At 33.0% G+C, this 72,089-nt stretch overlaps 1 protein-coding gene and 1 pseudogene across 3 annotated transcripts; both read right to left on the reverse strand.

Moving 5' to 3' along the window:
- Positions 1 to 14,223: 14,223 nt before the first annotated feature.
- On the reverse strand, positions 14,224 to 35,625 carry LOC101976366 (UDP-glucuronosyltransferase 2B17). Of its 3 annotated transcripts, XM_078021362.1 has the most exons (7): positions 35,392 to 35,624; positions 34,824 to 34,869; positions 33,331 to 33,479; positions 22,682 to 22,813; positions 20,780 to 20,867; positions 19,660 to 19,879; positions 14,224 to 14,711 (listed from the first exon to the last, which is right to left on the reverse strand). In XM_078021362.1, exons 1-7 carry the CDS (start codon positions 35,545 to 35,547, stop codon positions 14,432 to 14,434), a joined length of 1,071 nt encoding a protein of 356 aa, XP_077877488.1. In that variant the 5' UTR covers positions 35,548 to 35,624; the 3' UTR covers positions 14,224 to 14,431. The 3 variants fall into 3 exon arrangements, with proteins under 3 accessions (XP_077877488.1, XP_005333344.1, XP_077877489.1); XM_005333287.4 differs by having other exon boundaries at positions 34,824 to 35,625; XM_078021363.1 differs by lacking the exon at positions 34,824 to 34,869 and having other exon boundaries at positions 35,392 to 35,481.
- Positions 35,626 to 49,074: 13,449 nt separating this feature from the next.
- On the reverse strand, positions 49,075 to 49,856 carry LOC144366438 (UDP-glucuronosyltransferase 2B17 pseudogene; annotated as a pseudogene).
- Positions 49,857 to 72,089: the final 22,233 nt, after the last annotated feature.

Consider the following 72,089-nt stretch of genomic DNA (forward strand, 5'->3'; position numbering starts at 1 on the left):
CCTGCCTTCCCCAAAGAATGTATAAAACTGCAGCAAACCCTGGGCTCATGGCCTCTCAGTATCACCAGTTGCTGTGTGCACGGGGAGGAATGAGCTAGCTCACAATAAACACCTCTTTGCTGCTTACATGGGTCTTGGTCTCTGGTGGTCTTTTGGGGGTCTCGAATTTGAGCGTAACAATTCATTCTCTCATTCTTACCAAGAAGGTCACCTTGAGGAATACACTTATACAGTTGAGTATTGGGTCCTAATGTATCTGGATTCTTGCCATTAAATCTCCATAAAACCTTTTAGAGTAAATAAGCCCTCTCATTCCTTGAGACAATTTCAAATATATCATATTAATGTTTGAAAGAGATTAAGAAATTCTATACCTTAATGCTTCTCATATGACAGATAATGAAATGATATATGAAAACAAGAAATAATAAAGAATAATAATGTGAACAACTGAAATAGTAATTCAATAGAGGAAAGTGTTTTATGTAAGAATATTTATATTTAGCAATGCTAGGTTTAATTGTTTTATCAATGTGAAATATATATATATATATATATATATATATATATATATATATATATTTAAATATTGATAGTTATTACAATTTTAGGACAATAAGCTACATAAACATTCCTAATCACCTGCCACATTTGTTATTCTTTACAAATCTGTATTTTACAGTAGCAAAAATTTTTAACTGAATATTTCACTTTTTTCCTTTGGACTGATATTTGAGAAAGTTTACTCAGACATCCTTTCTTAAAATAAATTATTATATTGTTTTTCCCTGTAGAATCACATTTTTCTAAGCCACAGAGTCCACGGTAAGGGCAGCTTTCTATCTCCAGCCCAACTCAGTCATCTTCAATCTTGAGAAACTAGCATGGCCAGTCACTAGCGCAGGTTGATTCTTCTTTTTCTCAAAGTCTAGTTGGTTTGGTAGTTACCCAGCCTTTCCTTCTTTGAATGGCAAGTAGACAACACCAGGAGTAGCTCTCTTTCATCATTTAGTAGATGAATGGAATAGGTAGTTAGTGTAGTTACGTGAATATATGAAGAAAATGGAGGCCATTATTGAGCATGGAATCCAGGAAAACAGGGTAGCACTTGGGGGAATTGAAAGTATCCCCAAGGCCTGGAGACATGGAGATGCTAATCCAAAAGCCCTTCCTGCCCAGATTACTCCTTCAGCCCACCTGTCCAGCACTCTTTGGTCCTTCCCACCTACATTTCATCACTGCAAGATAACAGAGAACAAAGGACAGGGATGTGACAGGAATGTGGGGAAAGCTGAAAGAAGACCTTAGCTATAAAAGAGGGAAGACCTCCCCTTCCATCCATTCTACCTCTTGGGTCCTCTTCTTCCTCTGGGGAGAAGTCTTTTCTACTGTCCTTTAATAAAGCTTCTACTTTCCACTCTAAACTAGCCTTGGCCTGCTTCTCTGGTGTTATACTTCAGCATTCTGGAAAGCAAGACTCCTCATTGGTAAACAGCCATAACAATATGTGGGATGAGCTTTCTCTGTTTAATACTTACTTGTCATCATTGTGCTAGTGCTTATTAAAATGTAACTTCATTCATATGTACACTGTCCTCAGGTGTCCTGCATGGTACAAGAGGACATCCTTTCTTAAAATAAATAATTTGGGAATTTCCTGTGTATATGGCATATCAATATAATATCAATTTTCATACTGAACCTGTTAAATGTATTTCTTTCTTAGCACAGTGTTAATGCCAATTTTTTTAAAATCACATATAAATTTTACATTATTTTAGCAGCTTTCATGTTTATCTGGTAGTGAAAGTGAATGATGAGACAAATTAAAGATATCACAAGAATTTCCTTTTTGCAAGGAAATTTCTGTTATCAGACCCTATAGACAGTTCAATAGACTCTTTCCATAGTTCTGTACCATTAGGTCATCTTATCTAACCTTTGTAGAATCTAGGCAAAGTCTCATGTAATCATCTCATATAATCAAACAGCTTTTTCTTTGGTCATGTTTCCAACCATTGGCCCCAGTGAAAACACCATAACTCAATCTCTCCTAGCTCTAGACAGAGTCTTCTATTTCCTCTGAAGGAGAGAATTTGCACCATCACAAATCCAAGATCAGAGCAAAGACTAATGACTGGTTTAAACACATAAGGAAAGAAAAAATAAATATTTTCAGGACATACTTGAATAGTGGCTCTTTTGAAAATTAAAGTCAAATACACATTATATATATATAATTTTAACCTTTGTGAGGTACATAGTTCAGTAAATGTTACATATATTTACATCCTAATGCCAACAATCCCAGAACACTACTACTTTGCAAAATTAAGAAATTATATAAATTGGACACAATTTTCTTTTCTCCTGGCTCTGTCATGACTATCATATTTCTATTTTCTGTTTCTCTAGATACTGAATATGCATGGAATGTTTTGTCTTTTTAATGGATCTTTGAACTGTGTAATATATTTTAATTTCATCTGGGTTTAGGCACAGTGCCACTATTTCCTAAGATTCATAGGTAAGCAAAGTCCCAGGAACATAAGTTATAGAAGATATAGGTATATGAAAAACAGCCTATCTATAAGTCCATATTGGATATTTAGTTATTATCTAACACTTAACTACTGAGACTGTGGTCATAGGTGTGCAAGTTTCTCTTCAAAACCTATGATCACCCACACTGGCTTCCCTAAAACCTCTTCCTTTCCATCACTACTTCCTCCTCTTGCTCTTTTTCTACCTTCATAGTTCCCCTCAGCTCCTTCACACCTTTATCATGTTGCTTTTTGAGGTCATACTAGTTCTCTCACTCTGTGTCTCTGGTCACCCTTTATAATTCCCTCTTCAGCTTCCAGGTTCTTAAAGTCACTTTTCCTTTGGCTCAACTGACAACATTTAAGAGACTCAGCATCCCCGAGAGGCAATTATTTGAGTTTGAATGAAGAAAAAAAAGACTAACTAGAAATAAAATAAATATGTTGTCCACTAGAGGGAAAAAGATGTCTCTCTCCTCAGCCTAATATTCAGCCACCATAAGATAAGCCCTTTATGCAAAGAGAAAATAAGTATTAAAAGCCTTTTTCAAAAATATTAGTTCAAAATCTTACTGCATATTGAGTAAGTCATTTCAACTTGTTAATTTTTTTTTTCAAAAACACAGTTTAGATTAAATATTATATGATGATTATATTTTTCAGGGTTCTTTAGAGAAACAGAATCAATAGGAAGTATAATTATATAAAGGGGACATATTAGGTTAGTTTACATGACCAGAAGCTGGATGGTTCAGAATTACAGTTTGCAGGCTGGAAAGCTGGAAGAGCAAGTAGCTGTGCAATCCAAAAAAGCTGAAGCTCCGGAACAGAAGGAATCAATGGTGCTACCCTAGTTCAAGACTGAAGGCTTCTGGGGAACCACTGGCAGATAGTGCTTTGGAAGAGTGAAGAAGTTAGAGCCTGATGTCCTCAAATGATTGCAGGAGCCAAAATCAAGAACCCATTGAAGAAGAATCAAGCTTGTATCTGCTGTTGCTTCCTTATTCTTCTAACTTTTATTCTATCAAATCCATAAACCTATTAAATGATGCTGCCTATTCTTAGGAAGGGTCTCCATTTTAGTTGGATATTCCACATGCCAATCATTCCTAGACACACCCTGACACACACATAAGCCTCTTAATCCTCAGTGTCTCTTAGTCCAATCAAGTTGACAATCCAAATTAACCATTACAGGAGTAAAGCATAAAGTTTTATACTACACTGTTTTCTAATCCCTGGCTGAAATTTTAGAAAGAAGGCCTTAGGATCTGTGAAGGTATCTGTTCATGTTTATGCAGTTTATTTATTTATGTAAGTATGTATTATATATATGTGATATTTGCTAAGCTAAAGTGCCCTTCTTATGAAATTTATGAAATTCATGAGATTTCTATTCACAGTGACTTAGAGTTAAATCAGCATATGTAGATATTAGATGTAAGCAAACATCTAGAAATATAGGGAAAAAAGAAATCTAAGCATACTTCATATTCACATGATTTGAATAAAATATTTAGTAAAAAAGATTAGTTTGACATTGGTTTAATAAACAAAGTTGTGTTTCTTAACCATCAGTATTAAGTATGTTACAAGGTTAAATTTTTGTTCTGTATGTATTAACTGGCTACATAGGGATAACAAGATAAACCTTGAGATAATATCTAGTTTTGCTGATGTCATAGTACATCTTCCCCCAAACAGTTTTTGAAAATCTTCATCTCAGCTTGATAACATGATATATACTGTCCCCTTCTATATGATAATTACATATATATCTCATTTAAACTAAAATTAACCACTGAAACACTAACTAAAGAATGTAACTATGCATTTATGCAATTTTGACATGAATTCAACTTAATGGTATTTGGTTTTGTTAATAAACCAAGAAATAATTTTATGACAAGAGAGCCATGAGGATTCTTTCCTATCTGCATTTATACACAAGATATTTCTCACCAGGTCCATGAACCTAAAAATATCTTGGGGACTGCAACAAAAAAGGAATTTATCCATATGTAAAACTATTAAAGGTGAACTCTGACAAATGACTTGATTTCCCAGCCTTCAGAGGAGATTAGAATTTTCATCTTATACTCCTAGCAAAAAGATTCAACAAGGCAAGCTTACAAAGCCCTAGGTAGACAATTTCCATTCTTTATGTACTGATGTAAATAACAATCCTATAAATCCAAAGAAGTGAGACACATTTTGTCAAAAATAACATTATTTAGATATCACTGATTGTAAATGAGCTTAAGAATTATAGGTATATTTTATTAAATGGAATGTTACAGCACATTACTTTGTGCTGCTTTAACATGTACATTTAACAGTTTCATGTGTCCACACTCAATAAACTTTCAATTCTAATTCCTTTCAATATGTGACTATAACTACCAAATAAAACTGCTGGTATTTGCTCCAGGCCTCCTGACTTTATGCATAGAGAACTATATCCTAACTTTGCAGATAATTATTGGGCTCTCTAAGGATATCCCATCTACTTAAGTTAAATGCTTTCATGTTTTGCTCTTAGAAATAACTGTGACTGTGATATTGATACCTAAACCATCACTAAAAATTCATATTGTACACCAGAAAATTTGTCAGATGGCCATTCCCATCCTCACTCCATCAATGGTGATTTGGACTTAAGACTAGAGATCTCAATTGACTTCCCTCACAAATGAGACGCCAAAGAACCAATGATTAAACTTTTTGTTTTGTTTTAATGAAAATTTTTTTCATTATCTATCTCAATGCTAACATCATTCAGCAAATATTCTCGGCTACCAGTCTCAACCTAGGACAGAGCTGGTTGAGAAAACAATGGAGAGGGATGAGGTAAGTAAATCAATTTAGATTTTTCAGAGAAAGAAGTGATTTTTTCCCTCATTGACTACAAGGGAGTATTGATGTAGATTCTGTCCTTGAAAAAGTCTGGTCAGAATCTTTAGATCTCTTTTCTCTTCTAGATTCTGACTGTTTAAATCTCAGCTATTTTTTGCAAAGTTCAGTTTTAGCTCGAATCCTGCAAATCAGTCTAACAAGAATTCTTAACCTTTTCTCCCTCTAACCATGGATATTGTATCATTTTCCTTACCTTCTACCATTCTACACACGTTGTCTGAGCAGTGTTCTGTCTTCAGTGAGAACCTTGTTATGAGACTCTTAAAACATAAGAAATAAAATCAAGAATTAGTAAATGGGATAATATAAAAATAAAAAGTTTCTTCACTGCAAAAGAAACAAAAATATGAACAGAGAGCCTATGGAATGAGAAAAAATCTTTGCCAATTGTACCTGAGATAGAGCATTGATCTACAGGACATATAAAGAACTCAAAAAATGGAACACCAAATACACAACTAACCCAATCAATAAATTGGCAAAGAAACCAAACAGAATGTTTATACAAAAAAAAATATATGATCAGTCAACAAATATATGAAAAATATTCAACATCACTATTAATTAGAGAATTGCAAATTAAATCTACAGTGAGATTTCATCTCATTCCAGTCAGAATGCCAATTATGTAGAATGCAAGTAATAAGAAATGTTGGCAAGGATGTGGGGAGAAAAGTACACTCATACATTGCTGGTGGAACTGCAAGTTAGTACAATCAATATGGAAAGCATTATGGAGATTTCTCAGAAAACTTGGAATGGAACCACCAGTTGACCTACTTATCCCAATTCTCAGCATATACCCAAAGGACCTAAAATCAGCACACTATATTTATGAAGCCACATCAATGTTTATAATACCTCAATTCACAATAGCTAATTATGAAACCAACCTATGTGCCCTTCAACAGATGAATGAATAAAGAAAATGAGGTGCTGCAGTCTGGCTGGGCACAAGATCAGGAGCCACTCACAGCTTTGTAGATTCAAACAGCAATTCTTTATTCTGGAACTCACACCGGCCTCTACACACACTCTGGGGAAATTCAAGTTCTGCTGCAGAAAATTCACGTACTCCACCAGGCTTTGAATCCCAAATACTTTCTGAATTCCATGAGAACTCAATGGGAACTCAGGCAGCAGGATACGCCCTATTCCCAGCAGGAATAACCTTAAACCTGGAAGTGCCCTAAACCCAGATTGTCCTAAAGTGGGAACACCCTAAACCCAAATTGTCCTAAACCAGGAACGCCCTAAACCCAAGGAGTGGGATACTTCCTAAAACCTGAAGAATACAGCCTAAACCTGGATCCACCCTGGTCCTTGAGCAAGGTCACCTTTCTCAAACATACATGCAATGTCACAGCGAATGTCCAAGGCAAGTCCATTTTCACGAGTCCTTCCTCTAAGCAACATGGGGTACGCTGGCAAGGAAATTTCGATGCGTCATTCCTACTTGACAATGGCCCTCATTAATGTAGTACATATACACAATGGAATATTACACAGTCATAAAGAAGAATGGAATTGTGTCATTTTCTGGTAAATGGATGAAACTGGAGACTATTCTGCTAAGTGGAATAAGCTGATCCCTCAAAAGTAAAGGTACAATATTCTCTCTGATATGCATTTGCAACTCACAATTGGTGGGGTTGCAGATGTGGGGTACAGAGGTGGGGTTTATTGGATTGCACAGGGTGACCTTGGGGGAAAAGAGTGGGGAGGGAAATGGAAAAATAGTGGAATGAATTAGACATATATTTCCTATGTGCTCCATGTTCAACCACAAGAATGGAAAATTATACTCCAGGTATGCATAATATGTCAAAACAGAGTCTAGTGTCATGTATAACTAAAAAGAATAAATAAAAATTCTAAAAAGCAGAACATTGTTACTTTGTTTTCATGAGAATCTCCTTGACTTCCAATATTTGTTCTTACTAATATCTTTTCCAGGGTCTCCACCCTGCATATTCATTATAAATCCTTTTTGTTATTGTTGTATTCATGGACAAGCACAATGTCTCTCCTCTCTTGCATAACCCCATCACAATGATCCTTAGAACTGCTGAAATGGTCCTAAAATTTTTCTTCCTTACTGATTTTAAACTTTCTAAGATTTTCATGAAAACTTTTTACATAAATGTAGTGAGGTGGATATTTAGGACACCTTGTATGTAGGTGATATTGCCATGAAATAATATGATAGTTTCTACTTTCATAAATTATTAATATATATTCTTGTATTACAGTATGCTATATTTCATCTTTATTTGTACTTGCTTGTAGTTCTGCTAAATCACTTGTGTTTATTTCAAGGAAATTATCTTGAAATTTTTAAAAAGCCAAATTTCACTAAATACTCTTTGCAGATTTTATGATTTGTCTTTTTTTTTTTTTGGTTTTTGAATTTTTGTGCTGGTTTTACTAAAAAAAAACCCATTTATTACTACCCTGTTTTTGGTGCAAGATTCTTTTGTACAGAATACTACATAATAATATGATGGTGAGGATTATGTGAGGCAATCTGGTGCATTTCTTGGTCCTTTCTTTCTCTAAAAGTAAAATTAGGTACAATTCAGATGATTTTTTACTTACCCTTCTCTGTTCTCTAAAATTCCCTATAATTTTAATTTAATAATAATATAATAAATTTCATCTTAAATCCTTGTTATCCTTGGGAGTTTAAGAATCACTGGAGTTTAGGATTCTGGCACTACGATTTAGAATTTCTATGAAATAGTTATAGGTCTATTGATTCTTTATACAAATTTGTGGCTACATGTTTGATGAACATATTTCTTTACTTGTTTAGTTATAGCATGTTTACCTTGAATTCACATTGTAAAACTGAGATTTAAGTAGATTGTGCTGCCTAGAACTGGCGATGACAAATTCTTGTTATCACCTTACTGTGTCTGCCAGATAAACTTGCACAATGATTGGAGAGATCCACCAGGCTTTTCTCCAGTAGAGATCAAGGCACACAATTCTTTACCTCACTTTAATCTTTAGAAAAGTCCTGAAGAAAAATAACATGCTTCCTGGAATTGTCTTAGAATTATCCTAACAAGTGTTTTCTGATTCTTGCTATATTTATATTCTATACAAGAATAATTCTGCTTGTTCAATAAAGTATCCCAAAAAATATGAAATGGGGATCCAAAAATTATTGGAAATTTGTCAAAATTATTTTCTTAAGTTTCTTATTGTTCTTATTTTCAATTTATTGTTTTGTGTTTTCATCAGTGAAATGTTGTCTACATACTCCCAAACTAATTAGTATATTTTGCTTACTAACCAGTGATTAAATTTTGTTTGAAAAAATGGTTTAAAGGAAAATTGAAATAAATTAATATTTAGCTTATAGTCCCTATATTATCTATAGAGTATTGTCCAAGATTATAATTTTAGCTTGATGGCATCTGCTCAGGATGAATGCAGTATTCCTGTGACTCAAACAGTACATCAGAAATTCTATGTGATTCAGAAGAACTTTAGTACTGTAGGCAATTTTATTCACTATTTAATCTCACTGACGCTCTGCTAAATCCTCCTACATCCAGGTTGTGGAAAATATTTTCTGATTATTTAATTAATAAATTTATTTAATTTATGTATTACTTACATAAGTAAGTAACAAATCTTTCTATTATTGACTAACCAGTGATAATGACAAGACATTCTCATTCTGTAACACAGTTGTAAAATTAAAAAGTTTATTACAAATATTGAAATATTATGAAAAAGGAAATTAGTTACTAATAATCTCCTTGTTGTTCAAAATTTAAATTGATTTAATTATTTTTTTAAAGGCTGGAGATATAGCTCAGTGTCTCAACATTTGCTTAATATGCAGGAGGACCTGGTTCCATCCTAGATATCAAACACACATAAATATGAGTGGTTTTGTTCTGTTTTGTTTTCTATTCATACAACTAAAAGTATATATAAGGCAAATATTTAGAGAATTCTAATTCTATTATATACAGTTTTTCATCCTCCTAGAAAATAATAATCTTACTTACCATTTGCCCTCATTTTCCAAATATATTGGCATAATGGCTGACAGTGGAGTTGAGTATTCTTTGATAAAATGATTGTAATAACATGAAAGAAGTATAAGCTTTAACATCACTCTTCCATATTATGTATGTAATTAACTTTCAGTGTTTGTCTTATCAATAACTACTCTAAATATTATGTACACTTTAGTTATTTGTCTCTATATAATTTATCAATTTAATTGTAAAGTAAATGGCAAAATGCACTTTTATTTTTTCTCCTTTACTACAATTTGTAAAATTTTGATTTTCTCATAACAGTTATGTAATTTGAGGAGATTGGTGTGATAGTACAATACATATATATATTGGTGTAATAGTACTATATATATATATATATATATATATAGTACTATTACACCAATATATATATGATAGTACAATACATATATATAATATGTAATGACAATGCCTGTATCACCTCAGGCATTTATGAATTCTTCATATTGGGAACTTTCCAAAACCTTACATCTAGCTATATTAAAATATACAATAAATAAGATAATGTGTATTTTTCAGATTTTTGATATATTTTCCAAATATCTGATCCCTGTAAATTACAGAAATTTCTGGGAATCTAATAGCAAATGGTAAGGAAGCTTTTTGGAGCAATTAGAATTAACATAGATCTGACAATCACCTATGTGGATGTGAATCTTGTTTCCAAAACTCTTCACTATCATAATAGACTTTCTTCTTGGTCATGATTAGTCTGCTAATCATCCTTTTTCTTTTTTTCTTTTACCTATTCTCGTAACTTTTATATTGATACTGTCATTATCCCTTACTGTGAATGGAGAAATCATTTAGCCAAGGGTTGGACTTTGCAGAATATTTATTTCTCTGCTTGTGGAATGGAGAATTAGTATATTTGGTTCTAAACTTTGAATAAAATCAGATTTTCTGTCTACTAAGAAGAAAGTAACCAAAAGCATCTTTTGAAAGATCAAGTAATGATGTAGTAGAAAATGCTTACTTTCAAATTATGTCATGAAGATATGATATTCATTAAATATACATTAATTCTTTGATTATTTTAAAGAATATGCTTTTAGTTCTGTTTATAATTATAAATCAGGACAGCCTACTAATACAAGAGGTAAAAATTAATAGGTACTCATTAAAAACTCACAATTTGTATTCCTTGATATGCGTTCAACATACATTTTTTTACTGTTCTATCAGGCATCTGTGCTATGGAGACTCATGTCCTCTCTGGAAGTTTTCCTGAGAACACCAGTACCATTGGGGTAGACAGAAAACACTTCTGACTTTTCCTTGTTGTAACAATTTTCACACAATTTCTCTTTCTTGCTCACAGTCTAACTTTCATGCAGAATGAAAGGGTGTTTGGGGCAGAGATTGTGCTACATTGTTTTTCTGCATATTCAGCACTTTCCTGTGATACATGTTAGTCCCTTCTCAATATTCTTTCAGAGAATGACTAGTATTTTCTTATGTGTTAAGTAAAGAAAATCTTCATTTAATTGATCCTATCCTCAAAAGTCCCATCAAAAGTCCCTATTCTTCTGTAACAAAAATGAAATTCACTTATTTGTAGTGGTATAGACATGCAAGAATTCCAATTTATAGGTATCTTTGCTCCATTTCAGGTAATTCTGACACTGTGAGTGAGTCATTTTGAGCAAGAAAGAGAGAATCATACCTGATGAATATGTAAGAAAGATAGAAACAACTAAATGGGAATAGGTTTACTTTGGGCAGAGGTTTGGCTGCTCTGCAGTGGAGTCCTTCAACAAAATGAACATTTGGTAGGCTTGGGAAAGAAAACTCTGAATCCTAGTAGGTGTGAATGAGCCAGATATCTGCTTTGGTCTCTGTCTCTTATAATGTAGTGGGTCATACTGAACAGGAAAAGGAAGATTAAAGCTATAGTCCTACAGCTATTGGGAAATTATCATGTAAATATACATATGGCTGGTGTCTGAAAGGACTTTCCATAATGAAAGCAAATATGTTTAAAAGTGCATGTAGTTTAATAAACCTATGTGTTCATTTACTATGTGTGCATGGAAAATATGTATATAAGTCTGTTTATTACATATATGTTGCTTATATTTATATATCTGTAAATTGTGTCATATAAAAATATAAATGACACAATGTGAGAAAATGTGGGTAACATACTATGTGTAATCATTTTTTTATTCCAAATCTTAAATATCTTCATAATAAGCCAGTTGGTATAGAGGTACTCATGTATTTTTTATCCTCTAAATTTGGAATGATAATAGACACAAATGTAAACAAATATTTTGAATTATAAATTCATTCAACATATGAGACTAATGGAAAGAACTTTCCAGCATTCTTCCATTTCTTCTGTACAATTCATAGGAAGAACTCTGATCCTTGTTTCTGCAAGTGAACTGAAAGGAGTTTGAATATGACTTTTGTTCTTTATATCTACTAGTGCTTTGGGTTCAAGTTAGGAGCTTGCAAATATTTATTATATAAAATAAATTTAAAAGAGATGGAAGTAGTTAAGAATATGTAATAGAAATCCTTTCACTCATTTTTTCACTTAATAATTTAAAACACAAGACTAATAATTTGCATTTCTATGCTTTAACATTATATGCCTTAAAAAGAATGAATTGCACACTCTTAGTAAAGAAATATGGAAGTGCTAGAACCACAGTTATAGGCCTCCTAGTCTGGGACTAAAACATTTTCACCCAACTGAGAAGGAATTCATTAGGCAGAATGACGAAATTGTTTCTAAACTAAGAATCTAATTGAACTAAAGAGAAACAATTTTCTGGGTGCTACATAGAGAGTTGTACTAGAGAAATATGTGCATAAGTCCTCAATCTTTGTGCTTATATTCATCAAGACATTTCCTGAAGTTTAAAATTAGTTTTCAAAAATAAAGAAAGTGAACACTGCAATAATAAACTGTATTCAGTTGCCTAGAGAAGTACTCAGAGTTCCATGTGTTGGGTATATGCGTCCCTAGTGTGTCTTATACAAGTGATGGCCAAAGCTTTCTGACACTTCAATGTACATTTTTCTTCAGTACTTTGAGTGTATTAAGTGATAGTTTTAAAAATAATTCTTCTCATTAGGAAACAGACATTTGGGAATGATGGGAACACAAAGTGAAGAGAATAATTCTCTAAAATGGGCTCACTGTTCTGACCCCCAACATGTTTTATTTTCCAAGAAGCAATTGACCTGAAGATCTGCCTGGCCTAAGTGGACAGGATATGTCACATTCCTCAGCAAATTACCTGTTAACTGCAGGAAAATGCAGACTCAAGATAATGTTAATGGGAGGAACCCAAGAGACACTTGTCTTAAGATCCTGAAACTCTGGAAGATAACAATAGTTCTTCCTAAATGTAAAATCTGTAAGAATGTGTGGTTAAGAATCCAATTAGAAGCTGAGCACAATGGTGCACACCTATAATTCCAGGGACTCAGGGGGCAGAGACAGAAGGCTCATGAGTTCAAAACCAGGCTTTGCAGTTTAGCAAGGGCCTAAGTAACTGAGTGAGACCCTGCCTGTAAATAAAATACAAAATAGGTCTAGGGATATGGGCTCAGTGGTCAAGTGCACTCAGTTCAGTCCCAGGTTCTAAAATAACAACAAAATACAATTGGAACTACTCAGCATGGGCCATGGTGACCTACAGTTGCCATGACAGTCAGTACTTCAGAATCTGATGTCACCCTTCTCTCAGTCAAAATCCAAAGGTGGACCTGGGCAGAACTTACTGGAAACTTCTCTGGGATTCCCAATGAAACCCGAGTGAAGGAGAGGCATGTCTTCCTGCTCCTCTCTGAGAGCAACAATTCTCTACTTTGAGAGTGTCCCCTTTCCCTTTTGCTATATCCCTTCAGTAAACACATTTCTGTTACTCTGAGTGACATGTCTGAAATTATTCTGAACTGATCACAAGACTCAGGGTTTGAAGGGGGTCTTCGCATTGCCTCAGTGTCTCAGAAGTTCCCAGCTCTATTAACACTATGATTTCATAATTTTGTAAGATATTTGGGAGCCATATATGAATCATGGGTATCTTTGAGCCAACATAAGGCTGGGAGGCTGCTTTTCTGGGAACTCCTGTGTGAAATTCCCAAACCCCTGATCATGCTGGTTCTCTGCCTTAGCTCAGAGTCTTAATTAAACAACAGCTCTCCAGAGTTCGGCAGAGATGGCCTTGACCTGCTAAGCATGAAACAACCTGTTTACCAGAGGATCCCCTGCTACACTGAAATCTTACACCTACTGAACCCCTTTTGTCTGTACTGGTATAACTAAAGCAACTCAGGCTATTTCTTTGTTAGAGTCAGACCCTTCTGCTCTGTTCAATCAAAAATCACAAAATGATATTTTATATATCAATCCAAAGAAGGAATGAAAATGAGGACATCTATGGGAACATTTTTAAAGGGCAAAGATCAAAAGGGAGTGAGCTCATGAAAACAAATATTTCCCACATACTTCTATTTGATAAGCGAAAGCAGGTAGGCATCACTACATTTCTAAAGTCACTGACAAATGACTTTGTTTCCTTTGTCTTTCAGGAAAGAGGGATGCTGGGGCTGAATGTACAATGAAAGGTAAGCATCACTTCCAGTTTCCTGAAAACCAATGGAAAGGCAAATCACAACACTCTAATTGGTGAACTCTGTCTTCAAAGAGGTAAAAGCTACAAAACAGAATCAAATGGTAATATAAACGCATATGGTTTAATTTTATTTTCTCAAATAACTTTTCTTTGAACTGAAATATTTCTGTCTCTTACACAGGGAGTGAATTTCATGAAGATAAAATTTGACTTGACAAAGTGATTTGTGAAAAGTTGTTAGGATAGGTAGGAACCTGGCCATATAGCCTCCTCTAATGGGAGCAAAGGGAAGAGACAGGCCTAGATAAATTTACTCCCTTTTTTTCTTCTTTCCAGTTTTAGAAAACATCTGGCAACAAAACAGACAGCATTTAGTGATGATGAACATCACAGTTGCCACACAGGCCAGCAGGAACCCAAGCACATCCAAAGAATAGTACTGGAACCAGGAGAGATCATGGGCAGCCACCCGGAGGTGTTTAGCTCCTTTGTGGCGCATGACAAACTCAATCCAGAAGACAGCTCGGTCCAGAGGCTTCACTGGCTGATCATGGTGAATTCTTGATAACTTCATAGCATTCTCTTTATATCTAAAGGTGAAACATAAACGGATGAACATTGAAAGTAAGTTAATCTGTCTCAGCACATGAAGTTAATGAAAGTTTTTCACAGGTGCTATATGGATGATTTCAAATAATTATCAGAGACTTGCCCTGCATATGATTTGTTTTTTCTTTCATCACTATATAATGTCTGATTTTAACTTATGTTCTGATGTAAAATATTTCAAAAGTGCCCATGGAATTTCAAGAAGGTGAGTCAAATGCTTTCCATCAGAGGAAATAGTTATGAACCATTCTGAGTCCCATAAATGAGAGAGAAGGCACATAATTTGTGAAAGATCACCTTGAAGCTTTTAAAGAGGAATCATATCATGGTGTGCAGTGCTTCCTAACTATTTTCTCTGTTTTTCCTCTTCTTTTCTACTCTCTACTGTATTTTCCATTCAGTAGCCAAGATGGCATTATTAAAACATGCACATCAAATTATGAAGCTCTTCTTCTCAAAATTTTCATGTGACTTCTCATCATAAGTAGAATAAAATCCAAGTCTATTCTTGTACTAGTTCTTTCTAATGGGTTAGACACTGGCCATGATTTCTGATAATATTTTTCTCACTCATTCTGTCTAAGCATATGTGTTTTTTTTAAATTTTATTTTTATTGACTTTTTTTTACATATATGTAATGTTAGACACATTTTAATGTAATCATAAAAGCAAAGAATATAATTTGCTCTAACTTAGCCCCTAGCACTCCTCCCTTTCCATACCCTTCCTCGTCTTGCTTCACTCTATTGATCTTTCTGAAATTTATGTATACTTTTTAATTAGCATTTTTTTGCATATACTTAATATTGGGATTCACTGTGATATATCCACAAATGTACACATGAACTTTAACCAGAATTTTCAACTCTTCTTCCCTTTTCCAGTTCCTGCTTATTCCTCCTCAATCTTCTTTGTTCACTGTATTGATCTCACCTCTATTTTTATAAAATTCTCTCTCTTTTTTTCCTTTCTTGCACCCCATTATTTTGGATTAACTTGAATATACAAGAGAAAGCTTTTGACCCCTGTCTTTTTGAGCCTGTCTTATTTCACTAGGCATGATAGTCTCCAGTTCTATGTATCTACTGGAAAGTGACATAATTTCATCTTTTAGGACCAATAATCCATTATGTGTATCCACTACAATTTCTTTATCCATTCATCTGTTGAAGGGCACCTACATTGGTTTCATAGCTTGGCTACAGTGAACTGTGCTACTATAAACATCAATGTAGTTGAATTTCTGTATTATACTGATTTTAGATCTTTTGAATATATACTGAGAATTGGGATACATGAATTATATTGTAGATCCATTCCAAGTTTTTAGTGGTTTTGAGTCCATGTGAGTTTTCCCTGTTCTCCAGTGTTACCAAATGTGTTCTCTCCTTGGCACCTTCATACTTTTAATCTCATCTAATTTTTCCTTGAGTATCATTTCATGAAATACCATAAGTCTTGCTTATATCTCATGGCTAAGGTCTTGGCCATCAAGTCACTCCTCAGAGGTAATTTTCTTGGTTTTATTAGCATAGTAGCCCTAGGGATTTCTTCTATTATTTTATGTTGTTTTAAATGTATTTCCTAATAATATAAAATACATTACATTTTCTATAATAACCCCCAATTGTACAAGAAAAACATCCTATATCCTAAGTGATCACCAGGAAATATCACAATTAACTTGCAGGGATGGTGAAGTAAGGATACTCATGTGCCCACTAATTGGATCATGATACAGAATTTGTAGGTCATATGTTCTGCCTCTTAGAAGATCCTTAAGAATCCATTAGAAGACTTAAATCTGACAATGAAATATAAACTCAGAAAAGGAAGAATACACAAATAGCCACATAAAACAAAATAGCTTTTTAAATATATAAATAGCAAACTCAGTGAGAAAGAAATCAGAAAAATATTTTTTAACAATACCTTCAAAGAAAAATCACTAGGAATATATGTAATAAAGGAAGTGTAAGTTTTCTACAATGAAATTTATAGAATATTGAAGGAAGAAGATACTGGAAGATGGAAAGTCATGAACCAGTAGAAATAATACTGTTGAAATAGCCATCTGGCTGAAACCAAACTATAGATTTAATAAAAAACCATATCAAAAGACCAATGAAATTCTTCTCAGAAATAAAATAAAAATTATAAAATTCATGTGAATTCCAAAAGATCTCAAATATCCAAAGCAATTTTGAACAAAAGGAGAAATGCTGGAATTAACAGAATTCCGATTTTAAAATAGACTACAGGGCCATAGTAACACAAACAACATAGTGTGGGATAAAAAGAGACACACATCAATGAAATATAATAAAGGCCCAGGATATACACCTGTAGAGCTGTAGCCATCTGATTCTTGAGAAAGTTGCCAAAAATACACATTGGAGAAAAGAGAGCCTTTTCTAAATATGGTGCTGGTAAAACTGGATAGCCTTATGTAGAAGATTGCAGCATGATCTCTAACTCTGACCATGTACAAGAATGAACAAAAAATGGAATTAAACATTTCAGTAGTAAGTGAAATAAGTAAAAAATCAGAAATACAATATATTGCATGTTTATCCTCACATGTGGAATCTGGCAGGGTAGGTGATATAAAAGTAACAGGAAGACTATTATACAAGAAGAAAGAGATCAGGAGAGAAGGAGGAGAGATTGTTAGGGTAATGAAAAGTCTTTTAGGACATAATGTAAAACTGATATATTCATATTTAAGTCTGATGTTTTAATCTGTATTTTCTTTTCCATTTATACATTATTTTATGTCTCTTTTTTCCATTCTTTATTCTCTCAGAGTATTTTTATTATTTACTGTGCTACTATTATTTTCTTGGAAATGTAGTTTTGAACTTGTCCTTTAAGTGATAACTTCCTATCATTAAGAGAAATGAGAGTTGAATTGAAGACAGTCATTCTACCTAGAAACTATAAACTCCATATAATTTCCTTTTGCAGTATGGAAAAGGTTGAATATTGAAGTTTTGTTTTATCAAATATCATGAAGAAAGTTTTATTGTGCTTCTAAGATTATCACAAAGGTAAAAAAATCAACCATATGGAATTAGATAGATATTTGCAAATAATATATCTGATGAGAATTATGTCCATTAAAGATGGAGAAATATTCAAATCAATAATTAAAGCATAAATAACCTGATTAAAAATGAGCAAAGGATTGGAACTGACATTTCTCTCATGAAGGTAAGTGAATGACCAAAAAGCACATAAAATAATGCTCTTTAGCTATCATACAATGCAAGTCAAGACCACAGTGAGCTACAATCCTTTTCACTAGGATGACTACAATAAGGTAATAATAAATGCTAACAATGATATAGAGAAATTGGAACTCTCTTATATTGCTTGTATGCTGTAAAAATTTTCGCATCTACTTTGGAAAATAGTTTGGCAGATCTTAATACATATAAAATTATTATCTGACCTAACAGTTCTATAACTAGAAATTACCAGAAGAAATGAATATTTATGTTCATACAAATTGTGCACATTGTTCATAATAATCAAAACTGGAAACAGAAACCTTTATAAACTGATGAATTGATAAATTACTTTGAATATTTCCAACCACACAATGTTATTCAACAATAAAAAAGAATAAAGACTGACCCTTGGCAAAGCATGATGAAACTAACAGCACTAGTGAAAGAAACCATTGAAAAAGACAATAATTTTATTATCTTTTAATGTGAAATATTCAGAATAAAATGAGCTATAGAGACAAAAAATAAATGGAATTTGTCTAGTCTAGGAGGCAATAAGTAATGACTTCACTGCATTGTCACATTTCTTTTGATGTGACAAAATTTCCAAAAATTATAGTATTTAAGGGTTTTATAACTATGGAAACATCAAATGTATTTGAAATTTAATTCACACTTTAAAGAGATAAATGGTATATTGTGTGTTATACATCATTAAAATCTGTGAAAATATTAACACTGATGAAATAATTTTTGAATAAAATAATTTATAGTTGCAGAAATTTTAGGTATGGGTTTAAGATACTGTCATATCTCTATACGTTTATCATTGTTTTCTTCTGTAGATCCTGTCATATTAAAAAATTCAATCCTCATTGCAAATGGCTATATATGGCAAATAATTTATGTATGTGTAGAAATGGTGCAGTAATCAGTTTCCTATGTAATCTACAAGATCAATGCAATTTTGAAATTCTTATGATATTTGAAGTTGTATACAACTCTGAAACAGTAATGGTTAAACTGATTGAAAATAGATTTATATGGGTTGATACTTTAGATTCTTTCAAAATTACCCTCCTCCACAGCCACATCAATGTTTATAGCAACACAATTCCCAATATCTAAACTGTCGAACCAACCTAGATGCCCTTGTATAGATGAAAGAATAAAAAATGTGTCATATATACACAATGGAATATTACTCAGCAATAAAAGAGAATAAAATCATGACATTTGCAGTTAAATGGATAGAGTTAGAGAACATAATGCTAAGGGAAGTTTGACAATCGAAAAACCAAATGCTGAATGTTTTCTTTGATATAAGGGGGGTGATTCATTGTGGGATAGGGAGCAGGAACATGGGCAGAATAGATGAACTCTAGATAGGGCAATGGTTGGAAGGAAAGGGAGAGGGCACGGGGTTGTTCATGATGGTGGAATGTGATGATCCTTATTATCCAAAGTACAGGTATGAAGACATGAATTGGTGTGAATACACTATGTATACAACCAGAGATATAAAAAGTTATGCTCTATATGTGTAATAAGAATTGTAATGAATTCTGCTGTCATATATTAATTAACTAATTAATTTAAAAATTACCCTTCTCAAAATAGGCTAAAATTTATACTCATTGGTGAGAAGACAATTTTTCTATGAATGGTACCCAATGTCAAAGTTGTTGTACTCACATAGGGTCATTAATCACCATCCTCAAGGTCTTGAGAAGATCTGAACTTGACAGTGTTCTGTATTCCAATTGAATAGCTGCTCCCTTGGCCTTCACATAAGCAATGTTATCAGGTTGATCCGCAAACAAAGGAAGGCCCACCATAGGGATCCCATGGTAAATCCCCTCATAGACGCCATTGGTTCCACCATGAGTTATAAAAGCTTTTGTTTTTGGATGACCTAGAATTGATTTAATGTCAGAAAAATTATTAATTTAAATCTTATAAAGAAAATGAGAAATGTGTATTATAAGATATTAAAGGGATCAGAGTGTATTCTAGGTGACAAATTATTGTAAACATGACCATGCATAAATTATTTTTTCATATCACAGAGGAACAAGCACCTAATTCCACTAGAGTGCTAACTGAAAACTACATGCAAGAGAGAGCACATAACTTGTGACTTGAATATTGAATACATCATTAATAGGTAGAAAAAATAGAATATTTTTTAGTAAAAGAATCAACATGCACTTATGGAAAACAAGGTTATGAAGGACATGTTAGCATATTATCTCATTAAGAAAAACTAAAGTCGCTAAGTTTGCTATGTAGCATGTCCAAAGCAACAGGGAATAGGATGGTGATGGTACTGAATTCAGAGAAAAGAGAGACTACGCTTCATTACAAAATGTTTGCACTTCATAATGAAGATTGTGCATTAATTTCCAGAGAAAATAAAGAGTCACTGTTCATTAAAGAAAAAAAAATTCTGGATTCCATTTTAAAAGGTATTTGAAATACACCTTCAGGAGAAGAAAGAATAAGTGAAAGACATACAACAACACAGAGAGATAACCCAGGAACTGAGTGATAAATTCTTGTAGAGGTAATTGTATCCGAAATAAAGATAACTTGGATTCTGTATATAATGACAGTGTATATTAAAATTGCAGCTTTTTTCTTTGTTTTGTTTTTTTTTTTAAACCATCAGTGGGCCTGGAAAATAACTAAAAAGAAGTTGAATATTGTGTTTGATTTTTTTAAGTAACAAGTATTGAATAATATGTTTCCTGTTGAATTGTAAGCATCCATATTGATGGTACTCATGCTTTTAGGACTTATCTCAGAGTCTTACCAAGAAGGTCATTCTGGGGGATCCAGTTGTATATTTGAGTGTTGGGTCCTAATTTATCTGGCTTCTTGCCTTGATATCTCCAGATGACCTGTTTGGTAAAGAATGTACCTTATTCTATGATTTAAAGTTTAATGTTATAGCATGTTTGCATTCTAAAAATTTAAGAGATCTAGTTCAACATTTAACACATAAATAAGTACAATTTTAAGTAACGAGAATTATGAAAATACAAACTAAAACTCCATAATTATTTTGTTTATCCTAGATTTCATTTTCCAAATTAATATCATTATGTTTATTTTTTATGAGTGACATAGATTAGACAGGACATGTATTGTTTAAGATGCTTATTTCATTTTGCATTATTTTTTATACATAAAAGCAAACTAATGCAGTCAGCTACTGTTAGAAATAAATGAATACTAACTAGGAATTACATGTAACTTGTTTTAGGCTTCAATTTATTAAACACTACCTATAAGAAACATTTTAATGGTACTTATGGATCTTAACCCACACTTCTATCAATATTGGTGCATTTGGAAATTCTTTAAATTTTAAAAGTAAGAACCCATTTGCAACATACAAATAATTACATGGATGTTGAAATAAAGTTCAAAATTGTGAGGTTGTTTACTGTTTTAAAACTGTGTGTAATCATTTAATGATGCAGTACAAATCTTGTTAGTAGTCTTATATATCTCCATGATATTTTTATGTGTAGGAACAAATTAAGGAGCTGATTTTGGAAATTAAAAGCAATCTTCATGAACTGGAGTATAATTTCTAAGTGCTTATCTTCTAAATGCAATGGGAGCAGCAAAGTAAATTTAGGTCTACAGAAGGAAAAAATAATTGGGTGAGTAGTTGAAGCCTATATCAGATAGGAAACTACAAAGTGGATGGAAAACACTCAAAGACCACAAGATTGGTTATGTTAGAAATTGTGGTATTAAAGCATTTATGGAGGTGGGAACTTTTGAATTTCAGGCCATGTTAGGCTTGCTTCATCTTGACTCTTCCTTATACTCTCTTCTTTCTTCTTAAAAGGTATTTTTTCTGATGTTTTAGAAGCAAAGACTTTTGGGGTACACTTATAATGCACAGGGTCCACTTCAAATGCAGAACTAATCTCTCCAATTTCTCTAATTGTCAGACATTGTCAGGATCCCATCCACTAGTGTGAACTGTTTTTTTCTTTTTCTACAAATACATGTGATTGAGTGGGAATTTGGCCCAATGGTTTGGGTAGCCTTTCTCCTCAAAACTCTAGGAAAAGTTTCCTAAATAAATTTATGCTTTTTTTTAATGGGGAGGGGATGTATTTTGGGCTTACAGTTTCAGAAGTTCAGTCCATATTTGGCAGACTCCATTGTTCTTGGCCAATGATGAAGTATATAATGGCAAAAATCCTATTGTTAAATGAGGGTAAGAAAGGAATAAGGGATTGCATGGGATAACTAAAATCATGATAAAATTCAACCTTTTTCAATACCTGCTTAGCATTATTGTGGTGGTCCAATTATGAGTTAACTTTTATAGCTTTCTGATAACATTGGCCATGTATATAGTGCCCTCAGGGATCCTGTAAGGAAAGGGAAGAAGTAATTGGGAACAATGTGGTACCTGTATAAATGCCTGTGATACCCTTACAATTACAATTTCACAATGGACCTGTAAAATTTATTTTTTTATGATCACAATGTTAACATTAACATGAATTAAATGCTCTCTACTGTTTATAATAACCACACATATTTTGGTTTAAAACATGATTTTTGAGATGAATTAGAGATATCACAATAGGTTATGTTTCACAAAGGATGCTTCATTAAGAAAACACTTTATAACATTTAACAGACTTTTTACATATTTGGCCACTAAGAGGGCACTTTTGCTTACCTTTTGTGGAATCTGTGCAAGGGCAAATGCAATTATATTGGCTTTCTCTTCTGGCATGTTAGAAACCATCGACCCCAGAGAAAACACCACAATACCATTTTCTCCAGAACTCTGTACAAATTCTTCCATTTCCTGTTAATAAAACATTTGTTCCATCAAAAAAGATGAAGAGGGAGGGGATACGAGATGTCAGATTAGAGGAAGGCTGCCTTTCTAGTTGCTCCAAGGATCAAAATATAAGCAGTGAGAATACTGCTTCTTAGTGAGGTGGTGAAAGAAGGATTTCACTAAAATTCAATACTGGACAGTGAGTGTGTCTCAGAGACTCAGAAGCTTGGATTCATTAAACAAAGAAGACTACATTGATACCAAACTGTTTGTGGAAGCAGCTACAAGCAGTAGTAATGGTGCTGTCTACCACAGAGAAATGGAAAATAAAGGGAGAAACACAGTGCACATATTTGGTATGAAAAAAAACCTGAGATCAGAGAAGCAACATGAACTTAGCTGATCCAGAGGCTCCACTGAGCACTTGTGATTGAAAATTGCTGTTTATTTATGCCTGGAGAGAGATAAGGTGGATTCATCTAGAGGTGGCCTTGCTCCAGTGTCTGTTACCAGAACTGGGAGATCTGAGCAAACACTGCTAGAATGCCTACTGTGTGGCCTAGAGTGTACCTAGCTAAATGGGAGTGAAACAGGCATAGATAAGATTTTACCCCAGGGGATTCAAGTTAGAAAAGCAAAGGGGCAGCACAACTTGCTTTTCTTTTGAGCTGGTGGCTCATGTGACCAGCTGAAGTGGGTGAGAATCTGAACAGGTACTTAGGGAAATACTAAGGGACTGAGCCTAGGAAAGATGTGCAGGTGAACAGCAGAGTGTGTGAAAATCAGTTCCTCTGTGAAATGAGTATAATTCATAGGAAGCTTCTGAGATTCAGGCTCCCTACATAGATAAGCAACTGCCAGGCCCTAGTGTCTGTCCATCCAATTTCTTCAGTGTATGTATATGTACCAAACAAAACCCCTGAGGTCTGATTAGACCTAAGTTTCCTCCATCAGAACTCATCCCATAGAGCACTTCAGCACACCACCCCAGGAGTGCATAGATCTGGTCTGTGCACACAAAGCTCCAACTGACATTTCTTCCCATTCCAACCTATGTCATACTGGTAAGAAGGGAAGCAGAGAATTATTTCAAACACCTTCAGTCTTAGGCCATTCCAAGTGGCAGCTCAGAGAGAAACACAAAACAAGGAAGGGGATAACAAAATCCAACCTTTGCTTTTATTCTCAGTACATAGGTAAAAAAGAAATGGAATGAAAAACAGTTGAATATTGTCAGTAACCATCCATTCTGACAATTTTGGCCACCTCAGTGGAAATGATTCCTTCATTTATCATTAAGAATATTTTTAGTTTTTCTTATTCTTTCTGTGTGTTTCTGTATTCTTCCATTACTGATTGGTTTATGGACATGTATTCATATACATTTCTTTCTTTTTTTCACCTTTAGCATTTTTTAAAATGTAGCTATTTTTACTTGCATTGTCTTTTGATAGTTAGGGGTTTTTGGTATGTATATATTTGTTTTGTTTTGTATTTTCTTAGTTGTTTGTTTCTGTATCTCTCTTTTATTCTCCTGGTTGTAGCAACAATCTATTCTCTATTTCTCTCTCCATTTATTTGTTTCTCCTATTTTCTCCTCCATCCTTACAACTATCACCTGCTGTCTCTTCTGCATTCTCTCTCTCTTCACTGTTTAAAATTTCAAACTTTTTTTCCTATCGTCTTATCTCACATTATTTCCTCTTACTGACTGTAATTTTGCCATCTTTAAACTAATTAGTTTATATAACTCTTGATCCTAACATTAATGTTGTTCCAATTATTACTTCTGTGGATTACATAGTTGCCACCTGTTTCTTGTTTTAATGTCAGATTTAGTTTATATTTATGCACTGCTTTGTTGTTGGCAGTTGCTGACCCACTTTTTCTGTTTTTTGTAGCATTTTACATTTTAGAAGTCATAAGAAAATCCAGATATTTATTTTAATGCTGTATATTATTTGTATCAGATGTTGTTATTTTTTATTTCCCCTTATTCTGTGAATATTTGAAAATCTACAGTGATACTACATGTTCACTGGGTAGAGAAATCCACTGCTGAAATAAATTCAACCAAAATATAGTTCATCTTGCTCCATATGAATATTCATGGTATTCAATCACTAACTATACTTTAATATAGAGTATAGTAGAGATAAAAACTCAAACTAATGATACGGCCTCAAATAGAAACAGCTGGGGTGGGTTCATGGTTTCTACCTATGGAAATCCACTGCACAGGAAAAATAGAGAGAATTAATTCAAAGGCTGTGAATACCATACTTATAAAGGAGTCTTAATCCAGATCACTCCACGACACTTTGGAAAGTAAATATTATGCCTTAAAAAAGTAGAAGAGGGCTGGAGTTGTGACTCAGTGTTAGAGTGCTTGCCTAGCACCCCGTTTGATCCCCAGTACCAATAAAAAAAACTAAATAAAATAAAGTTATTTTGTCCATCTGAAACTATTTTTTTAAAAAAAGCATGGAAGAGAAATCCTTCCTAACATATGCATAAAATCCAACACAAGAGTTTAAGAATTATGTAAAAATAAGGTACCATGGAATCACGTAAAAGTTCCTAATTTAGCAATAACTGATGCCAAAGATATTGAAATTGTTTTTAAAAAATCAGGTAAACATTCAAAAAGTAAATTATTATAAACTATAGTCAATGAAATTATCATATTTTAAAATGATCAATGAAGTATAAAAATGATCAATGAATTCCAAAAGAACATAGAAAAACAATTGAGTGAATTAAAAAAAATCATTGCAGAATATAAATGAAAAATTCAACAAGATATAAATATTGAAAAAGAACCAAATATAAATCTTGAAAGTCAAAGATAAAATAAATTAAATAAAAGGTGAGTTGGAAATCTTTATAGTACAATAGACAATACTGAAAACAGAACATCAAATATAAAAGAAAAAGTGACCAGCTTTGAATATTCAGACAGTACTAAAGTAAAGAAAATAAGCAACCATGATGGTAATAATTATTAAAGAAAGAGTCCATATAGAAGAAATAAAAAAACAAACCCTGAAGTTCAAAAATGAACAAATCTTATTGGAAGAGTAGCTAAGCAAATGAGAAATAGGATCACATTAAACATAAAAGAATCAAAATGACAGGAATTAATAAACATCTTTTTGTAATGACATTGAGTATAAATCATCTCCATTCTTTAATTAAAATATATAGTATGGAAGAATGGATCATAAAACCAGACCCAATGATATGTTGTTTATAAAAGACACACCCTACAGGAAAAGACAGCCATAGGCTGAAAGCAACAAGGTAAAAATTGATACATAATGCAAATGGAATCAGAAAATAAGCAGGATTATCTACTCTTATCTGACAAACAAACTTCAAGCCAAAATTAATCAGAAGAGACAAAGCTGGTCACTTCATACTGGTAAAATAAATAATCCTACAAGAAGATATAACAATTATAAATATTTAAGTCATAAGCATGGATCCAACTAATTACATAAGAGGCACTAGTCAAATTGAAACACCAGATAGACCCAAATAAAATAATTCTTGGTAATTTCAACACAATTCTCTCATCGTTTGATAGGTCATCCAGACATGGAATCAATAAGGATTCTTTGGACCTGAAAAATATCATAAGTCAAATGAACTTACAGATATCTATAGTACATTTTATTCAACAGCATCTGAATACACTTTCTTCTCAGCATCTCAAGAAAACCTTCTCCAAAACAGACAATATTTAAGGCCACAAAACTACTCTCATCAAATACAAAACAAGTGGTATTACTTATTATATTCTACCAGATCATAATTGGATGAAATTAGAAGTCAATATGAGAGCACCATACAAAAACTATATGAACATATGGAGATTGGACAATCTCTATTGTATATAAATGAATTATAGAAGAAATTAAGGGAGACATTTAAAAATTCTTAAACTCAAATGAGAACAGTAATACAACCTCTGGGGCAGAATGAAGGAATTTATAAGAGAAATAAATTTTCTTATAAATGAAGGAATTTATAAGAGTTTATAGCCATGAGTTCCCACAAAAAGCTAATTTTTCATTTCAAGACCCTTGAAAAAGAAGAACACACCAATTCCAAAACCAGTAAAATAGCAACAAGGAAAGATAAATAAATAAGAGAGAGAAAACAGGAAACAAAGAATTCAAATATTAGTTTGTAGATGATATGATCCTATATAGAGAAGAGCAAATGACTCCACCAAAAGACTTATATTGCTAATAAACAAACTTGACAAAGTAGCTGAGTACAAAATCAACATACAAAAATCAATAGGTTTCTTATATACCAACAATGAATCTGTAGAAAAAAAATAAAGAGAATTATTTCATTTGCAATAGCCTCAAAACAAACAAATAACAACAACAACAACAAATACCTAGGAATAAATCTAACAAGAGTTAAAAGACCTCTAAAATTGAAGATTTAAATTATAGAAGACATAAAATAAGATGAAAAGACCCTCCATGTTCATGAATAGGTAAAATTAGTATTATTAAAATCACCAACTATCCAAAGCAATATGCAGATTCAATGTAATACTCATCAAAATATCAATGACATTCTTCACAGTACTAGAAAAGATAATCCTAAAGTTCATCTGGAAGAATAAAAGACCCTTAATAGTCAAAGAAATTCTAAATCCAAAAAGCAAAGCTGGAGGCATCACAATATCTGATCTCACATTATACTACAGAGCTATAGTAACAAAAAATGCATGGTACTGACATGAAAATGGACATATTGACAAGGAGTATAGAATAAAAAACACAGAGAAAACCACACACATGCCAAAAACACACATTGGAGAAAAGATTGCCTTTTAAATAAATCATGTGGGGAAAATTGCAGAAAAATGAAACTATGCCCTTATCTCTCAACCTGCATAAAAATCAACTCAAAATGGGTCAAAACCCTAGAGATTAGAACCAATACTATACAACTTCTAGGAGAAAATGTAGGGTCAACATTCCATCATATAGGCACAGGCAATGACTTTCTCAAATAGAACCCGTAAAGGTCAGGAAATAATTCCAAGAGTAGATAAATTGGAAGGCATCAAATTAAAAAGCTTCTAAACTGCAAAGAAAACAATTATAATTGTGAAGAGAGAACTTATAAAATGGAAGAAAATCTTTGCAAAACACCTTCTGGCAAATTATTAATATTTAGAATACATAAAGAATTCCAAAAACTTTACACCAAAAAAATCGAACAACCCAAATAATCAAAGAGAAAATGAATTAAAAAGATGCTTCTCAGAAGAATAAATATAAATAGGCAACAAAAATATAAACACCAAAAATGTTCACCATCATTAGAAACAAGGGAATTGAAAACTACACTGAGATTTTATCTTTCACCAGTCAGAATAGTAGTCATCGAGCATGAAAAGAATAATAAATGATGGAGAGAATATGGAGAAAATTTTTTTTTACAAATTGGAGGAATTGTAAATGAGTACCACCACTATGGAAATCAGTATGCATAGTTTTCAAAAGAGTAAGCATGTCAATATCATATCACTCAGATATACCATTTCTCAGTATTTATCCTAAAGAATTAAAGTATCACTGTTATCATCTTATAACAGTGATACATGCATACCCATTTTATAGCAAAACAACTCATAATACACGTGGAACCAGCCTATGTATCTGCGAATAGATGACTGAATAAAGAAAATGTAATATATATACACAATGGAGTTTTATTCAGCCAAAATAACAAATAAAATTATGTCATTTTACAAAAAAAATGAAGTGAATTAGAGTCTATTACATTAAATAAGTCAAATTCAGAAAGTCATGGGTTGTATATTTTCTCTCACATTTGCAAGGTAGAGAGGGAAAATGGAAAAAATGAGGGTAGATATCATGGAAATCAAAGGGAGATCAATGGAGAAAGGGACCAATGGGAGAGAGGTGGGAAGGGAAGGGAAATTCCTGGGAAGTTGTATTGGCCAAATTATACAGTTATATTGTGTACATGTATGGAATATGTAACATCAGTTCTCATCATTATGTACAATGAAATGGACCAATAAAAATGTAGGAAAAGCAGAGAAATTATTGGTATGTAAACTAAGAGAAAAGCATGTATTATTAGAATTTGGGAGTTATGGGTACTTTTAAATTGACCCAGTCACTCACTTTCTTTGGAAAGAGGTGTGTGTTATAACATAGAAGCCACCATTAGGCTTACTTGTGTGTGTGTGTGTGTGTGTGTGTGTGTGTGTGTGTGTGTGTGTAAGAAATGACATAAAGCCATTCAAGAGATGATGTTAGAAATTATTATATGTAGACTCTTAATTCATAATTTTATTCATTACTAATGCTCAATTTGTTAAACACTATAGCTAGTACTTGGTTATAATTCTTATTGTTGTAGTACTACATTTGATTTTATTCCAGGCAGGTTATCTAGATGATTTTTTAGTTTGTAATTATTAGTACTTATTTCTGTCCTTGTGAGCCCAGAAGTAAAGTTACCTGTGCATAGGATTTTTGTACATTTTTATGTTTCCTATCTCTATAGTATTTCATTTCTTAATTTATAATTTGTGAGTTTCCCAAGTTTTCCTCTATAATAGCTCATAAAAACTCGAGATTAACAAACAGTAGCATTCAGAAGATTAATATTATGGTTTGGAATTTCTTTTATATAATTCTAAGGATCCTAATAATCGTGTACATGTCCAGAAATATACTGATCCATAATCAGCATTTTCACTTCATTGGAATGATACATGTACTTGAGTAATCATATCTTTGGATTATTTATATTTCTCATCTTTTGCCCTAAATTTTTAAATGGTATTGAAGTTGTATGAGAATGAACTGTGTATCAGTGGCTGTAAAGAAACCTTATTTTTTATCTCATTATGAACCATGGGAGCTCTTGCACCACAGTGGGACTTCCTCTGGCCCGTTTATAGAACAGGTCAACTTGTTGAGTAGCTCATTCACATAGAGTGAACATTGCACTACTCCTAGGAACTTGTGACATATCCAGTTATTTTGTGATTCCAGTAACCTAGAGCAACCTACAGCAATATATTCAATATATTTTCTTCCAGCTCAAAATGTTCTTCATCTCGTGTTGTACAAAGATTTTCTCACTACTACTGTTTTATAAATATACCCTTTTAAAAACCAATTAATCCCTGACATACACAGGTGCCACACTTTCTTCAACATTATTTTTAAAGGAAAAATAAATTAAGCATGTGAAAATTTGGAAAAGCATGAAAAAAGTATGTAATGTTTAAGAAAATTGCCAAAATGATCTTGGGTTCACTTAGAGATACTGTTGGTTCAAAATTTGAATTTTTTCATTGTGGTCTTTTTTTTTTCTGTTCATGTAAGTACATGAATAGATACATGCACATATATAATGTAAATGGAAGATTAAAATTCTTTTGTAAATCTTTTCTTCTCAATAAAATATTAATATTATTATAATCAGTATTTTACCTTTTAGTCTCCAACTAACGTTGTGTTATGACTTAATGTGTTAAGCATTTATTTTTAAAGTAATTTTACTGGGCAAGTTGGTACACACCGGTAATCCCAGTAGTTCAGGAGGTTAAGACAGGAGGATCTCAACTTCAAAGCCAGCCTCAGCAAGAGTGAGGCACTAATCAACTCAGTGAGATCCTGTCTCTCAATAAAACCTAAAATAGGGGTGGGGATATATCTCAGTAGTTGAGTGCACATAATTTCAATCCATAGTACAAAAAGATATATATATATATATATATATATATATATATATATATATATATATATATATATATAAAGTGATTGTGATGGTGTGGTATGTACCAGAATAAGTTTTAAAATCATTACTTAAAGTATGACATCACTTAATGTGATAATTAATTAATGTAAGACATTTTTCCAATATGTATTCTATAAGTAATTGCCATGAACACAGATTACATTCATTTGATTTTTTGTTTGTATAATTACAATTGGTATACTGTGAAACCCAAGGCTATTTGCATTGTTAAGAGTATTGATACATTTGTATCTTTGTCATTTTGACAAATTTCTGTATTTAAATGATACAGAAATTGTTCTAAGAATCTATTAATGGAAAAGCAAGTAATTTGTGGGAGCATTACCTTATATAATAAAGATCAAGAAGACAGTGTTTGTAATATTGGCCTGTATTCTAATCTTGTTTATTCTATTAAATAACACCTAATACTATTATTCCTTATCATGATCACACTGCTGTCTACCTTCTCATTGTCCTCCTCCTCTCTCTGCTGTCTTTTCCCTTTTATTGATAAGGTAACTTTCTCCTACTGTGAATGGGGAAATCTCTCAAGATCAGAGGTTAATGATTTAAAACTTACAATAACTCTGTCTCAGTTTTTAGTCAGAACTTTCATTAACTTTTTGGTTTTCTGTTTGTATTGTATGGAACTTAATCACAAACAACAAAATAATTCTATTGAATATGAGGCTTAAGTAAGATCTCAATTGTTGTTTTCTTTAACAGGTAGAGAAACAGCCAGTCTTTAGAGATCACATAGCAATATGGCAAGTAATGTTTGCTTCTAAGCATAGTATTTATTTAAAATGTTTTAGACTCTTCTGTTTCCTCCTATGAAATATTATCCTATTGGCTGACAGCATGATTTTATAACTGTAAACTAAATGGCTGTGCTCAGAAATAAATGACAAGAAAACTTAGGACATCATTATGTTTGCAGTATATATTTCCTATGTTCATTCTCTCTGAAAGCTGTGATGTTGAGACATAAGTTATCCAAGGGAGTTTTCCTGAGGTGTCCTCTAAGATTGGCATATGGCAGAAAGCTCTCTCAAGGTAAACATCCCTGTCATGGTCTAAGATGTAGTAGTCTGTGTTCTCAGGTGAGTTTGTTGAAATGCTGGAGTGAAGACAAGTAAAGACCACACATTTATATCACTAAGAAAAGCAAATACTTTAAAGCTAAAAGGTTGTGAAGCGCTTGAACACTTATAATATCATTTCAGGAATTCCACTTTCTCATTTGATTGCCAAAACTCATGCATTTACCTTTAAGCAAATTAATAGAATATCTGTACTCTAGGTCTTTGGTTGAAAATACAGTGTTGATTTTTCAGAAATCTCATTTCTGTTATATATGAAATTGTATCCACTGTGCCTGCCACATATTACCTAATTAATATTATTGGTAATAGAGCTATCATACAATATATTTATACAAGAAAAAAATCTGTGGTAGTTTTTTCAGCCATATAGTGAGTTTCTACCTCTCAATTTGAATATAATCCAAATTAATGTACACAGCAGTGTTTAGGGTATGCTAAAAAGAATTAAATGTAAAAATACCCTAATATTACTATTTCTAAGTATTAATCCTACCTTTTTGGTATAGGTAGGGTCTTAAAAAGTAAATAACAAAATTCAGTTTTTCATAAGGAAAAATAGTATTATAGAAACAAAAAAAGAATAATTACAATAGCGAATATTGCTATGGATCCTATGTTTGTACCAAGGACATTGTGTATCAGTATTATCTACTTTTTCCAGGTAACACAATATGAAGTTTGAATATTAGTAGATAAATAAGCATAGTCACATGTAAGAACAACCTCATCCATGTTTATATCATTATCTGCAGTCTTGCAACAACTTCCTGAGTGGTTCCTCTGCATTGTCTTTCCCTCTAAAATCCAACTTGGTGACTGCATTTTGAGATTTTTCAAAGCAGAAACTTTATTCACATTTCTCTTATGCTTAACTCTTTTCATTGGCTACCCAATGTACTTTACAGATATTTTAAACTCCTACTAACTATCTGGCTTTCACTTACCTCTGTAGCATCCTCTGCTTTTTGCTGAGCCTTCTCCTGCTGAACTACTCTTGAAGTTCTTGGGTGTTTCCCTTACTATTTATTGTATGTGCTTTTCCTTTTGTGTCTCCCTCTCTCCCTTAACCCCTTTTCCCATCCCGTGGATTCTTTAGAATTCATCTTAGTTATCAAGGCTTTTAGAATTTTTTTTTTATGTTCTTTGGTGGAGGTTTCATTAGTATTGTATAATTTCCTCATGATAACTCACACATTTTTTTTTTTACTTGTTACAGTATCTGTACCCAGACAGAATATAAGATCTGGTTGATGCAGAAACTGTGTCAACTTTATAATTCTCTATATCCAGCACTTATCTCTGGTATGTGACAGCCACTTAATAAATATTCTCTGTATTTATTAGAATAAATTATTGATTCTTTATTTTGTATCACATAATGAAGGTCTTTTTTCCTGATTATTCTCAAAGGATACCCAATATCCTACTTTCTTCTGTGACAATAATGAAACACCATTACATGTGATGGCATAGAAATGCCTGGGTCTATAATTGGCAGAACTCTTTTATCTTGCTTTTCATATCTCTGAGTTAAACACTCTGAATTAAGAATGCAGAGTCATTTCTACCAAAAATGTTAATCAAACAGAACAAAACAAACAGGAGAAGATTCACCTTAGGGAGGGGTTTTGCAGGTTTACAGTGGAGTCCTCCAACAAAGTCAAAATTTGGTAAGAATGGACGAGGAAATTCTAAATCCCAATAGGTTCGAATGAGCCAAAAATCAGCTTTCCCCATTGTCTCATGTATTGTAGTGGGTCTCCCTGAATGGAGAAAAGAGAAGAAAAGAAAATGAGAAACATGTACCTTGAATGCTTGATATATTTGCCTTGAAATGAGTTGAATTTGTGAAGGCAAGGTGTTCAAATGCACTTGTGTATGTGTGTGTTTATGTGTTTGTATACTACAATGGGTATGTTTTTTAGAGCACATTTTTGCATACTATATTTGATACATTTTATATATGTTAATATGTACATAAACTAGTTGTGTGAGTACTTTGTAGTGTTCCATTAGTATATTCGCAATCACAATTAGATTATTAACCTAAGCCTCATTAGAAGTAAACATGGATTTTATTTTCTCTCCAAAACTACAAAAGTAACCTAATTTTTTAGAATTTTTGTGAAATCCATTAACAATCAGTGCTCCCATAACTGTAGAGATATATTTTTCTAGGAGTAGTCAGTGAATTCTTACAATTGAGCAAATCATTCCCTTGATCCTTGATTCTTCAAGTGAACTGTAATGATTTACTGAGTATGCCTGAATTCCTATTGACCTCTACTGCATTTGCCTCATATTAAGAGATTAATAGTATTAAGTTTGTGAAAATATACAATATTTTTGAAAGTAACTGCCAGAAAGTTTACACAAATATTAAAATAGAGATTGATTCTCATGCTGAATTTAGTTTATATTGTCTTAAATGGTATATGCAGTTTAAAAAATATAGACTAATAAGGTGTTGTTTTACTCTACACCAAGGTTTTAGGGCTTAACACATGATTAGTTTGTTTTATTAAAGGAATATGAAATATAAGGTATCACAATGTATAACTTTTCTGTGTCTGATATAGAGACACTGTTAACTGTGAAGTAATCTTCACACCAATGCAAATACATATTTTTTCAAATTCCTAACAGAGGAAACAAAGCTATTCAAAAGTTAACAATTTCCTCCATGGTACATATATATGGTTGTGCTAGTAATACATGTGTATGTTATTGATGTACATGCCTATCATTATTAAAACATTTAGTGAGATTAATAATGACTGTCCTTTAAGATAAAAAGAATAGTAAAATGCATATGTAATTGCTCAGAGAAACCTTCTGGGATTCAATTTGCAGGTTATTATTTCCTGAAACTATTTGAATAAATAATTGCCACTGGTTTCTAACTGGCTATATATATATATATATATATATATATATATATATATATCTGCTCTTTTTTATTGGTGAAACTATTTGTTGATCTTATATTTTCATTCCACCCTTTTGCTTACAGAAAAGAAAGTTCTTCTGATTTTATATTCATGCAAGCTCAGTTTAAAGGCACAGGAAATTTAGGTTTCACAGTACTAATCAAAGAACCAGCTTACCTAGAACTTCACTGTAAAACTGATTCCATTTCTTCACATCTAATGACTGGAACCAAAAATCAAAATAAAGCATATACATTGTGTTTTTAATCCGATCCATGAATGTCATTTGAGCACTTAATTCAGACATAATAATTGGCACGTAGGAAGGAGGTAATATAAGTCCCCCACTGTACTTTTCATATGTATAGCCAGGAGTAAAGCGGAGAGTGTATACAAATGGTACTTTAAGTAGCTCAGCCAGCAGCTCACCACAGGGACAAATAGCATCTGCAAGAACCACATCAAATTTTGATTCATGTAGTTTCATCATAATTTTCTTGTTTAAAACTACATTTCTGCAGAGTTGTTCAATTGTATCAGAACTTTCCTTGAACACTTTTTGCAATAATGAAAAAAATCCCCAAAAGTCATCTTTTGGAGTATCATAAATTAATTCATGGATCCATTTGGAGAAAAGTTCTTCCAAATGTTGTTCACTTGAAGGTGCAGGGTAAACCTCAAAATTAATAGCAGATGTTGTGTTGGGTTTAATAAGAATGGAAGCTGTTGATGTCAGAACAGTCACCTCATGACCTCTCTGGAGAAGTTCATCCAGGATTGCCTTTATGTTGATCCAATGGCTGTATTCTGCAGGCCACACCAGCACTTTTCCACAGCTTCCCGAACTACAGTAACACATCAGTTGTATCAGCAGAAGAACCGAGTTTCTTTTCACAGACATCTTGGTGCAATGTAATGCTTCTTTTACATTAGCAGCTCTTCTTTTCTTCAATTCCTCAGGCTTATATGTCTCAGGATAAATCAATCCAAAGTTAAAGTATAACTCTTGCACTTCAAAGTACAATGGAACAGGCTGATCATGTGGATGATAGAAGGACAAACACAAGGTAGAGTACCTCAAGGTTATAAAAGTTTGTATGCCCTAGAAGGGTTCATCTGTCCTGTGGTGCCCCTCTGTCTTTCTTTCTCTCTCTCCCTCTCTCCTTCCAGATGCTGACATGAGCTGAGTGGTTTTTCTTTGCTAGGACTTCCCTCAGGATGTGCTACTTCACCTTAGGCCCAGAGCAATGAAGTTAGCCATCAATGGACTGAGACCTCTGAAACCTTAAGCCCCCAATAAAATTTTTCTCCTCTAAATTGTTCTTGGGCATTTTTGTCACAGTGATTAAAAAGTTGACTAAAATAATCACACCTCTCAATATTGTACAAACCTCAACACAAACATGGGTGGTGACAAGCTATGTTCAAATCACAGGACTCCCCTACTGAAAATATGATTTCAGTGATGCAGATACTTGAATGAGTCTACCTTACTGTTTTGAAGTTATTATTAATAATTTTTTAACAGTAGTGTAAAACATTCTCATCTAATCTAACATTACTGTGTTTATTTTTTGTTCTTGGAAGCAGACAATACATAGGAACTGGGGCAGGATTTGTGGCTTAGTTATTGAGCAGTTCCCTGACATGTGTGAAGCACTGGGTTCAATCTTCAGCAACACATAAAAATAACTAAAATGAAGTCATCATGTCCACATACACCTAGAAAATTAAAAAAATAAAATATCTAGGAACTTAACTCACCGTTAGATATTTATCATTATTGTTTTACTAAGCAATGTGTTGCATTCAATTATCTGAAGTATCATTTTAGTTATTATGTTTTTGAATTTAGGAGTACTAAAAGGAAGTTACAGATGAAACTTTATTCAATTTCTCTCATCTCTGTATTCCTATGTAGCTTATCTTAAAATTTGTTGAACTTTTCCAATCATAAGCCCTTAAATCACTCCTTCAATAGGTTAAGATTTTTATGATCATGGTGACATGCTTTAGAATTTCAATGAAACTGTTCCAAGAGTTCTGTTTAGAATCTAGGAGTATACATGTATAACTACACATTTAAATTATCGTATTTCTTAGGTTATTATTTCTATGTGGCAACTTTTGCCCTGATATCCAGTTGATACTTTGGTAGAATGTGCTATATGTAACTGGGTGTGAGTAGTCTTTCTTCTGACCTTTCTGTGTCCCACAGGGAGCACTTATACCACAAAGAGTTTCAGCCAGCAATTCTCCAGTGTAGATCTGGTCAAACTTTTGATCAAATCACCTCACCTTTTAGAAAGCTCCTGGTAAAGACATGTTTTCTTGGGATTCTTTGAAAATTATTCTTATTATCAATACATACCAACTGCTAAATTATTATCTAAAATAATAGCAATCCCATATCATTTCATTTAATCTCTGTTGTGTATTAGTCAACTTTGCATTGTTACTCTAAAAAAAATCCTGAGATAATGAACTGATAAGGAAGCAAATATTATTTTGGCTCACAGTTTGGGACATTTCACAGTCTGTTGGCACCATTTCTTTGGGCTGATTTTAAGGGCGTACATCTTGGTAGGAGAGTATGGCATAGAATCTGACTAGGAATTTAAAAAGTGACATAGAGAGAGGAAGAGAAGGGGCTTAGATCCCAGTATTCCTTTCAAGGGCATATGCCAAGTGACCTAACTTTCTTCCACTGGGCCTGACAATCTACAAATTCTATCACCTCCCAGTGGTGCCTTGAGCCAGGGACCAATCCTTTGTGACACATTCAATATTCAAACTATAAACTCTTCTCCCCACAAAAGAAAGAAGATGTGGAGGAGACAAAATTTCACTACTTGTGTTTTTAAAACCATATACTTGCTTTTATTTTCTTCAATGCATTTTATATGCATGATTTGTTCTTTTCTCACTGTATAATAATGAGCAACTTTTGAACATAAAATGTATATTTTCTAATCTAGAGCTTATATTTAAAACAATTTTTAGAGAAGAGATAAACAAGCTAAAATTTTTCTAAATATTGACCATGCAGACTGTACATTGTCCAGAGCATTATTCAAAAGTATAATTATTTTATGTAAGGAGACCATTGTATTATATCTTTGACTCCCATGGGACATCAAGGTACTTTGTGTGATTCCAGTAAAATATAGCAGCATTACCTTATGTTCAATCTTTGTCTCACAGGTTTGTGGTCCAAAGCTATCCATGCAGTAGATGATATTATACAAAAAAGGTAGAGTAATGCAACCTCAGTTTGTGAAGTAATTGCAAACATGGATTTGTTCTCATTCTGTGATACCCTTATGAAAATAGTACCAGCTCAATTTGAGAAAATTCAGAAAATTGTGGAAAAGTATAAAAATGAAATAAGATTGACTTTCTACTTTTTCATCTAATCTATTATATTTCTTCTTTTTCCTCAGTTTCCAGCTAGACTCATAGTGAGACTGACTTAGGCAAACTATAACTTCTTGAATAGAATATTTTGTAATAATGCTTTATGCCGATAAGTTTTTAAGTAATTCAGCAAAATAAGATGATCACATTATATCCAGTGTTCATTTGATAGATAACTTCCAAAGATAGTATTCTGTACACCTTGATTATTTTTACTATATTATTATGAATATCTTATTAAACCAATGACTATATTTATTTTTAAGATTCTTGATGAATTTTGACAAATGTCTCTTCTTTAATATATTCCGAGTTATCTAAAAATCTAACAGAAAAACAAGATATTTGGGGGAATAGTTTCTCTTTACAAAATTTAGAAGAAAAGCTCACCAGTATTGATGCCAATTTAAATGTTTCTATGAATAAATAACAATAGCTGGTAATACTAATTATTGATATCGCACTATTCTTGATCTTATTCCTTATCTTCATTTTCTTCCTACTCTCTAACCACACTCCCATCCCCTCTATACACACAAACAGCCACTGCCACTTTCTCTTTAAGTGAACAACAAAATCCTTCAACAATAGAACTATAGAACTAGAAGCAGTTCTCATTGGCCCATGCCTGGAGGTTCTCAAGTTCTACAATATTCTGTTTGATCTTTTATTCACAATGGTGAAAAAGCTTACTAAATATTAACTATTCCTCAATTTGAATGATTTCAATCATGAAATTTTTCTGTGATGTTGAATTACTTGAGGGTTGATTTACCCATTTTTCAACAATTTATATAATTTTTGTATTGCTTTCAGTGTTAAAGATTATTATAATAGACAATGTGCTGAGTTCTGAAGGAAAAGTATGATGATTTTTTTCAGTCATTCCAAATGATTTAGATCCCATACTAGTGTATTGGGTATGAGGAGACAATCAGCTACTGAACAAAGGGAAAAATTAGACAAACTCTTTATAATTACAGGTTATAGAACAGTAACATAATTGCAAATTGTCTACAAAAACTCATTACATTTCATAACATAACTGTAACAAATATAGGTAACACTGTGTTCTGTTTGAGGAGAGAGCAAAATTCAGCATGTTTTTCCTGTTCCTGTTCTATATTACCACAACATAAAATTGAGACCTAGTATTTACTTCTAAAGTATGATTATGAGAGTGGGCCACCAGGTGAATTCATTTGAAGGATTAAGAGGAAATAATAATGAAATAATGACACCACATATTTTCTTGATAGCTTAACTGTAGAAAGAAGATAGGAATCATTATGTTTCTAATGCCAGAGACATTCTTCTGCAAAGTGACTTAGCTGGAAGAAGGCAAACATATTTCCAGATGCTCAGGAGAGAAGTGATGCTGAGGTTGGATATCTACTAAAAGACAGCAGCAATATGGCCTCTCAGAACCAAGGGGAACTGTTAGACTTTTTAATTTTTAATTAATTGTAATTATTGAGTGCTTTCTCTAAGAAAGTTAAATGTACACAGTTCTCCAAACTAAAGTTGAAGAAGTCTGAGATTCTGAGAAATCATATTGATATTATGAGGAATTCTATAATCTCTAGAGGAAAAAATGCTTAAAAATGAATAAATAATCTGAATTTCCATTTTTTACAAAAGAGAAATGGGCAACAAGTATATGCAAAAATCCTGCCCATCACTAATCCTGAAGAAAATGCAAATGAAAACAACCACAAGAAATTATCAAATATACATAACAAGGGCTATAGTAAAAAAAAATGAAAAATGTTGGCAAGGGTACAGAGTAAGAGGCATTATTACAGACCACTACCAGAATGTAAATTAGAACAACTACCCTGGAAAAGAAGTTTCTTGAGAAACTAAAAATACATCTCCCCTGGAGCTCAACTTTTCCATTAAGGAATAGAAAGAATTAAAGAAAAAGGCATCAGTAGAATATCAAAATAATACCTGTACCCCCATGTTATTGCAGCTCTCCAAACATTAGCCAGGATATGAAATCAAGTAACATATTCATTTTTAGACAACAAAAGTGAAATATATATGCAGTGAATTATTATTAAGCCATAAAAATGGAATGAAATCCTATGCTTGCAGGAGTTAGAAAGGAACTGGTGAACATCATGTAAAATAATATAAACTAGACCATAAGAGAGAGTTCTGTGTGTCTCCTTCATGTGTAAAATTAACAAAAGTTGATTTCATAGAAGTAAGTTTAGTATTATGCTAAGCAGAAGCTAGGTAGGTTAGGAGGGTGTGGGAATAGAGATGTTGGACAATAGGTACTAAACCAAAGTTAGTTAACAGGAAGAAGTACAATTATTCTGTGCCCAGCCAGGTGACTATAGGGTACAACTCTTCATGTATATCTAATAAAGATATAGAAAGAGGAGTTTAAAAGTTGTTTATTATAAAAGTCATAAATAAGTATTTAAATGAAGTAAATGAAAATGAACTGGATTTGCCATTACATATATTATCCATGTATCAAGTTTTCTACTCTGCATAATAATGGTTACAATATATAAAAAAATAATAATTTCAGAAATTTGAAGTTTTGAAATATTATCTAATATTTCTTCAAATTTGTTTACTTTTCTATGTGTTCTGTTTACATTTAGCTACACAGAATATATATTTTTAGCATCACATTGATTAAATAATAAGAAATCATATAGTCACTGCATCAGTTTGATTTCCACTTTTAAAAGTCCAGATTTAGTAAAAGCACACATCACGTTGTATAAATCAATTCATGGTTGAAAATTAGACTAAAAATAGGAGAAAATCTATTTTCACTGTCAAGGGAATCTGTCTATACATATATCTAAGTGAAAAAAAATTGTTATACTCACGAAGGGACCTTGATGACTATATTCAAGGCTTTGAGCAAATCAGTACTTGTCATTGTGTTAAAATCCAATCTAATAGCTGCTCCCTTAATTTTCATGTGAGAAATATTATCAGGTTGATCCACTAACAATGGAATATCAACCATAGGGATCCCATGATAGATAGCCTCGGAGATGCCATTGGTTCTACTATGAGTTATAAAAGCCCTGGTTTTTGGATGACCTGTGATTAGAAGAAATTAAGACACTGTACCAATTTTGAGTCATAAATAAGATAAGAAATGCACAACATGAGCCATTGGAGATGAATTATTTTCTAGATAGCAGATTATTATAACCATGAAAGTGCACTGAAATTATGAAGGCAACATGGAAGTGTGTGAATTGAGACTTGAAAGTGGAAGCAAGGTTGCCATGTAAATAAAAAGAAAGAGAACACTCTGGGTAGTAGCAATATCATGTGTAGTTTAAAAGTGGAAGTATGAGAATGTGTACAATTAAAGAAATTGTGACACCTTTGAGTCAGCTATGCATTGTGCAAGGCAGCAGGCAGTAGAATAGTTGTGGTGCTGGAATCAGAAGTAGGACTGATGACACTTCATCATGAATTGAAGTACAGTTCACAATTATAATCAAAGATTTTTTTATTATGGAAAATGCAGAGAACATTGTGAGAAAGGAGAGGAATCTTTTTATGGCATTTCAAATAGCTCTGTTGTATGTCAAAGAATGGAACCATGCATTTTTGTAATTTTGACATGGGGCTCTAAAATATGTATTTGGTTTTGTTAATAAACACAAGATATACTTTGGGGACAAAATAGTCATGAATTCTAGGATTCCCTCCCATCTTCATTGAAAAACAAGGTATTTCTTATCAGGTCCAGGAACCTTAAATTATCCTAGGGTCTAGAGGTAAAGAGGAATTTATAAAAATCTAAGAGTATTAAAGTCTGATGCCTGATTTGACTTGCCAGCCTTAAGTGGAGATTAGAATTCTTATTTGATACTCCTAGCAAAAAAATTCAGAAGGCAAATTCACAAAGCACTATCCAGTTAATTCCCATTCCATTTGAACTGATGTTAACAATTCTATAAATCCAAAACAGTTGAGACACATTTTGTCAAGAATAACCTTACTCACTTAATTTCTTAATAAGATTTAAGAGATTGTAGGTAGATTTTGTTATAATAGAATGTTATAGTACATCTTTTTGTATTACTCCAACCTGTAAATTGGATTGGTTCATGTGTCCATCCTCGATGAATTTTTAATTCTGGTTTTCTTCATTATGTGGCTACAACTCACCAAGCAAAACTACCATATTTGCCCCTGTCCATCCTCCTGAATTGGTCCATAGAGAACAATATCCTGACTTCCCAGATACTTATCTGGCTCTTGGCTCTCTAAAGTATCCCCACCTTCAGAAGCTGAATGCTTCTATTTCTGTGGTTATGACGTTGATGTCTATGCCATCACCAAGGACTCAAAATTGTGAATGACAAATTTCACTGCATAATCATTGCAGATCATGTGCCAAATATTCTGCAAATGAACTGTGGGCATATCTTAGCCAGCTTGAACAGCTTCTTGCTTCTTGTTTTACCTTGAAGAAGCCTCTGAAGAAATAAACTGCTTCGGTGTGTTTCACTAAAAATAAAACATTTGCGGGCTTTTCCCTTTGTTAGGATCAGACCCATCAAGTCTCTTTCACTTGTCAATGTCCCACCTTTGAAAAACATTTTTTCTTCATCTTTTGTATTTATTTCTTGATATTACTTTTCTAGATTTTTATGTCCAGCCAGCCCACACCTCTGAGGGTTAGAAATTCCTTCCCAGGCCAAGGGAGAGAATTTTTTATTAAAAGTGATGTGTAAACTTTATGTAAAACGTTTTAGTTAAACTGTTCTGATGTTACTTAAAATCATTTATTACTAAACTGGTACAAGATTCTGATTCACAAAATACTTTTGATATACCAAAATGCAGTGGTGATGATTGTATGGTGAAGTATGGTGTGTTCATTGCTCCTTTATTTCTCTACACATATAAAGAAAAATTAGGATAAATTGAAGAAAATCCTTACATATCTTTTTCTTTGCTCTAAAATCACTTATTAATTTCATCAGAATATTGCAAATTGTACCTCTAAATCATTCTTTATTGTTAAGAGTCATGTTTATTCCCTAATAGTTTATATGTTTAGCTACATGTTTGATGAACATATTTCTGAACATATTATGACATGAAATCATACTGCAAAATTGAAGTCCCTGTAGAATATCCTGTGTATACCAAAGTGTGACAGATTTTATGTCACCTACTGGGTTTGGCAGGAAATTTATACAAGTGGGAGAATTCCACCAGGCCATTCTCCAATAGAGATTTGGTCACACTATTGAATAACACACTTCAGTGTTTTGAAATTTCTGAAGAATAAAAAAAACATGCTTCCTGAAATTGTCCTGGAATTATCCTAACAGGTGGTTTCTGATCCTTTGCCTTATATATTCTATATAAGAATAATTGTATCTTGTTCAATCAAGTCCCTCATTCATAAATAAAAAAGAGATCAAAAAGTTTTTTGAAATCTTGTCAATTTCCACACTTATTGTTTCTGTTTTCAAGTCACTGTTTTCTGTTTTCATCTGTGAAATAATATTCACATTCTCAAAAACCACATAGTATATTTCATTTTCTAACCACTGGTTAGGCTTTGTTTGAAAAAAAAAGCATCGTAAACAACAACATAAAATAACTTCATATTTGTTATAGGTCCCATATTGTCTTCAGCATTGTTTAAAATTATAATTTTAACTTGATTATGTCTTCTTCATGATGAATACATTATTCCTTTGACTCACACAATACATCCAGATAGTTCATGTGTTCAGATGACTTTTAGTAATGTAGCCAATTTTATTTGCTATTTAATCTCACTGATCCTCTGCTTAAATACTTCTTCATCCCTATTATGGGAAATATGCCTATTGTCTTTTATTTATTTATTTATTCATTCATTTTTTAAAATTTTGTGCATACTTATATGATTAACTGAAACATCCTCAGATAATAGATTAAACACTGAGAAGACTGGTCCTTCTTATTTTACAACAACCTTTGAATTCAAATTTTAAAATTTTATTATAAAAATGGAATAGTATAATAAACAGAAATTATCTTACCAATAAACTACTTGTTGTTTAAAATTTCAATCTACTTAACTTATGTGTGTTTGAAGGGCTAGAGATAGAGTTCAGTGTTCCAGCATTTGCTTAGTAATTATGAGGGACTGGGTTCCATACTTAGATAACAAATACATATAAATTTGCATGTTTTTGTGGTGTTTTGTTTTATATTCTTACAACTCAGTGCATATATATGGAACATATTTATAAATATTTAGGCACAAATTATATATGCCTTTTCATCCTCCAAGAAAATAACAATCTTATTTAATGTATATCCCTTATTTTCCCAACATACCTGAAGTTGAGTATTCTTGGATAAAAATGATTGTAATTGTATAACATGAAAAAAAGCATATATTTTACATCATTCCTTCATGTTGTATATCTAAATAATTTCCAATTTTTTTAATAAATACATGCTATAAATATGACTATAGCATGACATTTTTGTCTGTATAATTTCCAAAGTGACGAAGCGAATAGAGCAAGGCATTTGTGTGTGTGTGTATGTGTGTGTGTGTGTGTGTGTGTGTGTGTGTGATACTTCGTAAAATTTTTACTTTCCCATAATAGTTGTACATGTTTTGGAGATTTGTGTGATAATTCAACACATGTATATAAAGCTAAATGATCAAATCAAAGTAATTAGCACCTCTGTCATCTTAAGCATTTATCAATCTTTTTCTGTTGGAAACATTTTAAACCCTTTCTTCTAGCTATTTAAAACATTCAAAAATTTAGAAAATGTGTATATTTTTTCTGATTTTCGCTATATTTTCCAAATATATGATTCTTACAAATATACAGAAATTCATGAGGATCTAATAGTGTATGGTGAAAAAGCACATTGGAGCTATAAGAATTCATATAGGTCTGACAATCACTGATGTGGATATGAATCTTATTTATGAAGCTTCATTACCACAACAGCCTTTCTTAAATATTATGATTAGTCTGCTAATCATCCTCTTTCTTGTCCTCTTTTATCTGTTATCTTAACTTTTCTATTGATACTGTTATTATCCCTTAATCTAAATGGAGAAATATTTTATCCAAGTATTTGGCAGTTCAGACTGTTTCACTGCTTGTGGAATGAGGGGTGACCATATTGAATTTTAAATTTTGAATGAGATCAGATTTTATGCTTCTACTAAAATGTAGGTAATAAAAATAATAAAAAAGAACTCATATAATAATAGTAAAAAAAACCAAAATAGAGCAATTGGAAATATCCACGAAATCTACATCCATGCCAGGCCTTCTCCCTGTCACTTCTACTTGTTACTTCTAGAAAAACTTATGCATATACCCCACACCAAAAAATAAATAAGTAAATAACATGGACAGGAAGGATCAATTGAGAGCCTTTTGCGAAAGGTTAAATCATGCAGACTACTTGGCTGCACCTGGGCAGGAGAAAAGGTGAACTGCTCTAAGAGAGTGTTGTGCCGCAGTGGAAGGGTGTGTTGATATCTGTAGCATTAACCTATACCTTCATGCAGCTCAACTGCCTTGATGCATGGTTCAAACTAAAATATCAGAGGTACTGTGGATGCAACCTATCACCTTCAGGTAGGCAAGTAACTAGGGAAGTGGGAGAGATGCCATAAGACTCCTTTCTTTCACCAAACAGGAGGAAGGAGAGCTCCAAGGCCAATTATCAGCAAACATTAAGCCTAACTAGATTCACAAACATCTCATATGATTCTCTACTTAAAACATTGCACAATTTTTCTCATTGAAATATAGAAACATTTTTTGCCATTTGAAAAAAAAAAAAGATGTAGCCAGAAAGCCTCTTAAATGATCACATAATGATGTAGTAAAAAATGCTTGCTTTCCAACTGTATTATAAATTTAAGATACATTATTTTTTTGCTTTGTTTTAAGGTATAAAATTCTATAAATGTAGATCTTTTCATAATTATAAACTCAGGACAGCCTACAAATACAAGTATTACAAATTAATAAGTATTCATTAAAAATCCACAATTTGCACTCCATGTTGCATGTGCAACATATATTTTTTCTATACTTGTTGTTCAGCAGTTATGCTATGGAGACCCATGATCTCTCAGGGAGTATTCTTGAGGCCCCCTATAGACTTGAAGTAGACAAGAAACTCTTCTGGTCTTTCCTTATCATAACATTTCCCACACAATTTCTCTTTCTTGTGCACAGTCTACATTTCAATGCGGAATGGAAGGTGTTTGGTTCAGAGACGGTGGGTGTTACTTTGTTTCTCTGCATATTAAGCTCTTTCCTGTGGTACTTGCTAGTCCCTTGTCAATATTCTTTCAGAGAATGACTGGTATTTTTTTTTTATGTGTTGAATAATGAATTTCTACATTTAACTCACCCTATCCTTGAAAGATCTTCTTCTGAAACAAAGATAAAATTCACATATTTGTGATGGTATAGATGTGAAAGATTTCAATATATAGGTCTCTTTGCTCCATTTTCTGTCATTCTGTAAATGTGATTAAGCATTCTGAGTGAGGAAGAGAGAATAATTTCTGGTGGAAATGAAAGGATTACAGAACGAACTAAATGGAAACATTTTTACCTCAGGCAGAGGTTTGACAGGTCTGCAGTGGAATCCTTCAACAATATCTACATTTGGTAGGGTTGGGTGACAAAACTGCAAATCCCAGTAGGTGTGAATAAGCCAGATATCTGCTTTGGTCATTGTCTCTGTCAATGTAGTGAGTCATCCTGAACAGGAAATAGAAGATTAAATCTATAGAAAATTGGGAAGTTGTTGTGCAGATAGGAATATGCCTGGTGTCAGAAAGAACTTTCAATAATGAAGAAATATATCTTTAAAAGTGTATGTAGTTTTTTGCCACAGATGAAGCACTAATCTCCAGGATATATAAAAAACCAAAAACCTGAACTAAAAAACTAAAAAAAACCCAAATAACCCAAACAATAAATTTGCCAAGGAACTGAACAGACACTTTACAGAAAAATATATATAATTGATCAACAAACATATGAAAAAATGTTCATCATCTTTAGCAATTAGAGAAATGCAAATCAAGACTACTCTAATATTTCATCTCACCTCAGCCAAAATGGTGATTACAAGCTACAATAAATGTTGTTGAGAATGTGGGGGAAAATGTACATCCATTTATTGCTGGTGAAACTACAAACTGGTGCAACCTTTATGAAAATCAATATGGAGATTCCTCAGAAATTTTGAGATGGAAACATCATTTGACTCATTTATCCCACTCCTTAGACAAACCCCAAAGACATATAATCAGCATACCACAATGATGTAGTCACATCAATGTTCATAGCCACTCAACTCACAATAGCTAAACTATGAAACCAACCTAGATGCCCTTCAATAGATAAATGAATAAAGAAAATAATGTTCATATATACATGGAATATTAATTAGTTTTAAGTAAGAATAAAATTATGGCATTTGCAAGTAAATTGATGGATGCTAAAGGAAATAAGTCAAACTCAAAAAACCAAATGCCAAAAGCCAAATGTTGACTCTGATAGGCAGATGCTAATCTTCAATGGTGGGAAGGGAAGAATGAAGGAACTTTGTATTGTGCCGAGAGGTATGAGGGAGAGCAGCAGCTATGGAGATGGGAAAGTTGATAGAATGAGACAGACATTATTACCCTGTGTACATGTATTATTATAGTATTGGTGTGACTCTGAATCATGTTTGGCTAGAGGAAGAAGTTGTGCTCCATTTGTGTACAATACATCCAAATGCAATCTACTGTCATGTATAACTCATTAGAACAATTTGTTTTCAAAAGATGTGTGTAGTTTGATAAAGCTACTATGTGTGCATGGAAAATATACATACATAGTCTATACTTATTATATATGTGATGCTTTTGGAGCAGATATTATCTGTAATCTCTTAATTCATTACAAGGTTAATTGTATCAAAATAAGCTAGCCAGTATAGATGCAAATATTTAGTTTTTTATCTAAAGTTGAAAAAGTAACACAAATGTAAGCAAACATTGGAGTTACATAACCCCATTATTTGTACCATGTTAATAAAAGAACATTTCAGCATTCTTTCATCTAGTTTGTATAATTTAGAGAAACCTCTGACCCTTGTTCTTCAAGTGAACTGAAAGGAGTTTAAATTTGATTCTGTTCTTTGTGCCTACTACTGCTTTGGGTTCATGTTAGGAGCTTGCAAATATTTATTATACAAAAATTATTTTGAAAGAAGTGCTGGAAATTCTAACAATATGAAATAGAAAGTTTTGTTTAGTTTTACTTTTCATCCTTTTTTATCTTTGTTAGATAGTTTAAAACACAAGACTAATAATCTACATTTTTGTGCTTTAACATTATAGGCCTTAAAGAGAATGAATTGCAAACACTTAGTGAAGAAATTTGGAAGTGCTAGAAAACACAACTGAGAGCCTCCTGGTATGAGATGGAAACAATGTCACACAATGGAGAAGGAATTTATTAGGCAAACTGACAAAAGAGTTTCTAAATGAAGAACCTAATTGAACTAAAGGGAAACAATTTTCTTAGTGCTACATGGATCATTGTAATAGAAATATGAGTGTAAGTCCTCAATCTCTGTATCTAGGTTCAGCAAGACAGTAAAGTTTAAAATTAGTTTTCAAAGATAAATAAATAAAATGAGTAGTACAATGGTAAATGTATGCAGTTGGCTAGAGAAGTCCTCTGGGCTCTATGTGGAAGATATATGAGTTTCTCTTGTGTTTTATACAAATGATGGCCAGAAGTTTCTGACATTTCAATGTATATTTTTCTGTAACACACTGAGTTTGATAGATGATTTTATTTTATTACATGAAAATACTAAAGAAATTTTATGATTTTATATTGTTATAAGTTCACCTTTATAAAGGTCCAGAAAAGTTAGGACCTTATACTACAAGTCACTTACCTAGTATTTCACTATAAAACTGATTCCATTTTTCAAATTAAATGATTCAAATTAAAAAATAAATCATGTACAGCATATTTTTTATACCCATTCATTGAATGTCATTTCATCACTTGAATTAAGTGATGAAATGATATTCAGGATTTGAAAATATAACAGGCGCATAGGAAGAAGAAAAGAGAAGTCCCCCAATACACTTTTCCACTATGTAATCAGGAGAGAAGCAGAGAGTGTACACAAATGGTTTTTGAAGAATTTCAGCCAGCAGCTCATCACAGGGACAAATGACATCTGAAAGAATGACATCAAACCTTGACTCTTGTAGTTTTGCCATGATTTTCTTGTTCTTAACTGCATCTCTACATACATTCTCTACATAATCAGAAAATTAGCTCAAAATTTCATGAAATATTGAATAATATTTCCAAAATGGGTTTTGTGCATGTCAAAAATCAATGCACTATTGATTGAGAAGAAAAAGTTTCTATGTCTTCTTTTTACAATGATGAAGGATAGCTCTCAAATTTAATTGCAGATGATTTGTCACCACCCAAAAAAAATGTAACCTGAAGGTTTCAAAAGAGTCACCTCATGCCCTGTCTGTGTGAGCTCCTCCAGTATTGTCTTTATATTGATCCAATGTCTGTATTCCACTGCCCACACCAGTACCTTTCAACAACTTTCAGAACCAAAGTGACTACTCAGCAGTAACAGGAGCAGAACTGCAGTCATTTTCATAGACATCCTGGTGAACTGCAAGGGTTCCTTTCACATTGAGTTCTCTCTATTCTTGTGGATATCTTAGGGAAAAAAAATCATTATTTGGTTAAAAGTTAACTTGTACCCATCAAAGTAAATACACAAGTGAACATTTAGAATATCTGGATTCCAAGTTGAAAAATCAAAGGTTAGGTGACTTCATGCTTGGGTATTTTAATGACTCTTTCATGATTATAAATGCTTTCCTACAGTTAAGAATTTATGATTCTGCATGTGTGATCACCTCTCTTATGTTCACATTTTTAGAAAATGAAAGGAACATTGGCAAGTGAGGTGACTTTTACTTATAGATTTCTTGATGAAAACTAAAGTAAATATACAGTTGAAACAACATTTCTTAGATATCCTTTAAATTTTTTTGCATTAAAATAAAATAATTGTTTGTATATAATTCATAAAGTATACAAACCACCATTTTAAGTGTATAATTCAGTTGTTCAATCTCAGAATAGAATCTCAGAATTGGAAACCTCAGTTAAAATTCAATGTGGAAATGTTTTAAATCCAGACCTTCTTTGTACCTTTAATCATCCTATATGCCTTATTGCTAGATAATATCTAGTAAATCTTATCTCTCTTTAGCTATGTTTACTATGGAGACAGTTCAAGTAATTATTATATAATATATGGAATTTAGTGATTGATTTCAACACTTCTAAATAATTGTAATGTGTTTTGGTGATTGATATCAATACTTAAATTATGTCCTAAATGTTCATCAATGTTGCAGTGTGTGTCAGACCTTCATTCCTTTTCTTGCTATGATGGGTCATTAGTTATGTCAGTGATCTAAGGCAGCCATGGAAATCCTTTCTCTTCCTGATTTTTGATCTTATAGAATGCAGGGTAGTATCTCTACTTTTTTATACATTCTAAGAGTTCTTTTGTGGCATAATATATGGTCAATTTTGGAGAAGGTCCCATGTGCTGCTGAGAAGAAGTGTAGTCACTTGTTGAAGGATGAAATATTCTATATTTATCAGTTAAGTCCAAGTTATTGAGTTCTATAGTTTATTTGTTCAGCTTTTTTGGGGGGAAGATATATCCAGTGGGGAAAGACGTGTGTTAAAGTTACCCAAAATTATTGTGTTGTAGTCTATTTGACTCTTGAACTTGAGAAGAGTTTGTTTGATGAATATAGACGCTCCACTGTTTGGGGCATATATATTTGTAATTGTTAAGTTTTGTTGGTGTATGTTTCCCTAGAGCAGTATGTAGTGTCCTTCTTTATTCCTTTTTATTAACTTGACCTTGGAGTCTTATTTATTTGATATGAGGATGGAAACCCCTGCCTGCTTCCAAAGTCCATGTGAGTTGTAGGAATTTTCCCAACCCTTCACCTTAAGCCAATAGATGTCTTTTCCTATGAGATGAGTCTCTTGTAGGCAACATGTTGTTGGGTCTCTTTTTTTGATCCAATCTGCTACTCCATGTCTTTTTATTGGTGAGTTTAGGCCATTAACATTCAGGGTTATTATTTAGGCATGATTTGGATTCCCAGACATTTATGTTTATTTTTGGTATTTAACATAACTTAGTTTCTCCTCTGATTTGGTGTTTCAGACACATTGCTAAGAATAGCAAGCATAGTTTATTGAAGGGACAGAAAAAGGTAACACTTTGAGAAAATGAGAGGTTCTCTCAGGAGAAGAACATGCCCTTCCATCTCTCCAGTTTTTTGGGGGGACCCAGGGAGTTTTACAGAGAGTCTTCACAGGTGTTCCTTTGACTTTTAAAAAACAGCAGACTACCACCCAATCTTTAAACTCCCACTGTTCATGGTAACTTCCAGGGAAATTCTAGGTCACTCTATACCATGCTGACCTGTTCTAATTGGTAAACAGATTTTAAGGTGAAAGATTATTTATCCTTATCTCCCTGTTTTGTAAGGAGGTCTTTGTAAGGGTCATAAAATTCCACCTCTTCCTCTCCTCAGGGTACGTTGTATTTTTATTGTCATTTTGGGTCTGCATTTCTGTGGCAGATAACAGCTTCTTTGCTAAGAAATGTAACATAATGTTTTGATTTAAATCAAGCAGGGCTGCAGTAATATTTTTTGTATAAAACTAAAGCATGTGTAAGTCAGCTCAGTGTGTTGTTTGGCAGGTCACAGGTCACTGAAAAAAAACATACCAAGTTCCTGTTTTGTTCAAATTAGAGAGCCTTATTCAGCTGCCCAGCTAGTGACTGGTCCCCACAGGACTCATAAGTGTCTCTGCAAGGAACAGCCCCGAGCCTGAGAATTATAAAATATTTAAAGGCAAAAACCACAAAAACCATATCTGAGTTGACATAGCTGCAAGCATGCATGTACAGAAGCTGAATTGGGTAGTTAGTGAGACAGTGCAATGGGTACATTAGTATTTCCCATGAGACAATTCAGGTTGGCATAGCAATAAGAAAGCAGAAGGGAAGTGGATCAAAATGACTCTAGTTCAGTACAAGTTAGAGAATTGCTACTAATGTGTAGGCAATCAAGCTCTAACAAGGTACATTGCCAAGAAAAATGAAAACCAAAGAGAACAATTTTACATTGTGTCTTGACTATATATTGCTATTTTGTGTGGCCAAGTATATTATGTTAGGTAACTATTAATAGGTACAGAAGTAGCACTTTCTCATGGGAGAAGCATTTCTTACTTGATATGGAGTCTCAGAATAAAATGCAGTCTATTTGGTCATTGCCCATATAGCCTGGACCATAACAAGTGGTTCTACTTTATAAAATTATTACCTTAACCTCTTGTGCCCATTATTAACATTTGTGTGTTACCTATCAAAGGCAGATCACAACTCATGGTGTAAAATTGGTCACATTTTTTAATTCATTCCTAAGTTTTTTTGCACACTAGTTGTTCCCAACTTTGGCTACTATGAATAATCTTAATTATTCATGATTTATGTACTAGTTTTATTTGGATATTTTTATTTTTATTTGTCATATAAGTTAAAATAAAATTTCTAGGTCTTACAAAAGCTCTATTTAACATTGAGGATCTGGATAACTCTTAACTCTATTTACTGAACCAATTTTCTAATCTAATAAGCATTGCTTGAGTATTTTAATATCTCAATCTTGCTAGCACTGTATTATTATTTTTATTATAACAACATCATTGGTGATATAGTGAGTTACCTCAACATGGTTTTGTTCTGAATTTCCTTTCCATATTTGTAAAATTATTTTTTCAGTTGTCCATTGGCTATTTGCATATTTTTCTTGGAATTATGTCTATTAAGATCTTTTATATCTTGTAAGGTCTTTTGTTGATTTGGTGTTATTCTTATTAGTTAGTTCCTATCTTTTTTTATATAGTCCTGCTATAAATCTATTAACATTTATATGTGATTTAAAAACAGTTGTAATTTTTCCCTTGATTTTATTTATAATGTTCTTTCATGTAGGATATATTTAAGTTTGATGAAGTCTAATTATTCCATTATAAATTCTCCATGCATTTGTACCCTAGCTAAGAATCTGTTACCATCTTCAAGGTCATATTTATACATTTTTGTTATTCACTTATATACTAAAACCTCTCTCATGTAAATTTCTGAACTACCTTATTTAATATTTTTACATGGCATAGGTTGAAGAAGGAAATATATTTTAAAATATTTTTTAGTTGTAGATAGAAACAATATCTTTAAAAAAACATTTTTTAAAAATTTTAGATGGATACAATACCTTTTTTAAAAAATTTATCTTGATGTGGTGCTGAAGCTCAAACCCAGTGCCTCAAACATGCCAGATGAGTACACTACCACTGAGCCTCAATCCCAGTCCTGGAAACAATATTTTTGTATTTATTTTTATATAGTGCTGAGGATTGAATTCCATGCCTCACATGTGGAAGGCAAGTGCTACATCACTTAGCTGTAGCCACATCCCAATCATTTGCATTTTATTTACACGTGGATAATCAGTTTTGGCAACCACATTTATTCCATAATAAGACTATTCTTTCCCTTTTTTTGTTTTGTCAAACTTATAAAAATCAATTTATCCATTAACATTCAGTGTTATCATTGAGATATGATGTATACTCTTATTTATTTTGGCTTATTTCTAGTTTCAATTTGGCTTTGGTTCAATTTTGATTGGCTTATATTTTGATGTAGTTCCTACTTTTGCTGGTTTTCACTTTTTAAATATCTTTCCCATTTTATTGAGAATGTAGTTCAGGCTTTCTAGTTGTGAATTCTTTTAATTATTGCTTATCTTGGAAGGTTTTTATTTTATCTTCAAATCTAAAGTTTAGTTTTGCTGGATATAAAATTCTTGGTTGGCATCCATTTTTTGAGACCTTTATATATGTTGATTGAGTACCTTCCAGCTTTGAGAGTGTGGGTTGAGAAGCCATCTAAGATCTGAATTGGTTTCCCCGCTTATGTAATCTGACACTTTTTTCTTGTGACCTTTAAAATGTAATCCTTATTCTGTATGCTAGGCATTTTCATCGTAATGCATCTTGTTGTGGGTCTGTTGTAATTTTATACATTTAGGGTCCTGTAATCCTTCCAAACTCATTCTATTATTGCCAATATCACCCTAATCCCCAAACCAGGCAAGGACACATCAAAAAAAGAAACCTTCAGACTAATATATCTAATAAACATAGATGCAAAAATTCTCAATAAAATTCTCACAAATCAAATACAAAAACATATCAAAAGATTATGCACCATGATCAAGTGGGATTCATCTCAGAGATGCAAGGTTGGTTCAACATACGGAAATCAATATATATAATTCATCACATCAATAGACTCAAAGATAAGAAACATGATCATCTCAGTAGATGCAGAAAAAGCATTTGACAATATACAACACTTTTTCATGTTCAAAACACTAGAAAAACTAAGTATAACAGGAAGATATCTCAAAATCCTAAATGCTACCTATGCTAAGCCTCAGGCCAACATCATTCTAAATGGAGAAAAATTAAAGGCATTCTCTCTAAAAACTGTAACAAGAAAGAAATATGCTCTTTCACCACTTCTATTCAACATAGTTTTTGAAACACTGCCCAGAGCGATTAGTCAGACAAAAGAAATTAAATGGATATGTATAGGAAAAGAAGAATTTAAATTAGAACTATTTGGTGACAATATAATTCTAGACATAGAAGACTCAAAAAGCTCAACCAGAAAATTTCTAGAACTAGAAAATAAATTCAGAAAAGTGACAGGATAAAAATCAATATCCATAAGTCAAAGGCATTTCTATATATCAGTGACAAAGCCTTTGAGAAGAAAATGAGGAAAATTACCCCATTCACAATAACCTCAAAAAAAAAAAAAAAGATACTGGGGAATCAACTTAACAAAAGAGATGAAAGTTCTAAACAAGGAAAACTACATAATTCTCAAGAGAGAAATCAAATAAGACCTTAGAAAGTTAAAAAGATCTACCTTGATCTTGGATAGAGAGAATTAATATTAAAAAAATGACCATACTACCAAAATAATTACACAGATTTAATGCAATTCTGATCAAAAACCCATGGCATTCCTCATAGAAATAGAAAAAGCAATTATGAAATTTATCTGGAAAAATAAGGGACCCAGAATAGATAAAACAGTCCTTAGCAAGAAGAGTGAAATAGGTGGCATCACTGTACCAGACCTTAAAATGTACTACAGAGCAATAGTAATCAAAAGAGCATGGTATTTCCACTAAACAGACTGGTAGATCAGTGGTACAGAATAGAGGACACAATTATCTTATATTTGAAAAAACTGCCAAAAACATGCACTGGAGAAAAGATAACCTCTTCAACAAATTGTGCTTGGAAAACTGGAAATCCGTATTAAACAAAATGAAATTAAACTCCTATCTCTTACCGTGCACAAAACTCAACTCAAAATGGATCAAGGACCTAGGAATTAAAACACAGACCCTGCATCTAATAGAAGAAATAATAGGCCCTAATGTTCACCATGTGGAATTAGGCCCCAAATTCCTTAATGAGACTTCTATAGCACAAGAATTAAAACCAAGAATCACTAAATGGAATGGAATCAAACTAAGAATTTCTTCTCATCAAAAGAAATAATCTGTGAGGTGAATAGACATTTTGAGAGAAAATCTTTACACCACACATATCAGATAAAGCACTAATCTCTAGGATATATAAAGAATTCAAAAAGTTAACCACCTAAAAAATGAGCAACACAATCAACAAATGGGCCAAGGACATGAAAAGTCACTTCTCAGAAGAGGATTTACAATCAATCAACAAATATATGAAAAAATGCTCATCATCTCTAGCAATCAGAGAAATACAAATCAGAACTACTCTAAGATATCATCTCACTCCAGTCAGAATGGCAGCTATTAACAACAATAAGTGTTTTGCATGGATGTGGGGAAAAAGGTACACTCATACATTGCTGGTGCAACTGTAAACTGGTACAGCCAGTATGGAAAGCAGTATGGAGATTCCTTGGAAATCTGGGAAGGGAACCACTATTTGACCCAACTATCCCTCTCCTCAGACTATACCCAAAGAACTTAAAAACAGCATACTACAGGGACACAGGCACATCAATGTTTATAGCAGCACAATTCACAATACCTAAACTGTGGAGCCAACTTAGATGCCCTTCAGGGAATGAATGGATAAAAATTGTTTGGCATATATATACAATGGAAATTTATTTAGCAATAAAAGAGAATAAAATCATGGCATTTGAAGATAAATGCATGCCTTTGGAGAAAGTAATCCTAAGTGAAGTTAGTCAATCCCCAAAAGACAAATGCCAAATGTTTTCTCTGATACAAGGAGGCTTACTCATAGTGGGATAAGGAGGGGGAGCATGGGAGGAATAGATGAATTCAAGATAGAGTAGAGGGGTGGGAGAGAATGGGAGGGGACAGGAGATTAGCAAGGATGGTGGAATTTAATAGAGATCATTATCCAAAGTACATGTATGTAGACACAAATTGGTGTTAGCATACTTTATATATAACCCAAGATAAGAAAAATTGTGCTGTATAAGTGTAATAAGAATTGTAATGCATTCCATAGTCACTTATTTTTTAAAAATATAAGTAAAAAAATAAATAATTTTAATGAAGAACTTGAAGTAGTTTGAAATATAAAATTGAATTCTTTTTCAATCATTTTTTTTTAAATTGATGGATAGTTTTAAACAGGAGACTAATAATTTGCATTCCAGGGAATGAATTGCAAACCTGTAGCAAAAGGACTTTGGAAGTGCTAGAAAACACAATTAAGAGCCTCCTGATATGTAATGGAATCAATGTCACACAACTGAGAAGGAATTCATTAGGCAAAATGACAAGATGATTTCTAATTGAATAATCTAATTGAACTAAAGGGAAACAATTTTCTTAGTGTACACACGTATAGTTGTACTAGAAATAAACATGTAAGTCCTCAGTCTCTCTATGTTCATCAAGACATTTAGTGAAGTTTAAATTTATTTTTCAAATATAAATAAAATAAATATTGCAGTGGGAAAATCTGTATACAGTTGTCTAAATAAGTCCTTAGAACTCTATGTGTAGAGTATACTCATTTCTGGTTTGTCTTATACAAGTGATGGCCATAGGTTTCTGACAATTTAATGTACATTTTTCTGTAGTACTCTGAGTTTGAGCGATGATTTTTTTTTATTACATGACACTATTAAAAGAAATTCCTCTGACTTTATATTCTTGTAAGATCACCTTCAAAAAGGCTCAGGAAAGTTAGGGTTATATACTACAAATAACTCACCCAGGATCTCACCGTAAAACTGATTCTATTTTTTTGTATTATACAATTCAAGCCAAAAATCAAAACAAAACACATAAAATATATTTTTTACCCTCTCAATGAATTACATTTGATCACTTAATTCTGAAAATAAGACAGGCACATAGGAAAGAGAAAAGAGAAATCTCTAATTATACTTTTTAATGTGTAACCAGGAGAGAAGTGGAGAGTGTACACAAATAGTTTCTGAAGAATTGCAGCCAGCAGCTCACCACAGGGACAAATGTCATCTGTAAGAACAATACCAAACCTTGATTCTTTTAGTTTTCTCATAAGTTTCTTGTTAAAACTACATCTCTGTATATATTCTCTACAAAATCAGAAAGTTGACTTGCCGATTCTTGTAATATTGACTAATATTTTCAAATTTTGTGTGTGGGGCAATTTATAAACCACTACATGAAGCAATTGAGTGTAAAGATTCTCTACATCTTTTCTTGACAATAATGGATAGCTCTCAGATTTAATAGTAAATGAGTTATACCATCCACAAAAACGTACTCTGAAGATTTCAAAACAGTTACCACATGCCTCCTCTGTGTGAACTCCTCCAGTATTCTCTTTAAGTTGATTCAATGGCTGTATTTCATTTCCCACACCAGCACCTTTGCACAACTTCAAAAACCAAAGTGAGTACTCAGCTGTAGCAGCAGAAGAACTACAGTCATTTTTGTATATATCCTGGTAAAATGCAAGTCTTCCTTTCACATTGAATTCTCTCTGCTTCTGCTAATGTCCAAGAAGACATCATTACTTAGTTAAAATGTAACTTATAGAGGTGGCCAGCCAGACTGGAGGAGGAAGACGACAGGCACCCAGCCAGACCAGAGGAGGAAGTCGGGCCCTGCCCCAAATGCTAGTCCAGAGGAAGCCCATCAACCCTTAAAACCCATAAAAGGGGGTGTGGCTACCAGCACTGTTCTGCGGCTGATCCAGGTACCTGGTTTCCAACTCCCCCACCCTTAGCTGCCATAACCCAAAATATTTCCCACAAGCTTTTGGGGGTTGTAGCTATCAATGCAAAACAACAACTGTACAGTCACCTGGTTTCTACCTCAGAGACTAGAGTAGGGAAGATACAGGTGGAAGCTCATATCCTTTCACACTGACTAGACCCACCACCATGAATACAGAGGCTCAAGCTAGGAATAGACAATGCCACCTACTGGAAGCAAGGAAAACAGTGTTCTGAGAGACTTTTTTTTTCCCTCTCTTTCTTTCTCTCTTTTCTTCTCTCTCTTCCACAAATTCTGCGTATGTGAAACCAAGAACTATGCATGAACAACCGAATTACCAAAGTAATATAATATAGAGGAATTGCATATACCCCACCTTCCCCCATTTTTTTCTTGATTTCTATCTTACTTTCCTTTTCCTTCTCTTATTTCTCTTTCTTCCTTGTTATTTTTTTTCTTTTCTTTTTTTTCATTCGTGTTCTCTCAATCCCACTTTCAATCTCCTAACTTTTGCTATCTATACATAGGGTAACTATCTAAATAGATAGAAGTTTGAGTCTATACATTCTTCCATGAATTACCAGTCTAATGGTTAGAGTTCTCCAAAGGTGCTAAGTTAGTTTAATCTCATACCCTCACTCCTTTCCCTCTAAGTATAACATCCTTCATCTGAAATTAAGTTTTCTATATGCCACCAGATATAGTACACCTTTTATGAAACTAATGAATATATTCTTAAGTAATAATTAAAACCAATATCTATAGTCTTAGAGTCCAAGTATAAATATATTAATAATGAAAACTTGTGCTTAGATAATGTACTGTTGATATTGGGAACTGTTAACATTGTCTCTCTCCGAAAAAGAGGGATTTTGGAGCTTTACAAGAACAATACTAATATATAGGGGGAAAAACATTAGCACAACAGTTTCACAAAGCTAGAAAGAATCATGAGCAGTATAAAAAGACAAGGTAAAAAAAGACCACAAACAATACAGGTCAATTCTACATTAGATGAGGTAATATCTGCAGCTGATAGAATGTCAGACAAAGAGTTCAGGATATACATGCTTCAGATGATCTGGAGTCTCAAGGAAGACATTATATAGCAAATTCAGACAATAAAAAATCACTTTGACAATGAATTACATAAACAAATCCAAGAAGCAAAAGATCAACTCTATAGGGAGGTAGAGGATATAAAAAACAAACAAACAGAAATCCTCGAAATGTAGGAAACAATAAACCAAATAAAAACTCAAATGAGAGTATTACCAGCAGAGTAGAACACTTAGAAGATAGAACTTCAGACAACGAAGACAAAGTTTTTCAACTTGAAAAGAAAATAGACAGCTCATCGAGAATGTTAAGAAATCATGAGCAAAACATCCAAGAATTATGGGATAACATCAAGAAACCAAACCTAAGAGATATTGGGATACAAGAGGGTACAGAGGTCCAAACTAAGGGAATGAGCAATCTATTCAATGAAATAATACTAGAAAACTTCCCAGACTTAAAGAATGAAAAAGAAATCCAAATACTAGAAGCCTACAGGACATCGAATGTACAAAATCATAAGAGATTCACACCAAGACACATAATAATGAAGATGCCCAACATACAGAATAAGGAGAGAATCTTAAAAGCCACAAGAGAGAGGAAGCAGATTACATTTAGGGGTAAATCACTCAGGATAACTGCTGATCTTTCAACACAGACTCTGAAAGCTAGAAGATCCTGGAACAACATATTTCAAATGCTGAAAGAAAAAGAGTTCCAACCAAGAATCATGTATCCACCGAAATTAATCTTCAAGATTGAAGATGAAATAAAAATCTTCCATGATAAACAAAAGTTAAAAGAATTTGCAGCTAGAAAACCAGCTCTTCAAAACATCCTTGGCAAAACACTACAGGAAGTGGAGATGGAAAATAACAATGACAACCAACAGCCAGAGGCAGTACAATAAAGGAAAAAACTAAGCATAGAGGAAAAACAAGTCATTTTAAGTAACATACTTAACCAAATATGGCTGGAAATACAAACCATATCTCAATAGTAACCCTAAATGTTAATGGCTTAAACTCACCAATAAGAAGACATAGGCTAGTAGACTGGATTAAAAAAAAAAAAAGATCCAACCATATGCTGCCTAGAGGAGACTCATCTGATAGGAAAAGACATACACAGACTGAAGGTGAAAGGTTGGGGAAAATCATATCTCTCATACGGACCCCAGAAGCAAGCAGGGGTGTCCATTCTTGTATCAAATAAAATAGACTTCAAGCCAAAGTTAATCAAAAGGGATAAACAAGGACACTACATACTGTTCAAGGGAACCATACACCAAAAAGACTTGACAATCATTAATATATATGCCCCAAACAGTGGTGCAGCTATGTTCATCAAACCAACTCTTCTCAAGTTCAAGAGTCTAATAGACCACAACACAATAATCATGGGAGATTTTAACACACCTCTCTCACCACTGGAGAGATTTTCCAAACAAAAATTGAATAAAGAAACCACAGAGCTCAATAATACAATTAATAATTTAGACTTAATTGATATATACAGAATATATCACTCAACATCAAGCGGATACACTTTCTTCTCAGCAGCATATGGATCCTACTCAAAAATAGACCATATATTATGTCACACGGCAAATCTTAGCAATTACAAAGGAGTTGAGACACTACCATGCATTTTATCTGATCATAATGGAATGAAATTGGAAATCAATAATAAAATGAGAAAGGAAAAATCCTACATCACATGGAGATTAAACAATATGCTACTGAATGAACAAAGGGTTACAGAAGACATCAAAGAGGAAATTAAAAAATTCTTAGAGGTAAACAAAAACTCAGACACAACATATCAAAATCTTTGGGACACTATGAAAGCAGTACTAAGAGAAAAATTCATTTCATGGAGTTCATTCCTTACAAGAAGGAAAAGCCAACAAATAAATGACCTCATTCTACACCTCGAAGCCTTAGAAAAAGAAGAACAAATCAGCAGCAAATACAGTAGAAGGCAAGGAATAATTAAAATTAGAGCTGAAATCAATGAAATCAAAACAAAAGAAACAATCGAAAAAATTGACAAAACTAAAAGTTGGTTCTTTGAAAAAATAAATAAGATTGATAGACCACTAGCCACGCTAACAAAGAGAAGAAGAGAGAGAACCCAAATTACTAGCTTATGGGATGAAAAAGGCACCATCACAACAGACAATTCAGAAATACAGAAGATAATTAGAAATTATTTTGAAACCCTATACTCTAACAAAATAGAAGATAGTGATGGCATCGATAAATTCCTTGAGACATATGAACTACCCAGATTGAGTCAGGAAGATATAAACAACCTAAACAGACCAATTTCAAGTGAGGAAATAGAAGAAGCCATCAAAAGACTACCAACCAAGAAAAGCCCAGGACTGGATGGATATACAGCAGTTTTACAAGAACTTTAAAGAAGAACTAATATCAATACTCCATAGTCTATTTCAGGAGATAGAAAAAGAGGGAGAACTTCCAAATTCATTCTATGAGGCCAATATCACCCTGATTCCCAAACCAGATAAGGACACCTCAAAGAAAGAAAACTACAGACCAATATCCCTAATGAATTTAGATGCAAAAATCCTCAATAAAATTCTGGCAAATCATATACAAAAACATATCAAAAAGATCGTGCACCATGATCAAGTAGGATTCATCCCTGGGATGCAAGGCTGGTTCAATATATGGAAATCAATAAACGTTATTCACCACATCAATAGACTTAAAGATAGGAACCATATGATCATCTCGATAAAAGCAGAAAAAGCATTCAACAAAGTACAGCATGCCTTTATGTTCAAAACGTTAGAAAAACTAGGGATAACAGGAACTTACCTCAATATTGTAAAAGCTATATATGCAAAGCCTCAGGCTAGCATCATTCTAAATGGAAAAAACTGAAGGCATTCCCTCTAAAATCTGGAACAAGACAGGGATGCCCTCTCTCACCGCTTCTATTCAATATAGTTCTCGAAATACTGGCCAGAGCAATTAGATAGACAAAAAAAATTAAAGGCATTAAGATAGGAAAAGAAGAACTTAAATTATCACTATTTGTGGATAATATGATCCTATACCTAGAAGACACCAAAGGGTCTACAAAGAAACTACTAGAGCTAATAAATGAATTCAGCAAAGTGGCAGGATATAAAATCAACATGCATAAATCTAAGGCATTCCTGTATATCAGTGACAAATGTTCTGAACTGGAAATGAGGAAAACCACCCCATTCACAATATTCTCAAAAAAAAAATAAAATACTTGGGAATCAACCTAACAAAAGAGGTGAAATATTTATACAATGAAAACTACAAAACCCTAAAGAGAGAAATAGAAGAAGATCTTAGAAGATGGAAAAATATACCCTGTTCATGGATAGGCAGAACTAACATCATCAAAATGGCGATATTACCAAAAGCTCTCTATAGGTTCACTGCAATGCCAATCAAAATCCCAAAGGCATTTCTTGTAGAAATAGATAAAGCAATCATGAAATTCATATGGAAAAAAAAAGACCCAGAATAGCAAAAACAATACTAAGCAGGAAGTGTGAATCAGGAAGTGTAGCGATACCAGATTTCAAACTGTACTACAAAGCAATAGTAACAAAAACAGCATGGTACTGGTACCAAAACAGGCGGGTGGACCAATGGTATAGAATAGACGACACAGAAACCAATCCACAAAATTAAAACTATCTTATATTTGATAAAGGGGCTAAAAGCTTGCAATGGAGGAAGGATAGCATCTTCAACAAATGGTGCTGGGAAAACTGGAAATCCATATGCAACAAAATGAAACTGAATCCCCTCCTCTCGCCATGCACAAAAGTCAACTCAAAATGGATCAAGGACCTTGATATCAAATCAGAGACTATGCATCTAATAGAAGAAAAGGTTGGCTCCGATCTACATATGGTGGGGTCGGGCTCCAAATTCCTTAATAGGACACCCATAGCACAAGAGTTAATAACAAGAATCAACAAATGGGACTTACTTGAACTAAAAAGTTTTTTCTCAGCAAGAGAAACAATAAGAGAGGTAAACAGGGAGCCTACATCATGGGAACAAATTTTTACTCCTCACACTTCAGATAGAGCCCTAATATCCAGAGTATACAAAGAACTCATAAAATTAAACAATAAGAAAATAAATAACCCAATCAACAAATGGGTCAAAGACCTGAACAGACATTTCTCAGATGAGGACATACAATCAATCAACAAGTACATGAAAAAATGCTCACCATCTCTAGCAGTCAGAGAAATGCAAATCAAAACCACCCTAAGATACCATCTCACTCCAGTAAGATTGGCAGCCATTATGAAGTCAAACAGCAACAAGTGCTGGAGAGGATGTGGGGAAAAGGGTACTCTTGTACATTGTTGGTGGGACTGCAAATTGGTGCAGCCAATATGGAAAGCAGTATGGAAATTCCTGGGAAAGTTGTGAATAGAACCACCATTTGACCCAGCTAGTGCCCTTCTAGGACTATTCCCTGAAGACCTTAAAAGAGCATACTACAGGGATACTGCCACATCGATGTTCATAGCAGCACAATTCACAATAGCTAGACTGTGGAACCAACCCCAATGCCCCTCAATAGATGAATGGATAAAAAAAAATGTGGCATTTATACACAATGGAGTACCATGCAGCACTAAGAAATGACAAAATCATGGAATTTGCAGGGAAATGTATGGCATTAGAGCAGATTATGCTAAGTGAAGCCAGCCAATCCCTAAAAAACAAATACCAAATGTCTTCTTTGATATAATGAGAGCAACTAATAACAGAGCAGGGAGGAATAGCAGGAGGAAAAGATTAACATTAAAGAGAGTCATGAGGTGGGAGGGAAAGGGAGAGTAAAGGGAAATTGCATGGAAATGGAAGGAGACCCTCATTGTTATACAAAGTTACATATAAGAGGTTGTGAGGGGAATGGGAAAAAATGAGAGAAATTAACTACAGTAGATGGGGTAGAGAGAGAAGATGGGAGGGAAGTGGAGGGGGGATAGTAGAGGATAGGAAAAGTAGCAGAATACAACAGTTACTATTAAGGCATTATGTAAAAATGTGGATGTGTAACCGATGTGATTCTGCAATCTTTGTAATGTTTTGAATAACCAATAAAAAAAAATGAAGGTAACAAAAACACAAATAAAATAAATGTAACTTATACACGTTAAATTAAATACATAAGTGAACAGTTCAGATATCTGAATGACAAGCAGAAAAATCAACGATTAGGTGACCTCATTTTTGCATAGGTGTAATGATTCTTTCATGATCATAAATGCTTTCCTGAAATTAGGAATTGATAATTCTGCACGTGTATTCATGTTAAGCATTTTAGAGTGTGTGGAACAATGGCAAGTGAGGTGATTTGTGCCTATAGAATCCTTGACTGGAACTAAAGTAAAAATATTGTTGAATCTACATTTCTTAGGTATCATGGTTTAACAGATTTTTTTGAGTAAAAATTTTGTTTTCATATAATTCACATAGGAAAGTACTCACCATTTTAAGTATAACTTTCAATTGTTTAATCTCAGAGGAGAATCTCAGAATTGTAATATTCAGTTAATATTCAATGCTGAAGCATTTTAGCAATTTAAATTCTCCCTATAACTGTAAACATTCCACATCCCTCATTCCTAGTTAATCTCTAATCAATTTCCTCTCTCTAAAAATAGGATTATGCTGGGGACATTTAAATTAGTTGTTAAAGGGCTGGGGATGTGGCTCAAGTGGTAGCACGCTCGCCTGGCATGCGTGCAGCCCAGGTTCGATCCTCAGCACCCCAAACAAACAAAGATGTTGTGTCCGCCGAAAACTAAAAAATAAATATTAAAATTTCTCTCTCTCTCTCTCTCTCTGTCTCTCTCTCTCTCTCTGTCTCTCTCTCTCTCTCTCTCTCTCTCTCTCTCCTCTCTCTTTAAAAAAATAAAGAAATAAAATAAATTAGTTGTTATATTACATGTTGGTTTTTGTGATTTATTTCAACACATTTAAATAATTGTTATATGTTTTGGTGATAGATTTCAATACTTGTAATTATAATTACGTCTTAAAGATTCATCCACGTTGTGGCATGTGTTAACAATTCATTCTTTTTTATTCTGTGAAAGGGCATGAGCTATGCCACTCAGCTGAGGCAGCCATAGAAGTCCTTTCTCATCCTATTGTTGTAGTAATACCAGGGTGTTTTAGACATGTTGCTAAGGTAGCAGGCAGAATTTAATTGAATGGACTGGAAAAGAGAAAAAAGGACACACTCAAGGGAGTGAGTGGTCCTTTCAAAAGAAAGACAGCATGCCCTTCCTTCCCTCCAGCTTTAGGACATCCAGGGAACTTTCCAGAAGTGTCTGCCCAGGTCTACCTTAGACTTTTGAAAGACAGCAGGATGATATCCGACTTTTAAATTCTCACTGTGCAATTCAACTTCCCAGGCAATTCTAGGTCACTTTGGACCATGTTGACCTGTTCTAAATACATCCTGTTCCTAAACAGATTTTCAGGTTACAGGTAACTATCCCTTTTCTCCCTATGTTTTATAATAAGGTCTTTCTTAGGGTAAATAAAAGAACATGTCACTCCCCATAGAGTAATTGGTACAATTATTGGCATTTTGGGGCTTGCATTTCTCTGGCAGATAAGAGCTTCTTTGCTGAGGAATGTAACACACTGCATTGTTTTAAACCAGGCAGTGTTGTAATCATTTATTTTTTTAAAGAAAGCATGTGGGAGTCATCCCAGTGCCTTATTCCATAGAATTATTACTTTAATTCATGTTAACATTTGTGTGGGTTTTTTTCATCAAAGTCAAATAACAATCATGGAGTAAAATATATTACATTTGTTTGTTCATTCCTAAATTTTTGCAAACTAGTTTTTTCACAGCCTTTGGCAACTATAATTAATTGCATTTATTAATATGTATGTAATAGTTTTATTTGGATATGTTTTTATTTTTATTTGGTATATAGGTCAAAGTAAAATTTTGAGGTCTTATGAAAATTGTATGTTTTACCTTTGAGAGTGTGGATGACTGTAATCTAGTGACTGAACCAATTTCTATTCTAACCAGCATTGCATGATTATTTTAATAACTCACATCACTGCCAACATTTTATCATTATTTTTATTATAACCATTTTATTGGTGGAGTAGGGAGATACTTCATTATGGTTCTGTTCTGAATTTCCTTCTAATGCTTGCAATGTTATTTTCAGGTGTCCATTGGTCATTTGAATATTTTTCTTGGTGTTATGTCTATTCAGATCACTTGGTCTTTTTTTTTCTTTAGTGATATTCTTATTTTTTAATTGATAACTTCATGTATTCTTGATGCAAATCCATTATCAAATGTATGATTTGCAAATATTATTCATTTTTCTATTCATCTCATAGTGTCCTTTAATATTAGGCAGAAAGAGTGAAGAGTGGGGAAGGGATTTGGGACTAGAAAGCAGAGCAGAATGAATTAAACATTAGCACCCTATGTGCATATATGACTACATGACTGGTATGATTCCACAGCATGCACAAACAGAAGAATGAGAGGTTATACTCCATTTATATATGATGCATCAAAGCATATTCTACTGTCATGTATAACTAATTTGAACAAATTAAAAAAATAAAAAAATAAATAAAAAGAGCATAGACAGAAAAAAAAGAATACAAGCAACAATAAATTTTGGCAAGGATATGGGAAAGCATACCCTAACATATTGCTATTGTGACTGCAAAGCATACTGGGAATCAGTATGGCATTTACTCAGAAAACTTACAGTGGAATCACCATTTGTCTGAGCTATTCCACTTCTGGATCTATACCCAAAGGAACTAAAATCAGCATACTACAGAGATGCTGCTGCATCAATATTTTTAGCACCTCAATTCACAATAGTCAAAATATGGAACTCACCTAGATGTCATTCAACAAGTGAATGGCTAAGGCAAATGTGGTATGCATGCAAAATGGAATATTACTCAACCTAAATGAAGAATGAAATTATGACATTTACAGGTAAATAGATGTAGCTGAAGAATATCATGCTAATTTCAATAAGCCAATACCAAACAAATAAAGGTGCATAGTTTTCTTTCATATGTGGATGCTAATTCACAATAAGGGAGGCTTGAAAAAAATAGAGGTACTTTGGAATAGGCAGAGGGGAATAAAGGAGTGGGAGTGGGGCGTGGGGATAAGAAAGATAGCATAATGAATTCAATATTATTACCATGTGTACACATGATTACAAAAGCAGTATGATTCTACAAATTGTACAACCAGAAGAATGAGAAATTACATACCATATGTATAATATGTCAAAATGCATTCTACTCTCATGTATAAATAATTAGAACAAATTAAAATCATTTAATCAAAATCTGTGTTTTCTAAGTTCTATAATCTATTGTACATCCATACTTACTTATTGTACTTCCATACTGTATCTCCCTTAATTTCTGTACTTTCATAGTTCAAAAGATCTGACCAGAATATTTGTAGAGGAGGAAAACTTTATTTAAGTGCTCACACTTCCAGAAGTCCATAAAAGGCTGGCTCCATTTTGGGGGGCTTGAGGTGAGGCTAAACATCATGGTGGCAGAGTGTGGTGAAGGAAAGAAGCTCTTATTATAATGAGAAAGCAGAGAGTGTCTACTTTACAGAAACAAATACATACCTAAAACCATGCCCCTACTCCCACCTCCTCCAGCCACACCATGCAACTTCAGTTACTACTCAGTGAATCCCTACCAGGGGATAAATCTATTGATTGGTTTATGATTCTTATAACACAATAATTTCTCCTCTGAAACTTTTAATATTGTCTCACATGTGAGCTTTCAGGGGCTAGCTTACATACAACCCATAATAGTACTTTATTCCTTTTTGTTGTATTTTCAATGGGATGGTTGCCTTAAATGCATTTGAAACTCTTCATTACAAATAGGGTAAAATATAACTCTTCTTTGTGTTGTAATCCTTTATTCTGGAAGCTTGCTGTTTTTCTTCTTTAAACAAGATTTTTCTCCAAAATTTTCTAAAGTATATTATATGTATGATTATGTTTTCTGCTAAGGGGGGATTTCACTTTTCTTTAAAATATGGCTTCCTTTTACTGCATGCTTTTGAAATCAATCTTGAAAAATCAGGATCACATTCTTGTTCCCCCATGTTAAAGATCAAAAACCTAAGAAATGACGAGGAAACGAGAAGTTTTCTTTAAAGAATAGGAGAGAGAGAGAGAGAGAGAGAGAGAGAGAGAGAGACAGAGAGAGAGAGAGAGAGAGAGAGAGAGAGAGAGAGAGAGAGAGATCCTTAAGGGGGGGGGGGTTCAGACAGAACTTGTGCCAGATGGAGAATGGGTGTTCTGCCCATTTATTGATTTTAGGTTTCCTGTCTTCCCATGCCCCATTTTCCTCTTAATTTGCCCATATGTTGACCAAAAGGTGGAAATCACCAGAGGCAGGGATATTAATTAACAATTCCTTGCTGGGAGAAACAATTCTTATGAGACCAGGTATTCTTGGGGACAGGTTGCAAAGAGAAGGAGGTGTTCTGGAGATATCATCATTATATTTACTTTTTAATTAAATCTCATCTGCCTGACCTAATCATACATTATCTACACTATCTGTCTATTGTCTTTGTTTCATTCTCCCCACTCTGATTAGCGAAACCCTTACTGGTTTAACAGGAAACATTACATCCTGGACATTCACCACTATAGCAAGTTAGAAGGACATAAAGGGAGAAATGGACTCCAATACAAGGGTAGTGGGCGTCTTCATAGCCTCTCTTTCTTCAATAAATCAATAATGCCACACAAAAGCAAATAAAAATCTTCAGAATTAATTCACACTATTGACCAATTGAACTTCACAGACAGCTATAGAGTATTCCATCCACTAGCTGTAGAATACACATTCTTTGTAACATATAGTCAAATGTTTTGCTAAATTGGTTGGATTTAGGTCATAAAGAATGAAAATTATTGAATGAATTGTTCAGTAATTTGAAACTTTTTTCTAATTTATAAGACCTTAATAGAATCAAAGTAAAAATCAAGAGCAAGAGAAAATGAAAAAAAAAAAAAAGAAAAGAGACAGAGAGAGAGAGAAAGAGAGAGAGAGAGAGAATGCATGGAGATTGAACAACACAGTACTACACAACTGTAGATCATTAAGGAATCAAGGGTGTATTTAAAAAATATACATCAATTTAAATGCAAAGAGAAACACAATGTAACAAAAAATGTGAAAAAAGAGCAAAAACTATTCTATTTGAGCTATGAGAGCCTAGGTTAAAAAAATTAGTTCTGAACAAAACCTAATTAGATGCATTTTAAGATCTTAGAACTATGAAAACATTCAAACACTATACAAGTGGAAAAAATGAATAAAAACACGAGAGATGAATTATTAGATAAAGAGATCAAAGAAAGAGAAAGAGCCACATGAGTAAAATCAGATGCAAACAGGTGGATATTGTACCCCAAACCATCTGAAAATCAGATGATCATTAGGGAATAATTTCAAAAACTATATCCCAATCAATTGGAAATTGTAAAATAAATGGACATACTGAGACACATATGACCAAGCATTCTTGAGACAAAGCCTTACAAATCCTGTGCTCTTTTTTTGGTTAATTGTTCTGGGCGGGTCCACCCATATTATATTGAGTAAGAATGGTAAAAGTGAACATCCTTCTTTGGATCCTAAACTTAAAGAAAATATTACAACCTTTCCCTATTCAATATCATGTTACCTGTGAGTCTCGCTTACATGGCTTTAATTGTGTTGAGGTATGTACCTCCTAATTCTACTTCAAATTATACTATAGAACTATAGCAACAAAAACTGCATGGTACTAGTATAAAATAGACACATACACCATTGGTACAGAATAAAAGATTCAGAGAAAATCCCACATATCTACAGTCACCTGATCCTTAAGAAAGGTGCCAAAAATATACATTGAAGAAAGATTGATTTAAGGAAATGGTTCTGGGAAAACTGGTTATCCATGTGTAGAAGAATAAAACTAGAACTCTATCTCTCACCCTACCAAAAAAAATCCACCCAACATAGATCAAACACATAGGAATTACACAAGAAGCATGTAACTCCTAGAAGAAAAGAAAGAGTCAACAATCCTGCATATTGGCACAGGAAATGACTTTCTCAACAGAATCCATAAAGTTCAGGAAATAGTGCCAAGAGTAAAACAAAAATTGAAAGGCATCAAATTAAATAGCTTTTGCATACAAAGGAAACAATTAGAATTCTAAAGAAAGATCCTGTGGAATAGGAGAAAATCTTTGCTGGCTATCTTCTGAAAGAGGATTAATATCTAGGATATATAAAGAATTTTTAAAAAACTTTTTATCAACCAACCAATGAAATTATTAAATCATCAAATGGATTAAACAGATACTTCTCAAAAAAGACATACAAATGGTCAATAAAAATATGGAAAAAAGTCCACATCTTTAAAATTCATGGAAATGCAAATCAAAATTACAGTGAGATTTCATCTCATACTAGTCAGAATGGTAGTCACCAAGAATAAAAAGCATAATAAATGCAGAAGCGAATGTGAAGAAAAAAACACAATTTTACACTGTTGGTGGTACTGTCAACTAGTACAACCATGATAGATATGAGTATGGATGTTCCTCAAAATAGGCATGAAAACATCAAATGACCCAGGTATACCACTTCTCAGTATTTACCATAAAAAATTAAAGTCATCTTATTATAATGATACCTGCATTCCCATGTTTATAATGGCAAAATTTAAAATAGCCAAAACTATGGAAGCAGCTTAGATGTCTGCCAATGGATGAAGGATGAATGGATAAAGAATATATGATTATATATATAATATGGAATAGAAGATGTATGATTATATATATATAAACTATGTCAATCATTTATATTATATATATATATAATCTTTGCTAGCTATCTTCTCAAAAAGGATTAATATTTAGAGTATATAAAGAATTAAAAAATCTTATACCAAACAACCAGCCAAATTATTAAGTAAGCAAACAAATTAAACAGATTCTTCTCAAAAGAAGAGATACAAATGGCCAACATTTGTATAAATATATATAAAAAATAAAACATTACATATAATGCTTTATTCAGCCATAAAGAAAAATAAAATTTTGTCATTTACATGAAACAGGATGGAACTGGAGATAATTACGTTAAACAAAATATTTTAATCTCAGAAGACCAAAGGTTTTATATTATCTCTCATATGAGGAAAAGGAAAGATGAGTGTGAATATCATGAAAATCAGTGGAAGACTAGCAGAGGAAAGGGACCAAAGGATGGGAGGTCGGGAGGGAGAGGGAAAGTGCTGGTAAGTGATAGTGGCCAAATTATGTTGTTACATTGTGTGTTTGTGAACATACACAAGTATATTACACC

Source organism: Ictidomys tridecemlineatus, chromosome 9 (assembly GCF_052094955.1).
Source record: "Ictidomys tridecemlineatus isolate mIctTri1 chromosome 9, mIctTri1.hap1, whole genome shotgun sequence".
Taxonomy (NCBI): domain Eukaryota; kingdom Metazoa; phylum Chordata; class Mammalia; order Rodentia; family Sciuridae; genus Ictidomys; species Ictidomys tridecemlineatus.

What these genes read in the sequence shown, in the direction of transcription:
- LOC101976366 (XM_005333287.4), bottom strand. Translation starts at nt 35,547, where the DNA reads ATGTCTGTGAAAAGAAACTCGGTTCTTCTGCTGATACAACTGATGTGT. An exon ending in CTGCAAAACCCCTCCCTAAG is followed by an intron (nt 22,814 to 33,330) that starts GTGAATCTTCTC and finishes TTTTATTAACAG; the next exon opens with GAAATGGAAGAATTTGTACA. An exon ending in TTGCACAGATTCCACAAAAG is followed by an intron (nt 20,868 to 22,681) that starts GTAAGCAAAAGT and finishes TTTACCAAACAG; the next exon opens with GTCATCTGGAGATATCAAGG.